General features: G+C 43.9%; 1 protein-coding gene across 1 annotated transcript; it reads right to left on the bottom strand.

The window, feature by feature from the left end:
* Positions 1-37,249: 37,249 nt before the first annotated feature.
* Positions 37,250-38,095, bottom strand: LOC311129348 (lysosome-associated membrane glycoprotein 2-like; the record flags this gene model as incomplete). The annotated part of the gene is made up of 2 exons (XM_084161615.1): positions 37,250-37,595; positions 37,909-38,095. 2 exons carry the CDS (start codon positions 38,093-38,095, stop codon positions 37,456-37,458), a joined length of 327 nt encoding a protein of 108 aa, XP_084017741.1. The 3' UTR covers positions 37,250-37,455.
* Between the last annotated feature and the right edge of the window lie 33,994 nt (positions 38,096-72,089).

Here is a 72,089-nt window from a genome sequence, read left to right as displayed (position 1 = left end):
TTTTAGAAAAAGGCTCAGTCGTTATCCTCGCAAGGGGAGGGTGCTAGAGTGAAAACAGTGGTGCCAATAATCTTGACCCCAATCTTTTTTAGATTTGTTTTACTTGTTAAACAAAGTATCTTTCTCTGAGCAATTGTATTAGTATAAAATAATTTCCCGATTTTTTTAAAGCATATAGCGCAGTTTTTGTATTGTTTATTATATACAGTCTTTTCTGCTCATCTTTATAAAGGGTGCCAATAATTATTAACCTAAATGTACACACACACACAGAGAATGCAGCGCATGCTTACTCGCTCTCTCACACACACACACACACACGCCCATCCATGTGGTTATATACAGTGAGGGAAAAAAGTATTTGATCCCCTGCTGATTTTGTACGTTTGCCCACTGACAAAAGAAATGATCAGTCTATAATTTTAATGGTAGGTTTATTTGAACAGTGAGAGACAGAACAACAACAAAAATCCAGAAAAACGCATGTCAAAAATTTTATAAATTGATTTGCATTTTAATGAGGGAAATAAGTATTTGACCCCATCTCAATCAGAAAGATTTCTGGCTCGCAGGTGTCTTTTATACAGGTAACGAGCTGAGATTAGGAGCACACTCTTAAAGGGAGTGCTCCTAATCTCAGCTTGTTACCTGTATAAAAGACACCTGTCCACAGAAGCAATCAATCAGATTCCAAACTATCCACCATGGCCAAGACCAAAGAGCTCTCCAAGGATGTCAGGTACAAGATTGTAGACCTACACAAGGCTGGAATGGGCTACAAGACCATCGCCAAGCAGCTTGGTGAGAAGGTGACAACAGTTGGTGCAATTATTCGCAAATGGAAGAAACACAAAAGCACTGTCAATCTCCCTCGGCCTGGGGCTCCATGCAAGTTCTCACCTTGTGGAGTTGCAATGATCATGAGAACGGTGAGGAATCAGCCCAGAACTACACGGGAGGATCTTGTCAATGATCTCAAGGCAGCTGGGACAATAGTCACCAAGAAAACAATTGGTAACACACTACGCCGTGAAGGACTGAAATCCTGCAGCGCCCGCAAGGTCCCCCTGCTCAAGAAAGCACATATACAGGGCCGTCTGAAGTTTGCCAATGAACATCTGAATGATTCAGAGGAGAACTGGGTGAAAGTGTTGTGGTCAGATGAGACCAAAATCGAGCTCTTTGGCATCAACTCAACTCGCCGTGTTTGGAGGAAGAGGAATGCTTCCTATGACCCCAAGAACACCATCCCCACCGTCAAACATGGAGGTGGAAACATTATGCTTTGGGGGTGTTTTTCTGCTAAGGGGACAGGACAACTTCACCGCATCAAAGGGACGATGGATGGGGCCATGTACCGTCAAATCTTGGATGAGAACCTCCTTCCCTCAGCCAGGGCATTGAAATGGGTTGTGGATGGGTATTCCAGCATGACAATGACCCAAAACACACAGCCAAGGCAACAAAGGAGTGGCTCAAGAAGAAGCAGATTAAGGTCCTGGAGTGGCCTAGCCAGTCTCCAGACCTTAATCCCATAGAAAATATGTGGAGGGAGCTGAAGGTTTGAGTTGCCAAATGTCAGCCTCGAAACCTTAATGACTTGGAGAAGATCTGCAAAGAGGAGTGGAACAAAATCCCTCCTGAGATGTGTGCAAACCTGGTGGCCAACTACAAGAAACGTCTGACCTCTGTGATTGCCAACAAGGGTTTTGCCACCAAGTACTAAGTAATGTTTTGCAGAGGGGTCAAATACTTATTTCCCTCATTAAAATGCAAATCAATTTATAACATTTTTGACATGCGTTTTTCTGGATTTTTGTTGTTGTTATTCTGTCTCTCACTGTTCAAAAAAACCTACCATTAAAATTATAGACTGATCATGTCTTTGTCAGTGGGCAAACGTACAAAATCAGCAGGGGATCAAATACTTTTTTCCCTCACTGTAGGCTCTAGTAGGGTCTCATGGGGTTTCAGGGAAGCCCGTTGACCACCTATGATAATGAGCTGATCCACTGAAGTTATTGTGGTATTATTGTGGGTATTATGGTCTCTGTTTAAACCCCCTCCATCTGTATCCCCCAGGTCATGCTCTTACCAAATCAACACATTGTTAGTGGATGACGTGAGTTTCCCCCATACTGTACAATGGAAAGCATTTAGAACAACCTGGAAAATGTAATAATAATGATCATCATCAACAACAAGAATGGCAGTGTCTGCATTAGCAGTGCTAAAATACTCTCAAATACGTATCATTATGCTAGTACTGGGCATTTCCATCTAAAAGGACCCATGAGCAACAACATGTGAAGTTCATAGGAGCATGGCAAATTGGGTGTCAAATGAAAGCTGAGAGGTTTTTTATAATTTTTTTATTAAGGCATATATACATTTTTCAAGGTATTAGAAACACAAAAAATATCTACGCATATTTAGTTTTGGATAAATTATTTGCCTTCTGTAAGTTTAAGAAATATTGCCTCGTGCCTTGTAATTCCGTTACCAAATAACCACAAATCTTTAAGATATTTTCTAATTCCTCTCCCTCATGAGGAGGGAGAATAATTAAAGTTCACAGAAGTAACAAGTAAAAGGTAGACCTACCAATTATCAAATGTATTTATTAATTATTAAGTGATTAAAACTTGTAATTGTGTTACCAAATCAGTAACGGAATTACCAAAAAATCAGTAACATAATTACTATAATTGAATTGGCTACAATAGGAAATGTTTCTGTAATTAGTAAAACAAAACACTATTTTTTAAAAACAAATTAATTAAAAATGAAAAGCTGACATGTCTTGAGTCAATAATTATTCAACCCCTTCGTTATAGCAAGCCTAAATAAGTTCAAGAGTAAAAATGTGCTTAACAAGTCACATAATAAATTGCATGGACTCACTGTGTGCAATAATAGTGTTTAACATGATTTTTGAATGACTACCTCATCTCTGTACCCCAAACATACAATTATCTGTAAGGTCCCTCAGTCGAGCAGGGAATTTCAAACACAGATTCAACCACAAAAACCAGTGAGGTTTTCCAGTGCCTCGCAAATGGCACCTATTGGTAGATGGGTAAAAATACATTGAGTATCCCTTTGAGCATGGTGAAGTTATTAATTATATTTTGGATGGGGTATCAATACACCCAGTCGCTACAAAGATACAGGCGTCCTTCCTAACTCAGTTGCCGGAGAGGAAGGAAACCACTCAGGGATTTCACCATGAGGCAAATGGTGACTTTAAAACAGTTACAGAGTTTAATGGCTGTGATAGGAGAAAACTGAGGGTGGATCAACAATAACATCCTAATTGACAGAGTGAAAAGAAGGAGGCCTGTACAGAATAAAAATATTACAAAACATGCATCCTGTTTGCAACAAGGCACTAAAGTAATAATGCAAAAAATGTGGCAAAGCAATTCACTTTCTGGCCTGAATACAAAGTGTTATGTTTGTGGCAAATCCAATACATTACTGAGTACCACTCTAGCAATGATCACCAATCAATTTGACAGCTTGAAGAAGTTTGAAAATAATAAATGGGCAAACGTTGCACAATCCAGGTGTGGAAAGCTCTTAGAGACTTACCCAGAAAGACTCACAGCTGTAATCGCTGCTAAAGGTGCTTCTACAAAGTATTGACTGAGGGGTGTGAATACTTACAGTGGGGAAAAAAGTATTTAGTCAGCCACCAATTGTGCAAGTTCTCCCACTTAAAAAGATGAGAGAGGCCTGTAATTTTCATCATAGGTACACGTCAACTATGACAGACAAAATTAGGAAAAAAATTCCAGAAAATCACATTGTAGGATTTTTAATGAATTTATTTGCAAATTATGGTGGAAAATAAGTATTTGGTCAATAACAAAAGTTTCTCAATACTTTGTTATATACCCTTTGTTGGCAATGACACAGGTCAAACGTTTTCTGTAAGTCTTCACAAGGTTTTCACACACTGTTGCTGGTATTTTGGCCCATTCCTCCATGCAGATCTCCTCTAGAGCAGTGATGTTTTGGGGCTGTCGCTGGGCAACACGGACTTTCAACTCCCTCCAAAGATTTTCTATGGGGTTGAGATCTGGAGACTCCAGGATCTTGAAATGCTTCTTACGAAGCCACTCCTTCGTTGCCCGGGCGGTGTGTTTGGGATCATTGTCATGCTGAAAGACCCAGCCACGTTTCATCTTCAATGCCCTTGCTGATGGAAGGAGGTTTTCACTCAAAATCTCACGATACATGGCCCCATTCATTCTTTCCTTTACACGGATCAGTCGTCCTGGTCCCTTTGCAGAAAAACAGCCCCAAAGTATGATGTTTTCACTCCCATGCTTCACAGTAGGTATGGTGTTCTTTGGATGCAACTCAGCATTCTTTGTCCTCCAAACACGACGAGTTGAGTTTTTACCAAAAAGTTATATTTTGGTTTCATCTGACCATATGACATTCTCCCAATCCTCTTCTGGATGCACTCTAGCAAACTTCAGACGGGCCTGGACATGTACTGGCTTAAGCAGGGGGACACGTCTAGCACTGCAGGATTTGAGTCCCTGGCGGCGTAGTGTGTTACTGATGGTAGGCTTTGTTACTTTGGTCCCAGCTCTCTGCAGGTCATTCACTAGGTCCCCCCGTGTGGTTCTGGGATTTTTGCTCACCGTTCTTGTGATCATTTTGACCCCACGGGGTGAGATCTTGCGTGGAGCCCCAGATCGAGGGAGATTATCAGTGGTCTTGTATGTCTTCCATTTCCTAATAATTGCTCCCACAGTTGATTTCTTCAAACCAAGCTGCTTACCTATTGCAGATTCTGTCTTCCCAGCCTGGTGCAGGTCTACAATTTTGTTTCTGGTGTCCTTTGACAGCTCTTTGGTCTTGGCCATAGTGGAGTTTGGAGTGTGACTGTTTGAGGTTGTGGACAGGTGTCTTTTATACTGATAACAAGTTCAAACAGGTGCCATTAATACAGGTAACGAGTGGAGGACAGAGGAACCTCTTAAAGAAGAAGTTACAGGTCTGTGAGAGCCAGAAATCTTGCTTGTTTGTAGGTGACCAAATACTTATTTTCCACCATAATTTGCAAATAAATTCATTAAAGCTCCTACAATGTGATTTTCTGGATTTTCTTTTCTCAATTTGTCTGTCATAGTTGACGTGTACCTATGATGAAAATTACAGGCCTCTCTCATCTTTTTAAGTGGGAGAACTTGCACAATTGGTGGCTGACTAAATACTTTTTTTCCCCACTGTATGTACATTTTATATATTTCTGTGTTACATTTTCAATACATTTGCAAACATGTTTTAACTTTGTCATAATGGGGTATTGTGTGTAGATGGGTGAGAAAAACATATATTCAATCCATTTTGAATTCAGGCTGTAACACAACAAAATGTGGAATAAGTCAAGGGGTATGAATACTTTCTGAAGGCAGTGTAACTGTTTTTTTTCTTTCTGTCGTCTGGTGGTCAAAGCAAGACTGTGAAAGCATTCTGGACAACCCCTCCCTCTCACTCTCTCTCTCTCCTCTCCTCTCCCTCTCCAGTCAATGTCACCTCTCCCGGGACTTACTGACACCTACCATCAAACCTACCACCTACCCACTTTCCCGTTACTGTAACAAGCATCCTCACCCACTGAGCACCTGCCGACACCGGACGTCCATGGACGTTGAAAAGTAGTTGAAATTTGGTCAGTCCGCCCTGGACGGACCAAATCTAAACCGATCATAGACGTCTATGTATCAAAAATTGACAGCACAGTACATTAGAGCACACTAGAGTACTATATAATGTAATGTGCTGTAGAATAAACTTTAATATACTCTACTGTGCTGTACAAACTTGAGAACCATAGACGTCTACGATTGTTTCAGATTTTGTCCAAATGTGTGTGGGGGGCTCATTACAATAACAGCCAGTGTGTAGAATAATACCCACATATGCAAAAGAAGGATATTGCATATTTTTACCTTTGTGTTCCTATTCAGGATACATCACCATGAAGAGAATGATATTCATAATTATGCATTTCTGTACAGTACAGATCAGGGACCAATGATGTAATTCCGTTACAGTAATTCCATTACCGAATGTAAATCCACTTCATCTACTGTAGTTCAATAACCAAAATACATATTTTCAAACTCAAGGTGTCATAGCTGACACCCCATTCTTTCTGCAGACATCTTTTAATCTTAATTCGGAGCAGATATTAGTTTTTGTAAAATGTGGACCCATAACAAACGATTTTACTATAATTCTAAACCAAACTTGGAATCTGCACAGTTCTTCCAGTGTTTTTGTGAAATTGTGTAAATTGTTCAAAGTAGTCCTTGCGCATAGAGTTGTATGGTTTGTTAAACTTTGAAATCCATGCTTTTTGTTTAGCATACATTTTAAAGTGTAGAAATCTTGAGCCAAAGAGTAATCCAATTAATGTGGAATTGTCCTACTGTATTATTTTCACATTCAAATCAAAGTTTATTGGTCACGTACACAGATATTATCGCAGGTGCAGCGAAATGCTTGTGTTTCTAGCTCCAACAGTGCAGGAATACCTAGAAAATAATAATACATACATAATCCAGAAAAATGGATGAGACAGCCTATAGGGAGGAGGTCAGAGATCTGGCCGTGTGGTGCCAGGACAACAACCTCTCCCTCAACGTGACCAAGACAAAGGAGATGATTGTGGACTACAGGAAAAAAAAGAGGACTGAGCACGCCCCCATTCTCATCGACGGGGCTGTAGTGGAACAGGTTGAGAGCTTCAAGTTCCTTGGTGTCCACATCACCAACGAACTATCATAATAATAATAATAATAATAATAATAATAATAATATGCCATTTAGCAGACGCTTTTATCCAAAGCGACTTACAGTCATGCGTGCATACATTTTTGTGTATGGGTGGTCCCGGGGATCGAACCCACTACCTTGGCGTTACAAGCGCCGTGCTCTACCAGTTGAGCTACAGAGGACCATCATGGTCCAAACACACCAAGACAGTCGTGAAGAGGGCACGACAAAGCCTATTCCCCCTCAGGAGACTAAAAAGATTTGGCATGGGTCCTCAGATCCTCAAAAAAAATCTACAGCTGCACCATCGAGAGCATCCTGACTGGTTGCATCACCGCCTGGTATGGCAACTGCTTGGCCTCCGACCACAAGGCACTACAGAGGGTAGTGCGTACGGCCCAGTACATCACTGGGGCAAAGCTTCCTGCCATCCAGGACCTCTATACCAGGCGGTGTCAGAGGAAGGCCCTCAAAATTGTCAAAGACTCCAGCCACCCTAGTCATAGACTGTTCTCTCTGCTACCGCACGGCAAGCGGTACCGGAGTGCCAAGTCTAGGTCCAAAAGACTTCTCAACAGCTTCTACCCCCAAGCCATAAGACTCCTGAACAGCTAATCATGGCTACCCGGACTATTTGCACTGCCCCCCCACCCCATCCTTTTTACGCTGCTGCTACTCTGTTAAGTATTTATGCATAGTCACTTTAACTCTACCCACATGTACATATTACCTCAACTACCTCAACTAGCCGGTGCCCCCGCACATTGACTCTGCAACGGTACCCCCCTGTATATATAGCCTCCCTACTGTCACTTTATTTTACTTCTGCTCTTTTTTTTCAACACTTTTTTTTGTTGTTGTTTTATTTTTACTTTTTTTGTTTAAAATAAATGCACTGTTGGTTAAGGGCTGTAAGTAAGCATTTCACTGTAATGTCTGCACCTGTTGTATTCGGCGCATGTGACCAATAAAATTTGATTTGATTTGATTTGACTAGGGCCCCACTCCTACCTCACACACACACACACCTCAAATCATATTTTATTGGTCACGTACACATATTTTGCAGATGTTATCACAGGTACAGCATAATGCTTATGTTTCTAGCTCCCACATTGCAGTAATAATTACACACAAATCCTGAAAAATAAAAATGAAGAAATATCAGAACGAGCAATGTCACAGTCTCCTATTGTGCCTGTCAGGAGTGTCAGTACTCCACCTGGTTGTGAGATCACAAGGCTTATAACAAACGATCCCCAACACCCCTCCAGAACCAAACGGATGGGTTTATTTGTGTTAAAATGCACCAGTTATGCTATTTTGGACTTGCAGGCTGCTGATGTTATGCAGCCTGTCATTTTTGTGTTTATACTTTTTCATAACGACAAGTTTGATGTCGGACGACAATAGAATGTTCATGATGTCACTGTGACAACTGTATACAGACATGTCGATAGACGTAGTATAAACCAGCCTTTAGTCTTGAAATCTTTGGTTGTACACTACCATACACACTGTTTAGCACATGGCCTCAAATGTGAATCCTTAAAGAGATGGGTGGGGCTAAGGCTTAAGAGGGTGTGAACGATGCTGAATGGGTGTAGACAAAGAAGAGCTCTCCAGTAGGTGTCCCAAAACATTCAAGAGACATTTTCTCAAAACTGGGGTTACAAGTTTATCAACTTTCAAAGCAGAATTACTTTCCCATTTGTTCCTCAACTGCAGTGTATGATATACCATTTTCTAGCTCGGAGTCAGTACTTTTATCCAATGTAAAAAACACCATTTCAAATTTTGCTACATAAGACTGAATCGAGGCGGTCAGTCACTGTGGTCCTCTGTAGCTCAGCTGGTAGAGCACGGCGCTTGTAACGCCAAGGTAGTGGGTTCGATCCCCGGGACCACCCATACACAAAAAAATGTATGCACGCATGACTGTAAGTCGCTTTGGATAAAAGCGTCTGCTAAATGGCATTTTATTATTATTACATAATTAGCAAATGAGAATTGCGTTAATGCAAATTCTCATTTTTAACAAAAAAATCTAAGCTAAAACGCATAAGAAATATCTCTCTGCGTTTTGTAAATGCAGATCTAAAATTGCTTCTTATTGTAATTTCTGCTCGGCATCAGACACATTTTGTGCTTCAGTTGCACTTCTCCACTCGGATGAGAATTCACAAACAGGCCTTCTATCAGCAGACAGCGTTCTGACATAGCTACTTTTCTCTGGTACTTTTCTCGGTGTAGCCAGCATACTTTTCTCCATTAATACTAGTGATGGGGGGAAAGAAATCAATACAGTTGAAGTCATAAGTTTACATACACCTTAGCCAAATACATTTAAACTCAGTTTTTCACAATTCTTGATATTTAATCCTAGTAAAAATTCCCTGTCTTAGGTCAGTTAGGATCACCACTTTATTTTAAGAATGTGAAATGTCAGAATAATAGTAGAGAGAATGATTTATTTAAGCTTTTATTTCTTTCATCACATTACCAGTGGGTCAGAAGTTTACATACACTCAATTAGTATTTGGTAGCATTGCCTTTCAATTGTTTAACTTGGGTCAAACGGTTCAGGTAGCCTTCCACAAGCTTCCCACAATAAGTTGGGTGAATTTTGGCCCATTTCTCCCGACAGAGCTGGTGTAACTGAGACAGGTTTGTAGGCCTCCTTGCTCGCACACACTTTTTCAGTTCTGCCCACACATTTTCTATAGGATTGAGGTCAGGGCTTTGTGATGGCCACTCCAATACCTTGACTTTGTTGTCCTTAAGCCATTTTGCCACAACTTTGGAAGTATGCTTGGGGTCATTGTACATTTGGAAGACCCATTTGCGACCAAGCTTTAACTTCCTGACTGATGTCTTGAGATGTTGCTTCAATATATCTACATAATTGTCCTTCCTCATGATGCCATCTATTTTGTGAAGTGCACCAGTCCCTTCTGTAGCAAAGCACCCCCACAGCATGATGCTGCCACCCCCGTGCTTCACGGTTGGGATGGTGTTCTTCGGCTTGCAAGCGTTTCCCTTTTTCCTCCTAACATAACGATGGTCATTATGGCCGAACAGTTCTATTTTTGATTGATCAGACCAGAGGACATTTCTCCAAAAAGTAAGATCTTTGTCCCCATGTGCAGTTGCAAACCGTAGTCTGGCTTTTTTATGGAGGTTTTGGAGCAATGGCTTCTTCCTTGCTGAGCGGCCTTTCAGGTTATGCCGATATAGGACTCATTTTACTGTGGATATAGATACTTTTGTACCTGTTTCCTCCAGCATCTTCACAAGGTCCTTTGCTGTTGTTCTGGGATTGATTTGCACTTTTCGCACCAAAGTACGTTCATCTCTAGGAGACAGAACGAGTCTCCTTCCTGAGCGGTATGACGGCTGTGTGGTCCCATGGTGTTTATACTTGCGTACTATTGTTTGTACAAATGAACGTGGTACCTTCAGGCGTTTGGAAATTGCTCCCAAGGATGAACCAGACTTGTGGAGGTCTACAATTTCTTTTCTGAGGTCTTGGCTGATTTATTTTGATTTTCCCATGATGTCAAGCAAAGAGGCACTGAGTTTGAAGGTAGGCCTTGAAATACATGGAGTGGTTGAAAAACGAGTTTTAATGACTCCAACCTAAGTGTATGTAAACTTCCGACGTCAACTGTACATATCGAGATACTATTTCTGACGATATATCGTAATGACAATATCGCAAAATAGTTTTTGCACTAGTTGGTTGTACCTGCACCAAAACACCAGTATTTTCCTTAATAGCTTGTTCTCCATCTTCTTTTTAAGTAGGGAGTCAATTTGTTTTCAGCACTTTTTTTTACATGACTGATCAAAACTTGGTTTTCTCATGGCTCTCTCTTGTCCCTCTGCAGCAGACATATGGTGAGCAATATTTTTGGAACATCGAATCACAATACATATAGAATCATGAGAATAGTGAAAATCGCAATACATATCATATTGGCACCTAGTATTGTGATAATATCGTATCGTGAGGTCCCTGGCAATTCCCAACCCTAACAAATACAGGGGCTGGATGCGGCACAGCCACTCTATTAGAAGAAATGGACAGAGTCAACTCACAGGGACACTTAAAGGACACTTCCCCCTGTCCACTATATGCCGTTCTCATTGTCCTCTGGAGGGCCATTTGGGAGTAATGACCACAGGAAGGATGACCTTCCCTCAACACTCTGGGGGACCAGTATCTCTCATGTGACCTCACCCAGGGGGGTGGAGGTTGTGGCACTATTAAATCAAAACCAATAAAAGAGTTTGCGGCTGATGAAGGAAAAAAATATGTGTATCCAGAGAGAAATGTATGTTTAATATGAGATTTGAAATAATTGTATGTTTCAAATAGAATACGTTGTTTTGTTGACTAGGGCAAGACTTCTAAGAATGAGTCTGGAAGAGTGGAAACCCAGAAAACTATTTTGAGGAACTATTTTTACCACTAATCACAAGACAAGAAACAGTCAATTACATAAATGGGCTGGGGTAACCTCTGATAGCCCTGGAGGTGAAGTGCACACACACACGCGCGCGCACACACACTCAAGTATTATGTTCCAGCGAGAGGATAACAGGATTTGAGTTGATTACATCACAGTAGGGATGTGAGAAATTGACAATTTTTCTTAACGTTTAAACAGCAATTTTTTAAATTGGTTTTCCATTAAAACAATAAGAAAAAAATCAGAAAATTCCAGTCAATTCACAATGCAGAATAATGGTCCTATTACATATACATGCCCCCTAGTGACGGTGAAGTTATATCTACTGCGACCCTTTAGATATAAGAACGCAGTACAGTAACATGTCGATAATTGATAAGTGTCGCATCAGAAGCGTCTGTACCTTTTCCGACAGTAGAATTCTGCTACGGCATATGTTATATTGTTTCCCTGACAACAATAAACGTTGCTGATCAATGTCCTGCTGTGCTGTTTATGCTGTTTTTTTATGGTAGGGTAGCTAGATGTGCTTTCTTTCTACTAAATGTCTTGGTAAGTCGTGATATTTAACTAACTTTAAAGTACTTTTTTAAGGAGAGAGTGGTCTGCGCGCAGGTAGCAGGCAGGCTAGGATCGCATGGTGCTACAGAGGGTTGTGCGGACAGCCCAGTACATCACTGGGGCCGAGCTCCCTGCCTTCCAGGACCTCTATATCAGGCGGTGGGAAAATCATGAAAGACCCCAACGACCCAAGCCATAGACTATTTTCACTGCTGCCGCACGGCAAGAGGTACCGGTGCATCAAGTCTGACACCAACAGGCGCTTGAACAGCTTCTATCTCCAAGCAATACGACTGATAAATAGCTAACAAAATAGCTACATGGAGCGAGTTTACCTTTTACCTTTATTTCAATATTTGCACTGTCTCTATGCACACTCACAGGGCCCTACACACACACACACACAGTCACTCCAACAAACACACAAACACTCACTCCATCATTTGCTCACTTACACATGACATTTACATTTTAGTCATTTAGCAGACGCTCTTATCTAGAGTGACTTACAGTTAGTAATAATATAATATGCCATTTAGCAGATGCTTTTATCCAAAGCGACTTACAGTCATGCGTGCATACATTTTTTTTTTTTGTGTATGGGTGGTCCTGGGGATCGAACCCACTACCTTGGCATTATAAGCGCTGTGCTCTACCAGCTGAGCTACAGAGGACCAGTGAGAGCATACTTTTTTTTTTTTCATACTGGTCCCCCGTGGGAATCAAACCCACAACCCTGGCGTTGCAAGCGCCATGCTCTACCAACTGAGCTACACGGGACTACACATAATATGCACATACATTTATACTGACTCTACACACTCTTTATCTTATATCCTGTTGCCTAGTCACCTTACCCCTATACATATCTACCTCCATCACTACAGTATCTCTGCACATGTAGATATGGTAATAGAACTGACTTTTTAAATATTTCCTGTACTGTATATAGTATGCTTGCTTACTTTGTGTACAGTGCCTTCGGAAAGTATTCAGACCCCTTGACTTTTTCTACATTATGTTACGTCCCCTGTAGCTCAGTTGGTAGAGCATGGCGCTTGCAACACCAGGGATGTGGGTTCGTTTCCCACGGGGGGCCAGTATGAAAATGTATGCACTCACTAACTGTAAGTCGCTCTGGATAAGAGCGTCTGCTAAATGACTAAAATGTTTTTAAAAATTACAGCCTTATTCTAAAATTGATTGAATTCACATTTTTCCTCATCGATCTACACACAATACCCTATAATGACAAAACCAAAACAGGTTTTTATAAATTTTTGCAAATGTATTAAACATAAAATACCTTATAGATAAGTATTCAGACCTTTTGCTATGAGACTCGAAATGGAGCTCAGGTGCATCCTGTTTCCATTGATCATCCTGAGATGTTTCTACAACTTGATTGGAGTCCACTTGTGGTAAATTCAATTGATTGGACATGATTTGGAAAGGCACACACCTGTCTATATAAGGTCCCACAGTTGACAGTGGATGTCAGAGCAAAAACCAAACATGAGGTTGAATGTATTGTTCGTAGAGTTCCGAGACAAGATTGTGTCAAGGCACATATCTGGGGAAGGGTACAAAAACATTTCTGAAGCATTGACTGTCCCCAAGAACACAGTGGCCTCCATCATTCTTAAATGGAACCACCAATACTCTTCCTAGAGCTGGCCGCCCGGCCAAACTTAGCAATCGGGGGAGAAGAGCCTTGGTCAGGGATGTGACCAAGAACCCGATGGCCACTCTGACAGCGCTCCAGAGTTCCTCGGTGGAGATGAGAGAACCTTCCAGAAGGACAACCATCTCTTCAGCACTCCACCAATCAGGCCTTTATGTTAGAGTGGCCAGATGGAAGCCACTACTCAGTAAAAGGCACATGACAGCCCGCTTGTAGTTTGCCAAAAGGCACCTAAAGACTCTCAGACCATGAGAAACAAAATTCTCTGGTCTGATGAAACCAAGATTGAACTCTTTGGCCTGAATGCCAAGCGTCACGTCTGGAGGAAACCGGGCACCATCCCTACGGTGAAGCATGGTGGTGGCAGCATCATGCTGTGGGGATGTTTTTCAGCGGCAGGGACTGGGAGACTAGTCAGGATCGAGGAAAAGATGAACAGAGCAAAGTACAGAGAGATCCTTGATGAAAACCTGCTCCAGAGAGCTCAGGACCTCAGACTGGGGCGAACGTACACCTTGAAACTTGACAGTTCTGGTCGCCTAGTGATGGAAGTTAGTCCCGCTTTAGAAGCAGCATTATTTTACAGACAAGTAAATTGCCGTGTTGTCATTTCAAAAGCTGTAGTGTCGCCTACCCTAACAGACAAACAAACATGCCGTAGCCGTAGCGCTTTCAAGGGGCCACATACCAATATATCTGAAAAGGGTCATCAATACAGGCTATTCCAGTAGCCTACTGTAATTTCATATGAGACAAAAACAACCCCACCTACTCAGCAACGAAGTGTAGCCTACCCTGTGCTCGCAAGACTGGCCCGAAGATACCTCTGTATTCCGCCGACATCGTCTCATGAATAGCCTAAGCTAGGATATTCTACACACAACAGACCGAAGACTGAACACACACTCTCCTCATTAGCAAAGAGAAAGAGCAAGCAGGCCAGCGTGAGGGCGAGAGAGCAGGGGCAGGCAGAACCTGGTAATCTGCATCTCGCAATGTCTTAATTGTCTAGCATGTCTCGCAAAGTAGCCTAAAGTTTGCCTCTTCCTCTCTGGTTTAATTTAAATTACACAACTTTCCCCAGGCCTTTATGGCCATACAGTCTAGTTAGGCTATAACACGGAAAATTCGGCTTTGTGATAACTGCAAAGTTAACGTTAAGGATCCCAACATAATTGAAACATTCACACCCCTACATCACAGGCTTTCACGTGTTAGGTAGGGCTGGGACGATACCAGTATTGTGATACTCGTTAGTTTCATGGCAAGGAAACAAAACAAAGTGGAAACAAACATCATTGTTGTCATCCAGAGTCACACTTATTTTCAAGCTATAGAACAAAATATTTTACAAACAGCAGGTTTTTTAAGGACCAAAGAGTGCGGGCTGCTTCAGGATTTCATACTGGTATCGTCACAGTCCTAGCGTTAGGCCTAGCAGACTATACTAGGGAGTCTGGTTTCACTAAACTACGGCCACAGAACTCGACCACTCTTCGGACAGCTTGACCTCTCTCTGCCATCTAGGTGCATCTTGAAAATTAGTTTTTTTTCAGCTCAAGTTACATGGCCCAAACTGTTACTGAAACAGTATACCACACTGAAAAACAAACCTACTCCTCCTGTCACCTGAGAGAAAGACAACAGCTAAACGATTATCCCACTAAAGCCTCCATTTGACTTCACAGGGTGTTTATAACCTTTTATTACTGTCTATCCCTCCCACGTTTCTCATGGCCCCTCCTGTCCTCTTCCTCTCCTCTCACAGACAGACACAGACGCCCAGACAGTACGCGGGGCCACAGCTGGTCTTGATGACTGCAGCTCTCCTCCTTTGAAGGCTGGGCTCATATAACCACTGTTCTTAATCAACCCATAACCCTCAATTAAAGGACAGATTTCTCTGCCCATGTACTTGTTTAAATCTTTAGACAACATAGCCAATTCTTCCCTTTCTACTGTACCATGGCTATGTTGTGACTACATTATCCTGCTTTCCATATGACAGGGGATGAGACAGAGGCAGAGTGGGGAGGGAAGAATAATTATATGGTACTGTACTGTGATGTGCTGTGCTGCTCTGAATCTCCTATCAGAGGACATGAGCTAAGAGTGTCCTTCTGTAGTTATACCAGGGAGAAAAAGGGGGTGGATTGTGAGCAGTGGGGGCTCCTCAGAGGAGGAAGGGGAGGACCATCCTCATTGAATTTCATAAAAATAAAAATGGTGAAACAAAAAAAGTTATAATTTTTCGATACAACTATACTAAATATATTCACGTCACCAAATTATTTATTAAAACACACTGTTTTTCAATTAAGGTCTACAGTAGCCTCAACAGCACTCTGTAGGTTAGCACCATTGTGTAGCCAGAGGACAGCTAGCTTCTGTCCTCCTCTGGGTACATTGACTTCAATACAAAATCTAGGAGGCACATGGTTCTCACCCCCTTCCATAGACTTACACAGTAATTACGATAACTTCCGGAGGAAGTTATCCAAGCTATCAGAGCTCTTGCAGCATGAACTGACATCAAAATCTATGATGGCTGTGTGGTCCCATGGTGTTTAAACTTGTGTACTATTGTTTGTACAGATGAACGTGGTACCTTCAGGCATTTGGAAATTGCTCCCAAGGATGTACCAGACTTGTAGAGGTCTAAAAAAAATTATCTGAGGTCTTGGCTGGTTTCTTTTGATTTTCCCATGATGTCAAGCAAAGAGGCACTGAGTTTGAAGGTAGGCCTTGAAATACATCCACAGGTACACCTCCAATTGACTCAAATTATGTCAATTAGCCTATCAGAAGCTTCTAAAGCCATGACATCATTTTCTGGAATTTTCCAAGCTATTTAAAGACACAGTCAACTTAGTGTGTGTAAACTTCTGACCCACTGGAATTGTGATACAGTGAATTATAAGTGAAATAATCTGTCTGTAAACAATTGTTGGAAAAATTACTTGTGTCATGCACAAAGTAGATGTCCTAACCGACTTGCCAAAACTATAGTTTGTTAACAAGAAATTTGTGGAGATGTTGAAAAACGAGTTTTAATGACTCCAACCTAAGTGTATGTAAACTTCCGACTTCAACTGTATATTTTTTGTAGCCGTCTATTTACCACCACAAACCGATGCTGGCACTAAGACCACACTCAACAAGCCATATTAGGCCATAAGCAAACAAGAAAATACTCATCCAGAAGCGGCACTCCTAGTGGCAGACAAACTTAAATCCGTTTTACCTAATTTCTACCAGCATGTCACATGTGCAACCAGAGGAAAAAAAACTCTAGACCACCTTTACTCCACACACACAGAGATGCATACAAAGCTCTCCCTCGCCCTCCATTTGGCAAATCTGACCATAATTATATTCTCCTGATTCCTGCTTACAAGCAAAAACTAAAGCAGGAAGTACCAGTGACTCGCTCAATACGAAAGTGGTCAGATGACGCGGATGCTACACTACAGGACTGTTTTGCTTGCAGAGACTGGAATATGTTATAGGATTCATCCAATGGCATTGAGGAGTATACCACCTCAGTCACCGGCTTCATCAATAAGTGCATCGACGACGTCGTCCCCACAGTGACCGTACGTACATATCCCAACCAGAAGCCATGGAATACAGGCAACATCCGCACCGAGCTAAAGGCTAGAGGTGGTGCTTTCAAGGAGCGGGACACTAATCCAGACGCTTATAAGAAATCCTGCTATCCCCTCAAACGAACCATCAAACAGGCAAAGCGTCAATACAGGACTAAGATTGAATCCTACTATACCGGATCTGACGCTCGTCAGATGTGGCAGGGCTTGCAAACTATTACGGACTACAAAAGAGAAACCCAGCTGCGAGCTGCCCAGTGACGCGAGCTTACCAGACGGGCCAAATGCCTTTTATGCTTGCTTCGAGGCAAGCAACACTGAAGCATGCATGAGAGCACCAGCTGTTCTGGACAACTGTGGGATGACGCTCTCCGTAGACAGGTCAACATTCACAAGGCCGCGGTGCCAGACAGATTATCAGGACGTGTACTCAGAGCATGCGCGGACCAACTGGCAAGTGTCTTCACTGACATTTTCAACCTCTCCCTGACCAAGTCTGTAACACCTACATGTTTCAAGCAGACCACCATAGTCCCTGTGCCCAAGAAAGCAAAGGTAACCTGTAGCCATGAAGTGCTTTGAAAGGCTGGTCATGGCTCACATCAACACCATCATCCCGGAAACACTAGACCCTCTCCAATTTGCATAACGCCCCAACAGATCCACAGATGATGCAATGTCAAATCGCACTCCACACTGCCCTTTCCCACCTGGACAAAAGGAACACCTATGTGAGAATGCTGTTCATTGACTACAACTCAGCGTTCAACACCATAGTGCCCACAAAGCTCATCACTAAGCTAAGGACCCTGGGACTAAACACCTCCCTCTGCAACTGGATCCTGGACTTCCTTACGGGCCGTCCACAGGTGGTAAGGGTAGGCAACAACACATTTGCCACGCTGATCCTCAACATGGGAGCCCCTCATGGGTGCGTGCTTAGTCCCCTCCTGTACTCCCTGTTTACCCACAACTGCATGGCCAAGCACGACTCCAACACCATCATTAAGTTTGCTGATGACAACGGTGGTAGGCCTGATCACCGACAACGAGTGTGGTGTCAGGACAACAATCTCTCCCTCAACTTGAGCAAGACAGAGGAGATAATCGTGGACTACAGGAAAAGGAGGGCCGAACACGCCCCCAGAGGGTAGTGCGTACAGCCCAGTACATCACTGGGGCCAAGCTTCCTGCCATCCAGGACCTATATACTAGGCAGTGTCAGAGGAAGGCCCAAAAAATTGTCAAAGACTCCAGTCACCCAAGTCATAGACTGTTCTCTCTGCTACCGCACGGCAAGCAGTACCGGAGCGCCAAGTCTAGGTCCAAAAGGCTCCTTAACAGCTTCTACCCCCAAGCCATAAGACTGCTGAACAATTAATAAAATGGCACCCGGACTATTTACATTGACCCCCCCCCCCCCTTTGTTTTTACCCTGCTGCTCCTCGCTGTTTATTATCTATGCAGTCACTTTACAAATGTACAAATTACCTCGACAAACCTGTACCACCGCACATTGACTCGGTACTGGTACCCCCTGTATATAGCCTTGTTATTGTTATTTTTTTGTGTTCCTCTATTTCTTGAACTGCATTGTTGGTTAAGTAAGCATTTCACGGTAAGGTCTACATCTGTTGTATTCGGCGCATGTGACAAATACAATTTGATTTGATTTGTTCAACCATAAACTGTCCAGCTGCACAAGAACTAGGGCTTGGAATTGCCAGGGACCTCGCTGTACAATATTATCATGATACATAAATCAAATCAATGTTTATTGGTAGCGTACACAGTTTAGCAGATGTTATAGCAGGTGCAACGAAATGCTTATGTTACTAGCTCCTAACAATGCAGTAAAATGTCAGACAAGTACACAAATAATTATACCCCAAAAATATCTTGAAATGTCGTAATTAATCAAATTCAGTCAAATAGCACTGTAACAGTAATCCAAATGCAATCTATAGGTATATACACCGGATGAATTTACACAAGATATACTAAGAATATGTACAGCAGTAGATATATTAGAGTGAGCCATGTCAAGAATCCAGTGTATAAATAAATATGTGGTGTGTATAAACAGTGTTACTAACATGCAATGTACAGCAGAAGAAATAATAGAATGAGCTTTGTCGAGAATACAGTATTTAAATACACAGTACAAAACCCCATGGCAAAATGGGATAAAATTGCAGGAATATAAATATATATGTACTGTATGTGAATGGTGTGTATAGTCAGTATGGATAGTATATGAATAGAAAAGGTGTGTACAGAAGTAGCTATATTGGATAAGCCACGACTAGAATACAGTATATACATATAAATTAGGTAAAACAGTATGTAAACATTATTAAAGTAAGCACTTTAGGAGCCGATATGATTTGTATTGCGATTCTATATGTATCACGATTCTATATGTACTGCGTTCCGATACTGCGATTTAATTGTGATTCAATGTTCCAAACATATAGAACATTGTTATGTCAGCTGCAGCGAGACAAGAGAGAGCCATGAGAAAACGAGTATAGATATAATATCGTCAATAATAATAATACTCAACTGTATCAATTTTTTTACCCTATCACTATGTAACAGTGTTGCTTCCGTCCCTCTCCTCGCCCCTACCTGGGCTTGAACCAGGGACCCTCTGCACACATCGACAACAGTCACCCTCGAAGCACCGTTACCCGTCGCTCCACAAAAGCCGCGGCCCTTGCAGAGCAAGGGAAACAACTACTTCAAGGTCTCAGAGCGAGTGACATCACCGATTGAAACGCTACTAGTGCGCACCGCTAACTAGCTAGCCATTTCACACCGGTTACAACTACAAAGAACACACTGCCGCCACGAGGTAGCAGAGTGCCCTCAAAAATCAGTTGTGAAAGCCCTCTTTGGTTCACCTTCCCCATGCTGCAAAAGGACATGATTTCAGAAGTCAGTGAGAATGTGACTCACACTTTTTTTTGGTTTGGGGGTTTTATACCACTTACTGTGTTTGTATCCATCAAACATCACATTTGAAATGTTGTTTATTCAAGGACTGTAGGTTGATACAAATGTAGATTGGTGTATGCTGCTGAATATCTTACACAAAAGGTGTGTTTCTCTCTTTCCTCCTCCCCTTTTCCTCAGATGAATCTTGGTTTTAATTTATTAGGCGATGGAATAAAAAGACCTCACTATTCTGAGGCAAACCTAGACCCATCTGTAGATCCCAGACAAAGAAACAAAGAATCTGACCACTTCATAGACTACACTCACTCCCAAACCCCAACTGTTACCTAGCTTATCGGGTTAATTGCCAAGATTCTTCATCCTTGGCACTTGTGTCCTTTCTGTTTCTTATAATTTCTCTCAAATGGCGTGATTACCGGCGTTTTCGTTCAATTTGTCTAATGCAAAGGCTATTTGGACCATAACACTGTTGGGTTCGTTTCAAACAGCTGCTTAAGTCAATAATGATGCGATCTAAATGGTCTTAATCAGACATCTCCTGGCACAGACAGCGTGGTTCACAGGGCAGCATGAGCTGCCACCAACAGCCTGCCAAAGGACTGATGGCCGCTGTGTTCAATGTAATTGACCGAGTCACCCGTAGAGGAGATGTATTAGTTAACCAGGGACAAATAAATTAACTTGTGGTTTGGGATACTAGTACTACTACCAGTTTTAAGAATAAGAGGTGTGCAGGCAGAAGTATGTGAAGGAAGACACTTTGTAAACTTTGCTATTGCAGATTTGACCCTGCCTCTACACTTCCATCCGTTCTCTCTTATCTCTCTTCCTTTTATCTGTTCGTAGTTGGATGGAGGACAGGACACCTCCAAACTCACATGGACACAAGGTCCTCCACAATCAAACGTTCTTCTTATGCCACAGACAGGGTTTCACAACATACATACACAAATGGAACTGTGGTTAGTTTGTGGAACTTGTGGTCTAACAGTGCACATTTAACAGCAGATGATTGTCTCATTTCCCGAGTTTCTCATTTCACGTGCTACTGCGTAAAACAAAGAAATGCGTAAAACACAGGAAGGCATAATGCAGTTGGACTGATGTGAACAGGCAAATATTACCATAATGATTCCCTACAAAGTAGGCTGTCGTTTACGTGTGTGGCTTGGCTACAATGTTGCCGCATGAGGTACAGCTAGGTTGTTGTATGATCCCAACTAGGTTGTTGTAAGCTTCTAAATGTATCAAGGAGTAGGCTAGTGATGATGATAGGATAAAATAGTATAAGGGTGCAGTAGGCTAGGCTATGGTTCTTTCATCATTCTGACTGTGCAAAGATTAAACCATTAATGTAAACAGTTCATGCTCCTCATTTACTATGGAATATTCTTCCCGAATTGTTTTATTGATATATTCATCCCCCAAAAATAAAAATATCGCTGGCTGAATCTCATTGTAGCCACATCTCCTTCTGCCCAGTGACTGCTCGTCGTTACACTGTATCTAACGGCGGGCTATTAGCACAAAGTGCTCTGAAGCGTAAAGAGCAACTGCCTGCAAATCCTGTAGGTAGCTAACAAAGCCTTACCTAGGAAATGTGCCCGTCTTCATTGTTTTCGGTTAGGGTACTGTCCGTTTTCTCCTCCCGTTAACCGAGCTGCACGGGCAGTGGTCCGGTTGCACGCCGCTGTTTCAAATCAGATGCATGAATGCTGCACATTTGTTGCCTGGCTACCCAGACTCCTTGCTCCGGCCAAACGCTACGCCACGCCCACGGACGAGAAAAAACACTATTTAGCGAACGACAGAGCAGCAGAATAGTTTAGTTTGAGTCGTCAGGCTAGCACATTCGGTCTTGTCTGTCACATTGGCCTTCTATCAATTAGATTTGCTCACCTCTTGCGTCCTCTCTCCTCCATCCTCTCTCGCCTCCTTTTGCAAAAGGTTAAAGTTAATCGAGGAGAGTCGGCGAGGAGCGTGAAGGTGGATAGAAATGGCTTTCACGCATCACTAGGCAAATGACGTTTACACAGGGGTGGATCCCAAAATAAATGTGTAAAGTGCTCAAAACAAATTGTTAGTTGTGCAAGACATTGTATAGATAAAACATTAAGGAGCATATTGTTTTTAAACATGTGCATGTTTTTGTCCTCTGACAAAACAAAAACTGATTCAAGGTTCAAGGTGGTGTGGCAGATTTCAAAACTCTTTTGTTAGGATACACATGGGACTTTTCTCCTTTGATGGTTTGGGGAAACCAATAAGTGGTCGAGCAGTGTGTCAATTCGCTAGTAGGCAAACAAGTGTCCTCTCCTCCTCGATATCCACCTTTCATCGAGGATACTCATGTGTATCACCACAGAAGAGGCCCCGTGTAGCTCAGTTGGTAGAGCATGGCGCTTGCAACGCCAGGGTTGTGGGTTCGATTCCCACGGGGGGCCATTATGAAAATGTATGCACTCACTAACTGTAAGTCACTCTGGATAAGAGCGTCTGCTAAATGACTAAAATGTAAGAGTTTTGAAATCTGCCACACCCTCTATGTTACTTATTATTTTATCTATAAAACATCTTGCACAACTAACTTAATTTGTTTTGAACACTTTACACATTTATTTTGGGATCCACCCCTGTAAACGTCATTTGCCTAATGACACACAAGTGGAGAAGGACCATCTCATTTCATACAAGCGCATTTCCATCCACGTTCACTCTCCTCGCCGTCTCTCCTCAATTAACTTTTAATTTTTTCAAAAGGAGGCGAGAGAGGATGCAGAAGGTGAAAAAATCTAATTGATAAAAGGCCAAGAGTATCCTCCATGAAAGTGGCTATCGAGGAGGGGAGGACACTCTTCCATTTACCTACTAACAAATTGACACATTCTTCGACTACTCGACCACTTTTCAATTATATTATATGAGCTAAACATAAAAAGAAAGTACTAATGTTACTAGCCCCACTACAACAACAAAAATACTTAAATATATGTAATTTTGTCCTATGGAGGAAGTGCCAATATGGCCGACCTGTGGCTTCAAAGCCTCTCATTGGCCAATATATAGCATCAGCAATCCAGGGTTTATATAGGCCTACATCATTGGTTGTTACCAGGTTGTAACCTATGTGAAATATAGAGCCTTTAAGTGTGGGGGATCATCAGCCACGAGTTGACTTGAAGCAAAGAACTGCAATTTAAAGAGGTAAATTGTCAGAAAGTAAAGTGTAATTTCCTATTTTAGCTACCAATAGACGGTTGGTTGCCTAGCAACAAAACCGACGCATGTGCAACTATGGGGCAAAACAGACAGGGTTGGCTTAGAATTTTTGCCATATAAGCATTGACATGAAATCACTCAAAACACCTCAAAACAAGAAATGGTATCAAGAACCAGATTAAACTAGCTGAAACGAGACACGATTCCCCACATGGCAGTTTCTTGCCATTTTTTCTAGCCATCTGTCCATCTATAATCACAGTAACTCACAGACTTCTGCCCCATTAAGGCGTGCACATTGTTTTTGTGACGTTGTCAGCTAACCCATCTATAGTTCCTACAATAATCAGTTTTGATGTAGGAATGGTTCATAAGGGGAGATACTTTACCTCATTGTCACGATCGTTGTAAGAACCGGACCAAGGCGCAGCGTGATAGGCGTACATCTTTTAATGAGTACTTAATACATGAACAACAAAACAACAAAACGATACGTGAAGTCAAACGGTTCACCAACACAAACCTATACAGAACAAGATCCCACAATGAACTGTGCAAAACAGGCTGCCTAAGTATGGTACCCAATCAGAGACAACGAGCCACAGCTGCCTCTGATTGGGAACCACCCCGGCCAACATAGAAATACACGAACTAGAACATGAACATAGAAAACACAACACAGACACTACACACCCTGGCTCAACTTTTAAGAGTCCCCAGAGCCAGGGCGTGACAGTACCCCCCCCCCCCCCCCCCCCCCCCCCCATAGGCGCGGACTGCGACCGCGCCAACCAAACTCAAGAGGGTAGGGGCTGGGTGGGCATTCCGCCTCGGAGGCGGATCCGGCTCCCGGGCGTGACCACCACTCTCTCGCTACCCCCCCGTAGCGCCCCTGGTCTGGTCTGGCCCCGCTGGCCGGAGCTGGACTGGACACCGGTGGAGCGGATTGCTCAGGCTCCGGTGTGGAGCAGCTGGAACAGGCACGGGCTGTGCCGGACTGACGACGCGCACCACTGGCTTGGTGCGGGGAGCAGGAACGGGCCGGACCGGGCTGACGACGCGCACCCCTGGCTTGGTGCGGGGAGCAGGAACAGGCCGGACCGGGCTGACGACGCGCACCACTGGCTTGGTGCGGGGAGCAGGAACAGGCCGGACCGGGCTGGCGACGCGCACCACTGGCTTGGTGCGGGGAGCAGGAACAGGCCGGACCGGGCTGGCGACGCGCACCACTGGCTTGGTGCGGGGAGCAGGAACAGGCCGGACCGGGCTGGCGACACGCACCACTGGCTTGGTGCGGGGAGCAGGAACAGGCCGGACCGGGCTGGCGACGCGCACCACTGGCTTGGTGCGGGGAGCAGGAACAGGCCGGACCGGGCTGGCGACGCGCACCACTGGCTTGGTGCGGGGAGCAGGAACGGGTTGGGCCGTACTGGGAACACGCACCACTAACTTAGTGCGGGGAGCAGGAACGGGCCGGGCCGGACTGGGAACACGCACCACTAACTTAGTGCGGGGAGCAGGAACGGGTTGGGCCGTACTGGGAACACGCACCACTAACTTAGTGCGGGGAGCAGGAACGGGTTGGGCCGTACTGGGAACATGCACCACTAACTTAGTGCGGGGAGCAGGAACGGGCCGGACCGTACTGGGAACACACACCACTGGCCTTGTGCGGGAAGCAGGAATGGGTCAGGCCGTACTGGGAACACGCACCACTAACTTAGTGCGGGGATCAGGAACGGGCCGGACCGGACTGGTGACACACACCACTTGCTTGGTGCGAGGAGCGGGACTGGGTTTCCTCATAAACCTCCGCTCCCTCTGCTGCCTACTCAGTTCCTCTCGCCGTGCCTCTACACTATCCTTCTCCCTTATCGCCTCCAGTAGCTCCTCCCTCTGACCAATTAACTCCTGCTCCCTCATGACCAATAGCCCCCGTAACCTGGTGGCCTCCTCTCCTATTCTGCAGATACGCCCTGTCGCTGCCTCCTGCTGCCTAGCCTGAGTACGGGGAGTTGGCTCTGCTCTACCTCTAGGCTCCGCCAACCTCCCTTCCAGCCCCCCAAACCTGGTGGCCTCCTCTCCTAATCCGCTGATACGTCCTGTAGCTGCCTCCAGCATCCCTGTCGTCCATGCCGTGTGCCCCCCCCCAATTTTTTTATTGGGGTTGCCTCTCGCCTGTCCGACGACGGCACTGTTGGCGCCGTACCTCCTCTCTCGCCAGGGCCTTAACTTTTGCCCATGGCCCTCTGCCCACGAACATGTCCTCCCAAGACCACCATTCGCCCACCTGGGACATCGCCAACTTCTCCAGTTCCTTACCCGGCATTTGCTCCTGAACACGCTGCTTGGTCCTGTTCTGGTGGGATCTTCTGTCACGATCGTTGTAAGAACCGGACCAAGGCGCAGCGTGATAGGCGTACATCTTTTAATGAGTACTTAATACATGAACAACAAAACAACAAAACGATACGTGAAGTCAAAAGTTTCACCAACACAAACCTATACAGAACAAGATCCCACAATGAACTGTGCAAAACAGGCTGCCTAAGTATGGTACCCAATCAGAGACAACGAGCCACAGCTGCCTCTGATTGGGAACCACCCCGGCCAACATAGAAATACATGAACTAGAACATGAACATAGAAAACACAACACAGACACTACACACCCTGGCTCAACTTTTAAGAGTCCCCAGAGCCAGGGCGTGACACTCATAGCCCAGGGGTAACCATGTCAACTCCAAATGTAGACCTCATGAAAGACTTGTAGCCGAATGTGCTGGACTGCTAAATCCTTAAAATCATTATGCAGAACTACAATTCCCTGATGAAGCCATGGAGTCATATTATCTCTAGGATGCTGCCTATATAGCAACGTCTCATCTATGTTGTCCCATGGAATGAGGCATGGCAGCTGCTTTCGTGTGTGTGCGTCCGTGCGTGTGTGTGTTTGCATTTGTGTTTATCTTATTGTCTTTTCCAAGACTTACCTCATCTGGTGCCCCTATTTCTTTTAGTCCATGTGTCTTCTAGAATAGAACGGGACCCTGGGAAAAAAGAAAGTTACAAATGAGGTAGTAGACATAACACACGTGTGCATTTGTGTTAGTTTTCATGCAGTCATGTGTGTATGTTTGTGTGCTTTTGTGTGAGTTGGCAAATGGGTGTTTGTTGGAGCTCCACTATTGGTTTGTGTGTGTTGGTCTTTCATTTGTGCTCAGCATGTGTGTGGGCGTGTGTTTTCCTGCCCCTTTGCCTGTGTGTTTGTGCGCTGCTTTCTTAATTGTCTCATCAGTAAATGTCAAACGTCCAAATGGCTCCTCCGTCCCGATTTATTTATTCATTTGTGCTCCATCAGATGCAGCCACTGCTGCGGCACGCTGCAATTACAGCAGAGCACAGATATAGGTCCATGAATAATGAATCACTACACAACTAGAGCTGGCCAGCCGGATGGCCATGTAAAGTTACAGTTGCACAAAGAGAATGGACATAAAGAGAGCAATACTTCTAATTTAATTTTACCGTGGTTTTAGCAGGTATGCTAGATATATTAGCTGAGAGCATATTGTCTTACAGCAATGACCTACATTCTTAAAAATAAAGGTGCAAGTTGGAACCAAATAAGGTTCTTACATTTTTACATTTTAGTCATTTAGCAGACGCTCTTAACCAGAGCGACTTACAGGAGCAATTAGGGTTAAGTGCCTTGCTCAAGGGCACATTAACGTCATTTAGCAGACGCTCTTAGCCAGAGCGACTCACAAATTGGTGCGTTCACCCTATAGCCAGTGGGATAACCACTTTACAATTTGGGGGGGGGGGGGGGGGGTTAGAAGGAATACTTTATCCTATCCCAGGTATTCCTTAAAGAGGTGGGGTTTCAAATGTCTCCGGAAGGTGGTGAGTGACTCCGCTGTCCTGGCGTCGTGAGGGAGCTTGTTCCACCATTGGGGTGCCAGAGCAGCGAACAGTTTTGACTGGGCTGAGCGGGAGCTATGCTTCCGTAGAGGAAGGGGAGCCAGCAGGCCAGAGGTGGATGAACGCAATGTCCTCGTTTGGGTGTAGGGACTGATCAGAGCCTGAAGGTACAGAGGTGCCGTTCCCCTCACTGCTCCATAGGCAAGCACCATGGTCTTGTAGCGGATGCGAGCTTCAACTGGAAGCCAGTGGAGTGTGCGGAGGAGGGGGGTGACGTGAGAGAACTTGGGAAGGTTGAACACCAGACGGGCTGCGGCATTCTGGATGAGTTGTAGGGGTTTAATGGCACAGGCAGGGAGCCCAGCCAACAGCGAGTTGCAGTAGTCCAGACGGGAGATGACAAGTGCCTGGACCAGGACCTGCGCCGCTTCCTGTGTAAGGCAGGGTCGCACTCTCCGAATGTTGTAGAGCATGAACCTGCAGGAGCGGGTCACCGCCTTGATGTTGGCGGAGAACGACAGGGTGTTGTCCAGGGTCACGCCTAGGCTCTTCGCACTCTGGGAGGAGGACACAGCGGAGTTGTCAACCGTGATGGCGAGATCATGGAACGGGCAGTCCTTCCCCGGGAGGAAGAGCAGCTCCGTCTTGCCAGGGTTCAGCTTGAGGTGGTGATCCGTCATCCATACTGATATGTCTGCCAGACATGCAGAGATGCGATTCGCCACCTGGTTATCAGAAGGGGGAAAGGAGAAGATTAGTTGTGTATCGTCAGCGTAGCAATGATAGGAAAGGCCATGTGAGGATATGACAGAGCCAAGTGACTTGGTGTATAGGGAGAAAAGGAGAGGGCCCAGAACCGATCCCTGGGGGACACCAGTGGTGAGAGCACGTGGTGCGGAGACAGCTTCCCGCCACGCCACTTGGTAGGAGCGACCGGTCAGGTAGGACGCAATCCAGGAGTGAGCCGCGCCGGAGATGCCCATCTCGGAGAGGGTGGAGAGGAGGATCTGATGGTTCACAGTATCAAAGGCAGCAGACAGGTCTAGAAGGACAAGAGCAGAGGAGAGAGAGTTAGCTTTAGCAGTGCGGAGAGTCTCCGTGACACAGAGAAGAGCAGTCTCAGTTGAATGACCAGTCCTGAAACCTGATTGGTTTGGATCAAGAAGGTCATTCTGAGAGAGATAGCAAGAGAGTTGGCTAAAGACGGCACGCTCAATAGTTTTGGAAAAAAAAGAAAGAAGGGATACTGGTCTGTAGTTGTTGACATCAGTGGGGTCGAGTGTTGGTTTTTTGAGAAGGGGAGTAACTCTCGCTCTCTTGAAGACGGAAGGGACATGGCCAGCGGTCAAGGATGAGTTGATCAGCGAGGTGAGGTAGGGGAGAAGGTCACCGGAGATGGTCTGGAGAAGGGAGGAGGGGATAGGGTCAAGCGGGCAGGTTGTTGGGCGGCCTGCAGTCACAAGTCGCAGGATTTTATCTGGAGAGAGAGGGGAGAAAGAAGTCAAAGCATAGGGTAGGGCAGTGTGAGCAGGACCAGCAGTGTCATTAGACTTAACAAACGAGGATCGGATGTCGTCAACCTTCTTTTCAAAGTGGTTGACGAAGTCATCCACAGAGAGAGAGGAGGGGGGGGGGGGGGGGGGGATTCAGGAGGGAGGAAAATGTGGCAAAGAGCTTCCTAGGGTTAGAGGCAGATGCTTGGAATTTAGAGTGGTAGAAGGTGGCCTTAGCAGCAGAAACAGATGAAGAAAATGTAGAGAGGAGGGAGTGAAAGGATGCCAGGTCGGCAGGGAGTTTAGTTTTCTTCCATTTCCGCTCCGCTGCCCGGAGCTCTGTTCTGTGAGCTCGCAATGAGTCATCAAGCCACGGAGCTGGAGGGGAGGACCGAGCCGGCCGGGAGGATAGGGGACACAGAGAGTCAAAGGATGCAGAAAGGGAGGAGAGGAGGGTTGAGGAGGCAGAATCAGGAGATTGGAGGGAGAAGGATTGAGCAGAGGGAAGAGATGATAGGATGGAAGAGGAGAGAGTAGTGGGAGAGAGAGAGCGAAGGTTGCGGCGGCGCATTACCATCTGTGTAGGGGCAGAGTGAGTAGTGTGGGAGGAGAGTGAGAGAGAAAAGGAAACAAAGTAGTGGTCGGAGACATGGAGGGGAGTTGCAGTGAGATTAGTAGAGGAGCAGCATCTAGTGAAGATGAGGTCAAGCGTATTGCCTGCCTTGTGAGTAGGGGGGGACGGTGAGAGGGTGAGGTCAAAAGAGGAGAGGAGTGGAAAGAAGGAGGCAGAGAGAAATGAGTCAAATGTGGACATAGGGAGGTTGAAATCCCCCAAAACTGTGAGGGGTGAGCCATCCTCAGGGAAGGAACTTATCAAGGCGTCAAGCTCATTGATGAACTCTCCAAGGGAACCTGGAGGGCGATAGATGACAAGGATATTAAGCTTAAATGGGCTAGTGACTGTGACAGCATGGAATTCAAATGAGGAGATAGACAGATGGGTTAGGGGAAAAATTGAGAATGTCCACTTGGGAGAGATGAGGATTCCTGTACCACCACCCCTCTGACCAGATGCTCTCGGGGTATGCGAGAACACATGGTCAGACGAGGAGAGAGCAGTAGGAGTAGCGGTGTTTTCAGTGGTGATCCATGTTTCCGTCAGCGCCAGGAAGTCGAGGGACTGGAGGTTGGCATAGGCTGGGATGAAGTCAGCTTTGTTGGCAGCAGAACGGCAGTTCCAGAGGCTGCCTGCGACCTGGAACTCCACGTGGGTGGTGCGTGCAGGGACCACCAGGTTGGAGAGGCAGCAGCCACGCGGTGTGGTGCGTTTGTGTAGCCTGTGCAGAGAGGAGAGAACAGGGATAGGCATAGTTGACAGGCTGTAGCAAATGGCTACAAAAATGCAGAGGAGATCGGAATGAAATGGACTAAGCATCTGGGAGCGGAGAGAGCAGGGCCTCCCTCACCAAAAACTTCTACCTCAGAAACTAAAATTGTTTCACTGAACCACCCGAACAAAAAACTCCCCCAACTTCCGCCTTTGGAAATCAGAATTGTTGTGAACCACAGCGGTTCAATGTTTAAAGGAATAGACTCAACCCACCCCGTTCAGCTAGCCAACTATGACACCATAGCCAACTAGCAGACTAGCATCCAATAACAATAACACACCGTTTAGCACCAACACTTGGTCACAACAAACCACCAATAATGTGATAACACACCAAACAGATCACTCGTGTCCGTGTCAAGTTCCTTTCATGACACAGCAATGATTAGACGTTGGCTAGCTAGGACAAGTATATTGTGGTTAGCTACTACAGTACAGCCAGCTGGTCATGTTGGGTAGCTAGCAATGGCCACTGTGTTGACTCTGTTTGAAGAACGGCTAGCTAGCTCTTGAGAGCGATGACATGGGGGAACCATTTTAGGGTCTCTGAAGAACCATAAATGGGCTGGTTCTGTGAAGAACCCAAAAAAAATCTAAACCGTAATGTTTCGGCCATCCAGGACCGGAATTGAATATCCCTGCTTTAGGGTTTTAAGCCTTATTTGCATATTTCCCAGGGTTCATTTCGAGTGAATTTTAGAATGACCAGGACCACCAAAGAGTTTCTAAACCCAGAGGCGCAACATTGCGAGACTTCCGGGAACGCTTGTGAAACAGACCAAACAGACCAGGCCGGGGTTTGGGGTTTGATTAGACAATGAGAGAAGTGAAAAATTATTCCTTAGTTGTTAATTTTCACAACATACAGTGCCTTCTGAAAGTATTCAGACCCCTTGACTTTTTCCACATTTTGTTATGTTACAGCCTTCTTCTAAAATTGATTAAATAACAATAAATCCTCAGCAATCTACACACAATACCCCATAATGACAAAGTGAAAACAGGTTTTTAGAAAAGTTGGCTAATTTATTAAAAATTAAAAACAGAGGGCCTCCTGATTGGCGCAGCAGTCTAAGGCACTGTATCCAGGTTCAATCCCGGGCTGCGTTGCAGCCGGCCGTGACCGGGAGACCCATGAGGTGGTGCACAATTGGCCCAGAGTCGTATGGGTTAGGGGAGGGTTTGGCCGGCTGGGATGTCCTTGTCCCATCGTGCTGTAAGGCGTCCTTGTGGCTGCCGGGCGCATGCACGCTGACTTCGGTCGCCAGCTGTACAGTGTTTCCTCCGACACATTGGTGCAGCTGGCTTCCGGGTTAAGCCAGCAGTGTGTCAAGAAGCAGTGCGGCTTGGCGGGTCGTGTTTCGGAGGACGCATGACTCTCAACCTTCGCCTCTCCCGAGTCCATACGAGAGTTGCAGCGATGGGACAAGACTGTAACTACCAATTGAGGAGAAAAAGGGGTAAAAAGTACACACAAAAAACAGAAATAGCTTATTTACATAAGTATTCAGACGCTTTGCTATGAGACTCGAAATTGAGCTCAGGTGCATCCTGTTTCCATTAATCATCCTTGAGATGTTTCTACAACTTGATTGGAGTCAACCTGTGGTAAATTCAATTGATTGGACATGATTTGGAAAAGCACACACCTGTCTATATAAGTTTGGAACCACCAAGACTCTTCCAAGAGCTGGCCGCCCGGGAAAACTGAGCAGTCGGGGGAGAAGGGCCTTGGTCAGGGAGGTGACCAAGAACCCGATGGTCACTCTGACAGAGCTCTAGAGTTCCTCTGTAGAGATGGGAGAACCTCCCAGAAGGACAACCATCGCTGCAGCACTCCTCCAATCAGGCCTTTATGGTAGAGTGGCCAGACAGAAGCCACTCCTCAGTAAAAGGCACATGACAGCCCGCTTGGAGTTTGCCAAAAGGCACCTCAGACCATGAGAAACAAGATTCTCTGGTCTGATGAAACCAAGATTGAACTCTTTGGCTTGAATGCCAAGCGTCACGTCTGGAGAAAACCTGGCACCATCCCTACGGTGAAGCATGGTGGTGGCAGCATCATGATGTGGGGATGTTTTTCAGGGGCAGGGACTGGGAGACTAGTCAGGATCGAGGTAAAGATGAACGGAGCAAAGTACAGAGAAATCCTTGATGAAAACCTGCTCCAGAGCGCTCAGGACCTCAGACTGAGGCGAAGATTCACCTTCCAACAGAACAACGAACCTAAGCACACAGCCAAGACAATGCAGGAGTGGCTTCAGGACAAGTCTCTGAATGTCCTTGAGTGGCCCAGCCAGAGCCCGGACTTGAACCCGATCTAACATCTCTGGAGAGACCTGACAGAGGTTGAGAGGATCTGCAGAGAAGAATGGGAGAAACTCCACAAATACAGGTGTGCCAAGCTTGTAGTGTCATGCCCAAGAAGACTCGAGGCCTGTTCACCTGTTTCTGCACATGTGCTTAGCTAGCCAACGTCATCATGACAGCACCTACAAGTGTGATCGGGGATTTCTACTGGATAAGCACTTTCTCCATATCTTCAAACTGTACTGTATTTGGTTCCACCCATGACTGTGTTTTCTAGTGACAGAGAAATGGTTGTTGCATTGATTCATTTTCAGTCCTGTGGACTTCACCAAGTGAGATCCTAAGAGAATATACTGTATGATGTCATTAAAGTTAAAGTATTTAAGACAGTACATAATACAGTGGCCTGAAACCCATAGTTTCGAGGCCACATCAAATCAAATCAAATCAAATTGTATTGGCCACATGCGCCGAATACAACAGGTGCAGACATTCAAGTGAAATGCTTACTTACAGCCCTTAACCAACAGTGCATTTTTTTAAAATAAAAAAGTAAAATAAAACAACAACAAAAAAGTGTTGAGAAAAAAAGAGCAGAAGTAAAATAAAATAACAGTAGGGAGGCTATATATACAGGGGGGTACCGGTGCAGAGTCAATGTGCGGGGGCACTGGCTAGTTGAGGTAGTTGAAGTAATATGTACATGTGGGTAGAGTTAAAGTGACTACTGGGGGGGCAGTGCAAATAGTCCGGGTAGCCATGATTAGCTGTTCAGGAGTCTTATGGCTTGGGGGTAGAAGCTGTTGAGAAGTCTTTTGGACCTAGACTTGGCACTCCGGTACTGCTTGCCGTGCGGTAGCAGAGAGAACAGTCTATGACTAGGGTGGCTGGAGTCTTTGACAATTTTGAGGGCATTCCTCTGACACCGCCTGGTATAGAGGTCCTGGATGGCAGGAAGCTTGGCCCCAGTGATGTACTGGGCCGTACGCACTACCCTCTGTAGTGCCTTGCGGTCAGAGGCCGAGCAGTTGCCATACCAGGCGGTGATGCAACCAGTCAGGATGCTCTCGATGGTGCAGCTGTATAACTTTTTCAGGCCTGCAACTCACATTATGCTGGCTTGCAAAGTGATGTGTAATTCCTATTGGAATCCAGCCAGAGTGGGGGATATCAAACATTTTTAATTTTTATTCACCCGAAACCTGCATTCAGAATGACTGCCAGGGTTGGGAAGACTAAGATTTGAGAATACCTTAAATATATAAACTGTAACAACCATTTCAGTAACAGGGTACAATAAGTCCAAGTAAAAGATTGTAATAGTTCCAAAAAAAATGGTTATTTATGGTTGAGTAGCATAAGATTAATTAATCAATCAATGTACGTGCAAAAACGTAGATATTGAAACAAACAATTTAAAAAATCAACCTGCAAGAGAGCTTGCTGGGAAATATGATATTGATGGGCGTGGTTTTGGTTCAACTCTGGTTATTAACACCAACACTGGGGTTCTTTTACACCAATGTGTGGTAGGTTAACTCTTTACAGGGTTTCTTTAATTCCTGAATCAACACTAGTTAACACTGGCCAGTGTGCTGTGTGCTATGAAAGCAACACATCTGCATGCTTCCAAACATTTCAAGACCCTTTAGATGCCACATCAAGAACAGAGGATGTGTAGCAGTGAAAGACACTCAAAGGCCTTTGCAGAGTGGACTAACATACACACAGTCACAGAGAAACACACACACATACATACCAATACTCACAACCTTTACACATAAACATACATTTATACACACACTTACAGATCTATCTACTGCAAATGGATGAGCGATTACACACACTCACTCAGAGACTTCTCCAGACATTGACTGTTAACACACACACAGAGCACTTCAGAGCAGATGACTCACACACTCACAGGTGAGCTATCAGTGTCTGAATTCTCTCACACCTCAAATTACATAATGTAAAGGGGTTGGGAATGTGTGTTTGTCTGTGTGTGTGTGTGTGTGAACTGTAAATGGTCTGTACGGCCTAAGTAGTTTCAAGATGTAAGTCATAGTAAGTTGCCTTAGGCCCTAAACATACTATGACTTATATCCTGAAACCTCTCCACCTCACCTCTTTCTTGCACTCCTAGTCCTACCCTCCCCCAAATCAGGTACGGTAGCTGAACACATGAACCAGGTGCTTATCATCTTATCCAGGTATGCCATAAATGTACAGTACAGAATGTAAATCATTAACACTTTATATCCCTGCCTTTCTACTGGGCTTGGATTACATGGTGACTGACTGTGTGCACTCACCTCTGTCATCATTTACATTTTAGTCATTTAGCAGACGCTCTTATCCAGAGCAACTTACAGTTAGTGAGTGCATACATTTTTTTTTTCTTTCATACTGGCCCCCCGTGGGAATCGAACCCACAACCCTGCCGTTGCAAGCGCCATGCTCTACCAACTGAGCTACACGGGGCCCATCATGCAAACGGTGATAATACACAGCAACTAGCCATTGTCACCTTTCCTTCTAACAGTACAGAAATATACACATGTACGGCACATCCTGTGGACAATCATCCTTTCTCCTACTCTGTCGATTGGTGCAACTTACAAGTGGTTAACTGGGCAGGGTTAGAGTCAATGCCATTTCATTTAAGTCAATTCAGGAAGTAAACTGAAATTCTAATTTTCCTCATGAAAAAGCTGTAAGGAAAATTGGAATTAGAATTTCAGTTACTGAAATGGACTTAATTGAAATGGAATAGACCTCAGCCCTGATCACAAGTGCTCCCTTACTAACTGGCAGCTTTCGGGAGCAACACCTCAGCAATGGCTATACTATACACAGGTGTAACATTGCAGCACGCATTTTCAATTTATGTTGAACTTACTGAGCAATTTTGTGCATTTATACAGTGGGGAGAACAAGTATTTGATACACTGCTGATTTTACAGGTTTTCCTACTTACAAAGCATGTGGAGGTGTGTAATTTTTATCATAGGTATACTTCAACTGTGAGAGACGGAATCAAAAAGAATGCCAAAAAAATCCAGAAAATCACATTGTATGATTTTTAAGTAATTAATTTGCATTTTATTGCATGACATAAGTATTTGATCACCTACCAACCAGTAAGAATTCCGGCTCTCACAGACCTGTTAGTTTTTCTTTAAGAAGCCCTCCTGTTCTCCACTCATTACCTGTATTAACTGCACCTGTTTGAACTCGTTACCTGTATAAAAGACACCTGTCCACACACTCAATCAAACAGACTCCAACCTCTCCACAATGGCCAACACCAGAGAGCTGTGTCAGGGATACAATTGTACACCTGGACAAGGCTGGGATGGGCTACAGGACAATAGGCAAGCAGCTTGGTGAGAAGGCAACAACTGTTGGCGCAATTATTAGAAAATGGAAGAAGTTCAAGATGACGGTCAATCACCCTCGGTCTGGGGCTCCATGCAAGATCTCACCTCGTGGGGCATCAATGATCATGAGGAAGGTGAGGGATCAGCCCAGAACTACACGGCAGGACCTGGTCAATGACCTGAAGAAAGCTGGGACCACAGTCTCAAAGAAAACCATTAGTAACACACCATGCCGTCATGGATTAAAATCCTGCAGCGCATGCAAGGTCCCCCTGCTCAAGCCAGCGCATGTCCAGGCCCGTCTGAAGTTTGCCAATGACCATCTGGATGATCCAGAGGAGGAATGGGAGAAGGTCATGTGGTCTGATGAGACAAAAATATAGCTTTTTGGTCTAAACTCCCCTCGCTGTGTTTGGAGGAAGAAGAAGGATGAGTACAACCCCAAGAACACCATCCCAACCGTGAAGCATGGAGGTGGAAACATCATTCTTTGGGGATGCTTTTCTGCAAAGGGGACAGGACGACTGCACCGTATTGAGGGGAGGATGGATGGGGCCATGTATCGCGAGATCTTGGCCAACAACCTCCTTCCCTCAGTAAGAGCATTGAAGATGAACACAGCCAGGGCAACTAAGGAGTGGCTCCGTAAGAAGCATCTCAAGGTTCTGGAGTGGCCTAGCCAGTCTCCAGACCTGAACCCAATAGAACATCTTTGGAGGGAGCTGAAAGTCTGTATTGCCCAGCGACAGCCCCGAAACCTGAAGGATCTGGAGAAGATCTGTATGGAGGAGTGGGCCAAAATCCCTGCTGCAGTGTGTGCAAACCTGGTCAAGACCTACAGGAAACGTATGATCTCTGTAATTGCAAACAAAGGTTTCTGTACCAAATATTAAGTTCTACTTTTCTGATGTATCAAATACTTATGTCATGCAATAAAATGCAAATAAATTACTAAAAATTATACAATGTGATTTTCTGGATTTTTGTTTTAGATTCCGCCTCTCACAGTTGAAGTGTACCTATGATAAAAAATTACAGACCTCTACATGCTTTGTAAGTAGGAAAACCTGCAAAAATCGGCAGTGTATCAAATACTTGTTCTCCCCACTGTATGTTTATAAGAATATCACCATCTGCGAAGAACAGGTTTGAATGACAGCAAATAACCAGAGCTATCCCTTTTTTAAACCTGATGCCAACATGTAATGACAGGAGGACTTTTCAAAAAATTAAACACTTGGTAGATTTCACACTACCCAAAGTGAGCCAGTCAGTCAAAGGGCTAACACAAGTCACAGAGACAGACTGACATTGGTGGCAACCATAATGTCAAGTACTGCTTTGTGTGAACATATAAACGACAGATCCCTTGTTTTGTAAAGTCAACTTAGAGACAGAACTATATGCCAGTAATACTACCTTTTCTTTTAAGCGAAGCTAGACTAAGCTGCTCAAGAGCAGCTCTTAACAGTGGCTGAAGTAAGGAGATTATAGTCTAACTACTCCAGTTGTACGAGTCAGTCGTCAATTGAAAGACTGCACTGAGACAGCCATCCAGGATCAGGCTTTGGGACCTCCCCCCGACACACAAGGATCAACCTGTGTCCTGGATTCATTATCACAGATTCATGATCACAGATTGCTTTTTAGAGGGTCTGATATCCCATATAGGTCTTCCTATGACCAATCACGTAAGCAGTCACTACAATGAGAATCAAACGGGCCAGGGCGGCACCAACAATGATTGGGATTAAGATGCTGGTGTCATCCAGTGAACATTGATGGGCTGCAGAAGAGAGAGAGAATCAATGAGCACAACTTGGAACATCTCATCTTCTCATGATCATTTGGTTGTTAATCAGTTTAAAAAGGGGCAGAAGCATGGCATGATCTCAAATACTTACCTGTTTCTCACCAAACTAGACATGTAACCTATTCTACTGAAGCCCATAATGGTTATTATAGTCAATGTCTCAGTTTTATGTCTCAGTTTCAAGCATGTTAGCTGTATTTGACTCTAGTAACCCTAGTAACCTGTAGCATACGGCTAACAACATAAGGGTAATGACGCAAATTCACCATCTCAGAAAGTCACCTACCTAAAGCGAATTCGCCTTTATTGACTTCGAAGGGCTGGACGCGAAGCTCGAAAGTGTAAAGAGTGAGCGTGTCGGTGACTTTTAAGGTCTGCTCCTTGTTGCACATGTAGGAGCTGCCTACCGCTGCCACCCAAATGGACATGTTGGTATTGGCTGCAACGACGGGCGCCCCAGTGGCTGGTTTCATGAAGTGCTTTGAGAGACTAGTCAAGGATCATATCACCTCTACCATACCTGTCACCCTAGACCCACTTCAATTTGCTTACCGCCCCAATAGATCCACAGACGATGCAATTGCCATCACACTGCACACTTCCCTATCCCATCTGGACAAGAGGAATACCTATGTAAGAATGCTGTTCATTGACTATAGCCAGCATTCAACACCATAGTACCCTCCAAGCTCATCATTAAGCTTGAGGCCCTGGGTCTGAACCCCGCCCTGTGCAACTGGGTCCTGGACTTCCTGACGGGCCGTCCCCAGGTGGTGAAGGTAGGAAACAACATCTCCACTTCGCTGATCCTCAACACTGGGGCCCCACAAGGGTGCGTGCTCAGCCCCCTCCTGTACGCCCTGTTCACCCATGACTGCGTGGCCAAGCATGCCTCCAACTCAATCATCAAGTTTGCAGACGACACAACAGTAGTAGGCTTGATTACCAACAATGACAAGACCGCTTACAGGGAGAAGGTGAGGGCTCTGGGAGTGTGGTGCCAGGAAAATAACCTCTCACTCAACATCAACAAAACAAAGGAGATGATCGTGGACTTCAGGAAACAGCAGAGGGTGCACCCCTTATCCACATCGACGGGACCGCAGTGGAGAAGGTGGAAAGCTTCAAGTTCTTTGGCGTACACATCACGACAAACTGAAATGGTCCACCCACACAGACAGTGTGGTGAAGAAGGCGCAACAGAGCCTCTTCAACCTCAGGAGGCTGAAGAAATTTGGCTTATCACCTAAAACCCTCACAAACTTTTACAGATGCACAATTGAGAGCATCCTGTCGGGCTGTATCACCGCCTGGTACGGCAACTGCACCGCCCACAACCGCAGAGCTCTCCAGAGGGTGGTGCGGTCTGCCAAACGCATTACCGGGGGCAAACTACCCGCCCTCCAAGACACATACAGCACCCGATGTCACAGGAAGGCCAAAAAGATCATCAAGGACATCAACCACACGAGCCACTGCCTGTTCACCCCGCTATCATCCAGAAGGCGTGGTCAGTACAGGTGCATCAATGCTGGGACCGAGAGAATGAAAAACAGCTTCTATCTCGAGGCCATCAGACTGTTAAATAGCCATCACTAGCACATTAGATGCTGCTGCTGCCTATTGAAATCACTGGCCACTTTAAGGAATGGAACACTAGTCACTTTCATACCGCTCTGTCATTGCTTGTCCATATATGTATATATTCTTAAATCCCATTCCTTACTTTTTTGTGTGTATTGGTTATATGTTGTGAAATTGTTAGATATTACTGCACTGTCGGAGCTAGAAGCACAAGCATTTCGCTACACCCACTATAACATCTGCTAAACACATGTATGTGACAAATAAAATTTGATTTGATTTGATTTGTGTACGCATGTTTGTCAATATGAGAAAGAGAGAGCATTGTGTATGAGACACGTGTGTGTGTGTGCGTGTGTGCATGCATGCGTAGCTCACCTTTCAACATACCTCCTCTGAGCAGTCTCTTTGAACATGGCCATTCATCAGGCTTGCTGCTCTAAATACTGTAGGAACCTGCATCTGGCTTCCTGTTGGCTCTCTCTCAGGGCTATGAGTCAGGCTACTCTCAAAGACACACTCCTCTTTCATGCCCCCCATCTCCCCATTTTCAGTGAAATCACCTCTCTCGTTAGTCGGTGAGCTCCTTTACTCTTCCTCTGACTGACACCGTTGGTACTATAGTTAGTCAGCTTCCTGTCTGTGATGTTTTGAAACCTCTACGGTTTCCCTTTTAATCTCCTGCTTAATTACTCTCAAATTCATTAGTCTCCATCAGCATGATCATCATTATCCGCTATATGTCATCACTGTTATTGTCATCCTCTAGTTCCTACTGTCTTTCTCGTCTTTATGGTTATCATCATGGATGTCATCACTGTTACGTCCTCTATTTGCGTTTGTCCTTCCCCACATCATCATCATCATCATAATCATTTTCCGTTCAGTACTAGGACCATGTGATGACCATGGAGTCAGGGAACGTATCATCTTTGGTCTCTAAACATCCTCTGAACATCTGGTCACCGCTCGGATCCATCCCAGAATGCCGTTTCCCCCACCGTAATCAGGGCCATTAGCAATGCAAACGAGCATAGCCGTTTCCATAGCAATGGAGCCGTCCTATCTTGGCGGTCGTCCCGTGGTTTAAAGCCCTGGTCATTTCATCCCATCTGTTTCCACTGATTAGCATGTCGCCACTGATTGAAAATTATATGTGTCAACACGTCACAAAGCAGTGCTGACACAACGCCCTCTGGATCCAACTGGTTTGGCTCTTAGAAGATGGGCTGAAGGCAGGGACATCAGGAACAGCAAAGTGATGGTAGCAACTTTCTGCAGCAATCCTCGCTATATGAGCCACGTTACAATTCCCACCAAGTGGGAGTTTGCCTTTCACACCAGTGATTTGGGTTCACTTCCCTGCCCTGCCGTTTGCTACATTGCTGATAGAGTGGGATGGTGCCTGTGACGCCATCAGATAGGTGTGTACACGTGAGGGTCTTGGTATAGAGAAGCATGGGGATACACTTTCATGAAGGAAGGGGGTAATGTAGCGACGTTAACACAACACCTAGCGTCCTCGTAAAGTGGTTCGGACCTCTTGGTGTAACGGTTAAGGTCTTGGCGTTAAAGTCGCTGGACCCGGGTTTGAGTCATGGTCAGGGCTACCCCCTAAATTTGCTACATGTCTTTACAGTGTTCATCATGTTGTTCATGGGTACCTCTGTACATTAAGAGGTGACTCCATCATTAACCTCTAAAGTTGCAGTTGTACTTGTTCAACAGTTCTGATGATATTGCCAATCATGTAGCATGCTCATTTGACCACTGCTGGAGTGGTGTCAAGGCTTCCCAATGGAGATTCTGACTGTCTCAAATGAATAAGATACAGTGAGTGATGTGGATCTGTAGCACATGCAGCATGTGGTGACTTGACTACAAACACTTTCGCATATACAGTGCCTTCAGAAAGTATTCACACCCCTTTACTTTTTCCACATTTTGTTGTGTTACAAAGTGGGATTTAACTGTCATTTTTTGTCAACAATCTACACAAAATACTCTGTAATATCAAAGTGGAAGAATAATTCTAACATTTGTATAAATAGAGAAGAAAAATAAAACATTAATATATCTTGATTAGATAAGTATTCAACCCCCTGAGTCAAGACATGTAAGAATAACCTTTGGCAGCGATTACAGCTGTGAGTCTTTCTAGGTAAGTCTCTAAGAGCTTTGCACACCTGGATTATGCAATATTTTCACATTATTCTTTTTAAAATTCTTCAAGCTCTGTCAAGTTGGTTGTTGATCATTGCTAGACAGCCATTTTCAAGTCTTGCCATAGATTTTCAAGACGATTAAGTAAAAACTGTAACTAGGCCACTCAGGAACATTCAATGTTGTCATGGTAAGCCACTCCAGTGTATATTTGGCCTTGTATTTTAGGTTACTGTCCTGCTGAAAGGTCAATTTGTCTCCCAGTGTCCGTTGGAAAGCAGACTGAACCAGGTTTTCCTCTGGGATTTTGCCTGTGCTTAGCTCTATTCCATTTATTTTTATCAACAACAAAAATAACTCCCTAGTCTTTGCTGATGACAAGCATACCCTAACATGATGCAGCCACCACCATGCTTGAAAATATAAAGAGTGGTATTCAGTGATGTTTTGTGTTGGATTTGCCCCAAACACAGCGCTTTGTATTCAGGATATAAAGTTAATTTCTTTGCCACATTTTTAGCAGTTTCACTTTAGTGCGTTATTGTAAACAGGATGCATGTTTTGGAATATTTGTATTCTGTACAGGCTTCCTTCTTTTCACTCTGTCATTTAGGTTAGTATTGTGGCATAACTACAATGTTGTTGATCCATCCTCAGTTTTCTCCTATCACAGACATTAAACTCTGTAACTGTTTTAAAGTCACCATTGGCCTCATGGTGAAATCCCTGAGCAGTTTCCTTCCTCTCCGGCAACTAAGTTAGGAAGGATGCCTGTATCTTTGGAGTGACTGGGTGTATTGATACACCATCCAAAGTGTAATTAATAACTTCACTGTGCTCAAAGGGATATTCAATGTCTGCTTTTTTTAAAAATCTTTACCCATCTACCAATATGTGCCCTTCTTTGCAAGGCATTGGAAAACCTCCCTGGTCTTTGTGGTTGAATCTATGTTTGAAAGTCACTGCTCGACTGAGGGACCTTACAGATAATTGTATATGTGGAACCTTACTGATAATTTTATATGTGGGATACAGAGATTAGGTCATTCAAAAATCATGTTAAACACTATTATTGCACACAGAGTGAGTCCATGCAACTTATTATGTGACTTGTTAAGCACATTTTTACTCCTGAACTTATTTAGGCTTGCCATAACAAAGGGGTTGAATATTTATTCACTGAAGACATTTCATCTTTTCATTTGTAATTACCGTAATTTTCGGACTATAAACCGCGCCTTTTTTCCAATTTTTCGACCCTGCGGCTTATATAACGGTGCGGCTAATCTATGGATTTTTACAGCTAACGGCCACTAGAAGACCTCCTAAATCTATGGATTTTACAGGTTACAGTCCACCAACTTTAACTCTATGGGCTCTATGACCGGTCCGCGCCCCCCACCTTTAAGCGGCGGGCTCCAGCAGGAAAAGCTGGAGGCCGGAAAAGAGTGAGACAGGTAGCGCGCAAAAGTAAAAGTGGAACCGAGAGTGGTACGAGAGACAGAACGAGAGACAGAACGAGAGCAAGACAGACAGACATTACGAGAGCGAGACAGTTTGTCTCTTTCCCGACAATCCCCTCTGTGCACGACCCCTTACATATGGTAATTAAACATTAAAACACCTGCGGCTTATAGTCCAGTGCGGCTTATATATGTACACATCATTCAATATCATTCAATTTAGCTGCTGCGGCTTAAACTCCGGTGCGCCTTATAGTGCGGAAAATACGGTGATAGATTAATTATTAATGACTAATTATTACACCCTGAAACTGTGTATAATGTGTTAGAAATGTGTGAGTGTAGGACCAGTAAAGGCTATGGCATTGAGCCACTATTTAGCAATGTGAGTAAGAGTTAGGCCAGACAACAAAGACAACTGAGAAACTAAGATAAAGAGGCCTCCCAATTTAGGGAGGGGAGAAACTGTTATGAAAACATGGTGCAGAATATTGTGAGAACGGCAATAACTGAGTAAAGCAGGGAGTAGGATATGTGTGTATGCATGTGTGTATATGTGTGTGTGTGTGTGAACTGAAGGTCAGTAGAGCAGTTTTAGAGTGGAAAACTACAGCCCACCTACAGAGGGAAGGGATTTCTTTTTGTATGACGTATGAGTATAAAAGATGGACTCTGAAATTGTGATGGCAGAATTCTCAATGAATAAATATCTCTGACTATGCAGACCGGGACTCTGGCCGTTACTTAAATCCCAAAAGACTTACAACCTTTTGGGAGACGCACAGAGACACTAAAATAGTTTGTTAAATAATTCACATAACAGCTTGGTCCTTCTGAGCCGGACTCCAATACCCTGTTTCTGTCATTCCAGGTAACTCTGAAAACCGTCGACGGGCGAATGATACATTCGTAAATAGAAAGTCCTGCCCTTTGACATTAAGGGTTAAAACAGGCCAGAGGACACCTGATTAATGACAGAGACGGTGACGGAATCCAAACCTACATTGAATCTCGGCTGCAAGGATAAGGTCAGTAGTCTTTATTCATTACTTGGTGAAATTGATTTGAGAACTTGCTAAAATATTGAAAAGTAGCAAATTGATCAATGCGTAGCCATTTTAAGTGAAATGTAGGGGACTGTCAGGAATTATCAAGATTACATTGTGAGGATAGACTCCTCCGTAGAGTAGGAGATAATTCTGGGGGACTAGTCAACCTGTTGGTGGGTCCGTAACGATTCACGGTAATAGGCCATTACCAAAAGAAACTACCCGGTGTTGAAATAGAAAGAACTATTAAAAGTACACCTATGGGATGGAACCTGTAAGAGATTATTGAACAGTCAACAAATAATCCGGGTTAAACAAATACAAAAAGTACACCAGAAGGAATTAAAATAGCATGTGTGAGAAATAGAATATTAGTAAAGTCAAAAGTCACAAACAACTGTAGATTTTGCTGTAACTCTATCCATTCTGGAGCCTTATAAACTCCAGGTTACCGATATAACACCAATAATCATGTAAGGTTGTATACGTGTGAGACCTAATGTTTGCTCAAAAGTCACATCCTATGAATAATTCCAGGTGGTTGTATAGAGGAGGGAGAACCCATTCCTGTTGTATGAGACTGTCAGGAATTATCAAGATTACATTGTGGGGATCAATCCCTCTGTAAAAGTATGAGATAATTCTGGGGGACTAGTCAAGATTACATATACAGGAAGGGGTGATTCAAGGTGTTGTTGTGTGAAGCTATTTTGAATTACTTGTTAAATTGACTTGTTATATAGAAGAGGTGGCTAAGGGATTTTTAACAGTACCAACCATGGGGGGGCAAATCCTCACAAGAGGTCCCAGAATTTACTGGGGACGAGAAATACTTTATGTAATTAAAATGGAATCCAGGGATAGAAGAAATCTCCATTATGTAACCAGGTGGAGGGAGAGGTATGGTTTTGAGGGACGTCTAGACGCAGATAAACTCGAATCCATGCTTAAACAGATACATAAGGCGTGTAAAGGAGAAATAAGCAGTGAGAGAGAGAGAGAGAGTAGGAGGGGGTCAGTACCCGCTGATAGCCTTACCTAATCTATTGGCGGGGAATGAAAGGGGCCCCAGCAACCTTAGATGTATACAGTAATAATAATAATATGCCATTTAGCAGACAGGCCATGAACACAGAGGATGTGGCCAGAGGGGTAGAAGGAATGACCCACCCCAAAACAGGAATAGTAAGGTTTGGGCTGCCGTTAGAGGGCAGTGGGTTTCAGGGGATGCCCAGAGGACACTTTTGCCATGGGCCGATCACAGAGAGAATGTTGGGAAAATAACTGAATTGTGTAATAGCCGCAGAGAGACATGCAATCCATCATGAGCAGAATAACAGACAGGACAGAGCCAAGATGAAGGTGAGGAAGAGCCAGAGGTAGAGGAGTACAGGACAAGGGCAGAGAAAGTCAGAAAAGAGAGAAAAGAGAGAAAAGAGAGAAGAGAGAGAGAGAAGTCCATCCCCCAGCTTTGAGCGTGAGGAAGAGGAAGATAAGGCGTGACTAGTCCTTGGGGGAGAAATAGTAGACTCTAGTGGGGGGAAGACTAAGGAACCCTTTGATCCAAATTGTGAGGTGTTTGAATTGGCTACTATTGACTTAGCACTTCAACAGGAACAGAAACCTTATTTGACATTGACAGTAATGGGTATGAAAATTAAATTCCTTTGTGATACGGGAGCCTGCAGGACAGCAACCTGTGCAACAGACAAGCCAGATGGAGTCAGGATTGATGGGGAGAAAATCATAGTGCGATCTGCCTCTGGTCATCAATTTATTGAAAGGTTATCAGCCCCAATAACCCTAAAACATGACCAATCAGGATGAGAGGCAACCATACCCATCCTGATATCTAAGCTGTGTCGGGTAAATTTACTAGGACGTGATGTAATGACTAAATTGAATGTGGCTGTCATTTCCGCTGAGAGGGGAATGAAAGTACACATAGTCAGAGACAATATGGTGGTCTGTGGGGAAGGGGAGCCATGTTATTGGTATAGGCAAGATTTGTTTAGGGGGGGAATAACTGATATTCCCCGAACCTTGATGGAACTTGCTGATGATGTAGTACCAGGCCCCACTAAAATGTCCCCCGATGACCTACACTGTACTCTCTGGTATAACAAACACCCAGGTCCAGATGCAATATATGAGGAAGCATTATTTAAAACCACAGAAAGGACTATAGCCTTGAAATGGTTTCACTATGACAACACCCACGCAGTAGTGGAGGTGGAACTAGGGCCCCAAAGTCAGAGACTGTTCAGGGAAATATGGAGCCCACATGTGTCCCTAGCAAAGGAGCCAGCAGAGGACTGGAAAGACATGGGCCAGTGAGTATCCAAGGGTAAGAGGATCACTGATTGGGTCAATATTGTGAGTGGCGATCAACACAGCCCATCCACAGATAGTACATTTAGATGAGAATAGCAGATGCTGAGGAGAGGAATACCTGTTGACAGAACAACAGGAGTCAGACTTAAAAGAAGTTCCAGAGCATTTGTGGTCCCGGGGTCCAGCATACGTAGGATTAATAAAAGGGGTAATTCCAGTACAGGTGATACCCAAATCTAATCATAGGCCGTATCAGAAGCAATACCCTATGAAACCAGAAGCAATAAAAGGTTTGCAGTTTACCAAGAGCAGATTGTGAGGGACCTTGAGGGAGGGCCAATTCTCGGGGAGATAGTGAGGCCAGAAACAAAGGTGCAGTGTCCTGGAAATCACAGTCTGTTTTGTTTTTTTCAGTTCTGCTGGGAGTACATTGGATGATGGGGTTTTGTGTTGAATTAGAGACAGTGAGACTATTAGTCAATACCTAGGAGAGAAGAGAGGTTACGGTAGCAAAGACAGACAAGAAGGAAATGGTAATAGTGGAGACAGGAGTGAGTGGAAGTGTTACAATTGTGACAAAACGGGACATTTTGCTAGAGAATGTGAGGAACCGTGTAGTTACTGTGCAAGGAAAGGGCACCAGTTAAGAAACTGTAGGCAGAAGGGGAAGAGAGAAATCAGGAGTCCTCATGACCTGGCTGTTTGGTTGTTGTTTTTTAATTGGGGTTTTCAAATAAAAAACAACACACCTAGTATGATGTTTATAAAGCCTTGTTGTTTCAATTTTGGGGGGTTTTCAGCAGGTCAAGGGTGATAGGTCTTAGAGGAGCACACAGTGAATTTTATGGAGTTTTTAGGTTTTGGCTGAGTTTGGGGTATATATGATTTCTTATGAGAATGAATGTCATGAGGATTAATGAACACTTGGGATAAGTAACATTTATTAAATATTTAGAATAATGGTAATGTTTGGTATACTATGGGATGGAATTTCAATTGCCTCTGAACTCTGTTTTAACTTTCTGGTGTTAATTAATCATCCACACTGGTCAATTCTAAAGGCATGAGAGGAGGACTTTAAGATAGTTTATTTTACCAATAAATAAAAATAAGGGATGGCAATTGGATGATAAATTACCAATATTACCTAAGTGATTGTTAGGTAGGTGATAATATTGACACATGGGCAGTGACATGTGTCAAAAGGAGGGATGGATGGTAGAACAGATTAGACAACATTTTGTTGCACATGGGATTACTAATTATTTTAAAAAAGATGTGTTATCTGTGCTCAAAATAATCACCAGGGCAGACAAAGGGCACCTCAGGGTGAGAAAAGGAGATGGAGAAGGTGGTTTCCCAACAGATGGTGAGATACGGCCCAATCCCGGACTCCGACCTAAGGAATTAAGGATATGACCTACCAGGCTTGGTGGAGGACGACGACGATCCAGATAGTTTGAGACTGGATGTTTTCCTAGAACTATAAATCTCTAGTTTAAAAGTTATTGTAATGATCTTTTGTGTATTAAAGTCTCGTTTTAAGTATGATGTACTAGTTACCATTGCTAAAAAGTAACGTTACGCTTTTAATCATGGGGTAACACTGATGAACCTGTAATGTTTTTATATGCAAACCAACTTATATACTTCAATGAGTGTGATTCATTTCTATAACAACATATATTTTGTATGTGTGTAATATTTAGTCAAAGGGTGGAATTGATAGATTAATTATTAATGACTAATTATTACACCCTGAAACTGTGTATAATGTGTTAGAAATGTGTGAGTGTAGGACCAGTAAAGGCTATGGCATTGAGCCACTATTTAGCAATGTGAGTAAGAGTTAGGCCAGACAACAAAGACAACTGAGAAACTAAGATAAAGAGGCCTCCCAATTTAGGGAGGGGAGAAACTGTTATGAAAACATGGTGCAGAATATTGTGAGAACGGCAATAACTGAGTAAAGCAGGGAGTAGGATATGTGTGTGTGTGTGTGTATGTATGTGTGTATGCATGTGTGTATATGTGTGTGTGTGTGTGTGAACTGAAGGTCAGTAGAGCAGTTTTAGAGTGGAAAACTACAGCCCACCTACAGAGGGAAGGGATTTCTTTTTGTATGACGTATGAGTATAAAAGATGGACTCTGAAATTGTGATGGCAGAATTCTCAATGAATAAATATCTCTGACTATGCAGACCGGGACTCTGGCCGTTACTTAAATCCCAAAAGGTTGTAAGTCTTTTGGGATTTAAGTAACGGCCAGAGTCCCGCACAGAGACACTAAAATAGTTTGTTAAATAATTCACATAACATACGGTAATTTGTAAAAATGTATAAAAACATAATTCCACTTTGACATTATGGAGTATTGTGTGCAGGCCAGTGACACAACATTGAATCCATTTTAAATTCAGGCTGTAACACAACATAATGTGTAAAAAGTCAAGGGGTGTGAATACTTTCTGATGGCACTTCAGTGACATAAAGGAATGGAGCATTAACAGTGCAGGTGGCCAGTGAGTTGAGGGAGCTGTGTAGAAACCATATGGAGGTTGTATGGACTTTATGTTGCCGTCGTAGGACAGAAGAGAGAGAAAGTGAGAGAGAGAGAGAGAGAGAGAGAGAGAGAGAGAGATGCTCAGCAGGCTCTGCTCACAATTACTGGCCTGAGGCCAAACCACGCAACCAACAACATTAGACACTTTATGGAACACAAAGCCTTCACAATTTCATCCTGGAATATCCAAGGCCTGAGGTCATCTGCCTTTGGCCTAAAGAGCAGGAATCTGGACTTCACCAAAGAAATCGGAAATACAGACATTGTCATCCTACAAGAAACATGGTATAGAGGAGACTGGTTGCCCTCTAGGTTACAGAGAGCTGGTAGTCCCATCCACCAAACTACCAGGTGTGAAACAGGGAAGGGACTCAGGGGGTATGCTAATTTGGTATAGAGCAGACCTAACTCACTCTATTAAATTAATCAAAACAGGAACATTTTACATTTGGTCAGAAATTCAAAAGGAAATTATCTCAACAGAGAAAAATGTCCTCCTGTGTGCTACCTATATAGAATCCCCATACTTTAATGAAGACAGCTTCTCCATCCTGGAGGGGGAAATCAATCATTTCCAGACCCAGGGACATGTACTAGTCTGTGGTGACCTAAATGCCAGAACTGGACAAGAACCTGACACCCTCAGCACACAGGGGGACAAACACCTACCTGGAGGTGACAGCATTCCCTACCCCATATGCCCCCCTAGGCACAACTACGACAACATAACCAACAAAAACGGGTCACGACTCCTGCAGCTCTGTCGCACACTGGGTATGTACATAGTCAATGGTAGGCTTCGAGGGGACTCCTATGGTAGGTACACCTATAGCTCATCTCTTGGCAGTAGTACTGTAGACTACTTTATCACTGACCTCAACCCAGAGTCTCTCAGAGCGTTCATCATGAGGCATCAAAGCCAAAGGAACTGAATAATATTAAGAAATGCTATAGATGGAAGGATAGTAGTGTTGAAACCTACCAAAAAACAATTAGGCAACAACAAATTCAATCCATTCTAGACAACTTCCTGGACAAAACGTTCCACTGTAATAGTGAAGGTGTAAACTTGGCAGTAGAAAACCTAAACAGTATATTTGACCAGCTCAGCTCAGCTTCCCTATCAAATCTAAAAATCTCTAACAGAAAACCAAGGAAAAGTAACAACAGTGATAAATGGTTTGATGAAGAATGCAAAAACCTAAGAAAGAAATTGAGAAACCTATCTAACCAAAAACATAGAGACACAGAAAACCTGAGCCTACGCCTTCACTATGGTGAATCACTAAAACAATACAGAAATACACTATGGAAAAAGAAGGAACAGCATGTCAGAAATCAGCTCAATATAAATGAAGAATCCATAGACTCTAACCACTTCTGGGAAAATTGGAAAACACTAAACAAACAACAACACGAAGAGCTATCTATCCAAAACGGAGATGTATGGGTAAACCACTTCTCCAATCTTTTTGGCCCTATAACAGAGAACAAACAGCAAAAAAATATACATGATCAAATGCAAATCTTAGAATCAACTATTAAAGACTACCAGAACCCACTGGATTCTCCAATTACATTGAATGAACTACAGGACAAAATACAAACCCTCCAACCCAAAAAGGCCTGTGGTGTTGATGGTATCCTCAATGAAATGATAAAATATACAGACCACAAATTTCAATTAGCTATACTTAAACTCTTTAACATCATCCTTAGCTCTGGCATCTTCCCCAATTTTTGGAACCAAGGACTGATCACCCCAATCCACAAAAGTGGAGACAAATTTGACCCCAATAACTACCGTGGGATATGCGTCAACAGCAACCTTGGGAAAATCCTCTGCATTATCATTAACAGCAGACTAGTTCATTTCCTCAGTGAAAACAATGTACTGAGCAAATGTCAAATTGGCTTTTTACCAAATTACCGTACGACAGACCACGTATTCACCCTACACACCCTAATTGACAAACAAACAAACCAAAACAAAGGCAAAGTCTTCTCATGCTTTGTTGATTTCAAAAAAGCTTTTGACTCAATTTGGCATGAGGGTCTGCTATACAAATTGATGGAAAGTGGTGTTGGGGAAAACATACAACATTATAAAATCCATGTACACAAACAAGTGTGCAGTTAAAATTGGCAAAAAACACACACATCTCTTTCCACAGGGCCGTGGGGTGAGACAGGGATGCAGTTTAAGGCCCACCCTCTTCAACATATATATCAACGATTTGGCGAGGGCACTAGAACAGTCTGCAGCACCCAGCCTCACCCTACTAGAATCTGAAGTCAAATGTCTACTGTTTGCTGATGATCTGGTGCTTCTGTCACCAACCAAGGAGGGCCTACAGCAGCACCTAGATCTTCTGCAGAGATTCTGTCAGACCTGGGCCCTGACAGTAAATCTCATTAAGACAACAATAATGGTGTTCCATAAAAGGTCCAGTTGCCAGGACCACAAATACAAATTCCATCTAGACACCGTTGCCCTAGAGCACACAAAAAACTATACATACCTCGGCCTAAACATCAGCGCCACAGGTAACTTCCACAAAGCTGTGAACGATCTGAGAGACAAGGCAAGAAGAGCCTTCTATGCCATCAAAAGGAGCATAAAATTTGACATACCAATTAGGATCTGGCTAAAAATACTTGAATCAGTTATAGAACCCATTGCCCTTTATGGTTGTGAGGTCTGGGGTCCGCTCACCAACCAAGAATTCACAAAATGGGACAAACACCAAATTGAGACTCTGCATGCAGAATTCTGCAAAAACATCCTTCGTGTACAACGTAAAACACCAAATAATGCATGCAGAGCAGAATTAGGCCAATACCTGCTAATTATCCAAATCCAGAAAAGAGCCGTTAAATTCTATAACCACTTAAAAGGAAGTGATTCCCAAACCTTCCATAACAAAGCCATCACCTACAGAGAGATGAACTTGAAAAAGAGTCCCCTAAGTAAGCTGGTCCTGGGGCTCTGTTCACAAATACAAACAGACCCCACAGAGCCCCAGGACAACAACAACAACAACAACACAATTAGACCCAACCAAATCATGAGAAAACAAAAAGAGAATTACTTGACACATTGGAAAGAACAAACAAAAAAACAGAGCAAACTAGAATGCTATTTGGCCCTAAACAGAGAGTACACAGTGGCAGAATACCTGACCACTGTGACTGACCCAAACTTAAGGAAAGCTTTGACTATGTACAGACTCAGTGAGCATAGCCTTGCTATTGAGAAAGGCCGCCGTAGGCAGACCTGGCTCTCAAGAGAAGACAGGCTATGTGCACACTGCCCACAAAATGAGGTGGAAACTGAGCTGCACTTCCTAACCTCCTGCCAAATGTATGACCATATTAGAGACACATATTTCCCTCAGATTACAGCGATCCACAAAGAATTTGAAAACAAACCCAATTTTGATAAACTCCCTTATCTACTGGGTGAAAAACCACAGTGTGCCATCACAGCTGCAAGATTTGTGACCTGTTGCCACAAGAAAAGGGCAACCAGTGAAGAACAATCACCATTGTAAATACAACCCATATTTATGTTTATTTATTTTCCCATTTGTACTTTAACTATTTGCACATTGTTACAACACTGTATATATACATAATATGACATTTGAAATGTCTTTATTCTTTTGAAACTTCTGAGTGTAATGTTTACTGTTAATATTTATTGTTTATTTCACTTTTGTTTATTATCTACTTCACTTGCTTTGGCAATGTTAACATACGTTTCCCATGCCAATAAAGCCCTTAAATTGAAATTGAATTGAGAGAGTGTGTTTGTGTGATGAGCCAAATGGTTTGCTGTTAATTAGAGTGAAGCACACATCTACCTTCAGGTCAGCTGTGATTGTAAACACATCACTTCACCTCTGTGTGTGTGTGCGTGCGACCAGCTGTGTCTCACCTCTCTCTGAAGGCCAATTAGTAGCCCCCCACTTTCCCTTCTCTCTCTTATCTACAACTCCTCCCCCTTCTCTCCCTCTTTCCCCTCTTTTTCCTCTCCTTCCTTTTTTAACTTGCATCCTGATGTTGCTAGGAATTTTCACACAATAAGTTTGAACTCTTTGGTCTTTCCCAGCATCCTTCACACTATATGTCTTTCTCAGAATCTTTTAAAGATAATCTCTTCTCAATTCCCAGAAAGATAGGGACTATCCCCCTATTGATGAGGATTTTCCATTTAAGCATAGTAAGCATAGTTAATTACATCATGACAAGCTAACAATGTATGGTTAAATAGTTAATCACAACATGACAAGAAGAGGCCTGAAACAGAGCAAGGAAATAACTTAGGGAATTGTAAAACAGAGCCAGGAAATGGCTCTGTTAGATTTTAACCATATGATGAGGATTTTTCAGTGGACTATGGGATAGACATGGTTAATCAACAAACACAGAGCTAGGGTTAAACATTGATACAATAACATAATTGGTTTCTCTCACTGGGTTTATGTGTTTGTTCTCTGGTCATCTGACCTGTCTTCGGTTGTATTATTTTATCAGTGACTGAAACCAGGCTGAACCCTTTGTCTCTCCTTGAGCATCTTCCTGATTAAATTATAGCGTGATGGGCTGGGACAGAGGGGTTAGGCTTGGGTATGTTTGAGAGATTGATTGTGGGCCTGCCATGTTGTCCACAATCCATCTCCAGGTCAAGCCAGGGTTGAACAAAGTTCAAACTGAACATGATTATTTTTACATGACAGGGCTGTTATTAGTGCATGACAAAGCTTGATTGGTCACACCACCATTGTTTCCAAACTGAATAGAAGTCAGATTGCGCCACAACCATTTACTAAGGAAGTGGGCGGAGCGGTCAAGAGGGGAAACTGAAGACAGTGGTGGTGGAACCCAAGAAGGAGGAGTTAAGATAAAAATGTATGTAAAATTACAATATAAACTGAGAGCTGGGAGGTGGACAATCAGATGTTTTGCAAACCACCTTGGCTCTATTACGTATGTAATAAAGTCTGTCTTAATTCTACAAAAACTCTGAAATACTTTGGTTCTTTGATTAGTATAAGGACGAATTTGCCACAACACTATCACCACCTCCTCTCATTTTCGCTGTCACCTTCTCTTTTTCACCTATGATGTTCTCTCTCTTTTCTTCACACCCTACAATGCACACTGACACCAACACACCTACACACACAAACAAACACATAAACATACACTCATCATGCCACATCCAGCAAAACAGTATCCTACTCCATATCCAATGGGAGACGATAATACAGCAATTTTGACTCTGATTTCACTACGATATCAAACATATTTTGATCTTAATGTCTTACACAAATAATGTCTAACATTATCACATCATCGGTGTGATATAGTAATAACCGTTGACTAATGTCATTGATGGGTGTGTTTTTTTTTACACACACACACACACACACACACAGTGTGTTAGATCTATCACACACACTCTCTCCCTTGCTCCCACTCAGTAATCTGCTCATTATCAGGCTGGTGGTGATGTAAGCTGGATGTAATGTCTGTAATGGTTACATGGTGTTTGACAGATAAGGCTCTGAGCTCATTGTCAGGGCTGTTAGAATCAGTCCAATCTGTTAGCAGAGTAACAGGGGAAAGTGAACTATGAACATCAGATGTGTACATACTGTAAATGCATACACCTGCATAATGCGTGCATACTCAAACTGATTGCTGAAAACATATGGCTACATTCGCGAATACACTCGTGAATACACACACACGCACACAGGGAGCTGTCCACTTCAGTCAACACAAACAAGGTTGCCTGTAATGCTCACACACAAGCATAATAAACCTATACCCAGTAATGGGGAAATGTCTGTTTCTCCTCTGGTTCACTTCTAGTTGTTTCAGTCATGGGTGTCTCTCTCACAGCTCCACATGCGAGACCCATATCTCCTTTCTCTTCTCCTCCCCCTCACTCCTTTTAACAACCAAACATGGAGTGGTGCCGGTAATAACCGCGACACCTTCCACTGGCGGAGCTCTGTCTCCTTGTCCTCCTCCGACAGCGGCTCCCTTACGCTCGCCCGCCACTCGCACACTGGGAAGTAGGTTGTTGCCATGGTGACGGCGCACTTGATGGACAGGTATGTGTATGTGCACTGGCACTCCGTGAGGAACGTCTCCATTGCCTGCAATTAGCAGCTCCACTACTCTACACGACCTACACACACACACATATATATTTTTTAAAAACACAGACGCATACACACACACCTACGTGCACACACCTAGACTCAATACAAACACTTGACTTATAAAACTGCTATACTCTCCTGAAACACATTGTACTTAAGTACAACACACACCCACACATTTGTATAAAAGTTGTATGCATGTGTGTCATGTGATATGCACATACCATACATGCACAGAGACCAGTTATACAAACATCAACAATGCAGTCACATATTGACACATGCACTCAAACAATTGGAGAGGCATACAAATATACCCACACACAAAAGCAGTCAGACACACTTCATAGACACACACCACATATTACACACAGTCAGCATATCAAATTATTTTTCACACACACAGACACACAAGTACAAACTCCAAACAAACAAACAAACAAACAGCCAGACCCGCTCGATCTACACTGTACATTTACAGCAAAACTTTTACAGTTAGCTATTGTAATTCTATATTACAGTACTGTAAAGAGCAATGCATTATGGGGGCTCAATGGCATTCTGCTACACGTATGTAAAATTAGCAGCATACTGTGAATTATGGTGTATTGTGGGAAAATGTTGTGGACGGCTAAAGAATCTCTGGCTCATAAACATATTTTGAGGCATGCCTTGTAAGAGGCTATATTTGTTGCACTCATTAGTGAGAATGCTGCACCCCACAGAATACAGTATCATACCGAATTATTTTAAATTTGTCCTGTAAATCTACAGTAACTTACTGGCTACCGGGCTACCAGTAATTTATTGTAATTCAGTACCACCCCACAGAATACAGTACCATCAGGGACGGCTTGTTCAATAGGGCGATATGGGCGACGCACTGCCAAACGGGAAAAGGAAGGGATTTTTTTTCTAATCAATTATAAAAAAATAAAAAAATTAAAAATTATTAAAAAAAAATATAAATTTATAAAAAATTATATCACGGCAACAGCAGTTATCAGTGTTCACGTCTGATCTGACAGCCACTAAATGTCAAATCAGGCTAAAGTCGTGCTTCAAATGGCCCCGCCCGTTTTTTGGGCGATTTCAGTCAGGTTGAAAATCGCCCAGAAGTCTCTCATAGCCTGTCATGTAAAATCTATTTGTTTCACATTTCAAAGCTTTCAATACATTCTCTATGGGTGTCTGTGGGCTCGCACTTACGCGCTTTCGTCATACATAACGTAACCACGAATGAACGTAACTAAGAAAAGACCAGGTAGCAGCCTCAATCAATTCACTACTACTATCAAAATGGCTAGGCTTCAGTCCAACTCGATTGTGTCTTTGAAAGAAGTTCCTTTTTGTCGGCGAACAAATGAAGATAAATTGGCAACGAAACAATTAGGACCTCCCAGACCAAATTTAATAATTCAACAGGTTTCTACTAAAGGCGGAAAGTCCTACACCCGAGGATTTTCCAAAAATTGGTACGAACGAAAAAAGACATTGCCACTCACTCAACTGGATGACGAGGGATACAGGCTAGCTGTCCGCCGCCACAATGATGAGGTTAGTGTTGATAATCACAAGTTTACTGGATGTGGATATGGTGTAATAAAGGCAGTTTATTCAGAGGTAAATATATCTGGAATCGCGTTCACGGACCCGTTCGTCAAACTCTTAGGGAGCTATAAATTAAGCCCCATTACTTACCATATCAGATAAGAGAAATTGCTGCAGCTACATATATTTTACATCCTGGCCCTACATAGTTCACTATTTGCATCACTTACCAAAATATTAGCGTTTGCTAGCGAAGAGATTTGTTGTGGCAAATGAACTTGGGCTGGGAATTGCCAGGAACCTCACGATAAGATATATGCATCAGCATTGCGAGTCTCATGATTCTATACGTATTGCGATTCGATACTGTGATTTTATTGCGCACCATATGTCTGTTGCAGAGGGATCAGAAAGCCATGAGAACGAGTTTTGATCAGTCATGGAAATAAAAGTGCTGAAAACTAATTGGCTCCCAATGTGAAAAGATTGAGAACAAGCTATGAAGGAACAATAATGGTGTTTTGGTGCAGGTACAGCCAACTAGCGCTAAAATATTGCGATATTGTCAATACAGTATATCGTAAAGTATCACTATGTAACTCGATTTATTTCACCCCAATCCCTCAAATTAACGGTAAATAACTGAATTGTTTGCCCCACATTTAGCTAAGATGATTAGCTAGCCAGCTAAAATGTTTTATTTAGTTAGCAGTCGCATCTACAATAGTTTACTGTCAATAACATGTCTCCAAAAATGACGTGGTGTCTCCAATTGTGTTGACATTTTACAATTGCAATGCGCATCCATGAGTATCCACTTTCTGTAGCTCAGCTGGTAGAGCATGGTGCTTGTAACGCCAAGGTAGTGGGTTCGATCCCCGGGACCACCCATACACAAAAATGTATGCACGCATGACTGTAAGTCGCTTTGGATAAAAGCGTCTGCTAAATGGCATATTATTATTATTATTATTATTATTATCTGAAGAGAGCCCCGAAACATTGTGTGCAGACATTTTATGCAATAAATGAAGTAGGTTCAATCTAGTAGTTCTGATCTTCTGATTGGTCCTGATGAGTTGGGCGAGGTCACCTCCAGGCTACTGTCACTGTTGCATTGGCTCTGAGTCGGGTTCTCTGTCTTCAAATGTTCAGCCTAAGAGAGGGGATTTTTGTGTGTGTGTGTGTGTGTGTTTAACAGTGATGATGTGTGTGTGTGTGTGTGTGTTTAACAGTGATGATGTGTGTGTGTGTGTGTGTGTGTTTGTGTGTGTGTGTGTCCTCAGAGCAAGAACTCGTGAGTTGGAAGAACTGAGAGGCCTATGGCGTGGGTGTTGTCCTTGGCCACCTGCTGACAAGGCTGACAAGATAGGACCCTTTTGTCCATTGTTATTGGATAGGAACAGAACTTATAACCAGCTCCTGACCTAAATAGATCTTAGCACAACATTTTACTCAACATATCATATTCCATATTCACTATAACAAATATATTTACTACGACATTAGCAAGAACCGCCACATCCTCAGCCGGCTAATCCAGTGTGTGAAGTTTTGCGGAGTGTTTGAGTTAGCTTTGCGAGGCAAAGATGAAACTGAGGGCTCCACCAACCCTGGTAAGCCAACACTTTTGAGATCAGTCAATAAATGCTTCTGGTATTGACTTATATGCTGCCCCTGTCTTCATGTTGTTGCTGGACATATCTTTTTTTTAAATGTGTGTAGGTCACCTAAATCATCAGAAAAATTGCCCCTCCTGAGAATTTTTTCAGGAGCCGCCACTGAGTACCATACCATATTTTAAAAATCTAAAAACCTTTTCCTGTAAATCTACAGAAATGTACTGGCTACTGTGCTGCCAGTAATTTACTGTAATTCAGTACCACACTTACAGAACACAGTACCATACTGTAATCTTGATGTACCAAAAACCTTTTGTGGGTGCATGGTATTGTTGTGGCTCATTAACACATTTTGAGGCGTACCTTGTAAGAGGCTATACTTGTTGCAGCCGTTAGTGAGAGTGCTGTACCAATTTAACCCTCCCGTTGTCCTAGGGTCAAAATGACCCGCCACTGTGTTGAACCAACTTTATTTAATTTTTATATTTTTTGGATCATTTGTGAGAAGGAGGCAGTGATACTTTCTTTAAAGTCTCACTTCCTCCTTCTCACAAATGATCCCAAAAATATAAAAATTAAATAAAGTTGGTTCAACACAGTGGCGGGTCATTTTGACCTAGGACAACGGGAGGGTTAAGTAATATGTGGTAGTAGTTCCCTAACAGTTAAATGTATATAGGGGACAGATCAGATAAGTCTCAAACCTTTAATGGGTGAGCGTTTAGCCATGTATTTTTTAACTGTTTTGCCCTGTAGTCACTGCCAGTTTCGAAGCCTTTGTTAAGGCCTCTACAAGTGCAAGTGATATAAAACACTAAATATTCATTGGTATGCTGTAATATATCATTACATATTAACTGTTAGCAACTGCTTTAATTTTATTACAATACAATTTAACAATAAAGTACTGTATTGCTGTATATTTACCGCAGCATTCTGTAAATTATGGTGCATTGTGGGAACATTTTGTGGGGGGGAAAGAGTTGCTGGCTCATTAACATATTCTGAGGCGTGCCCTGAAAAGAGCTATATTTGTTGCACCCGTTAGTGAGAATGCTGTACCAATCTAACTGATATATGGTAGTAGTGCCCTAACAATATAATGTATATAGAGAACAGATCAGAGTGACAGCGGGTCTTAAACCTTTAGTGGTTGAATATTAAGCGCTGATCTGTTTAATGGTTGATCTGTTTTGCGCTGTAATCACAGCCAGTTTGGAAACCTTTGTTTAGGCCTCTAGAATTACAAGTGATAAAGAACACCAATTACTAATAAATATGCTGTAATATCCAAATACCTAGCAGCCAACCTGCTTGCACTAATCCCATGTATTATTATTATTATTATTATTATGTAATTACTGTAAAATATCAACATTATTACAGTAGCATTTACTTTCTTACAGTATATTTGGCAAATTTTACAGTATTGTGCTGTGTTATTGCTCTGCATTTTTCAATAACTTACAGGAAGCTGGTTGCGAGTTACTGTGAATATTATCGTAACAGACTTTGCATTAGCCAGAGATGGGCAAAGATACATCAGAAAAGGTATCTTGTTACAAATAAAGGATATTTTGAAGAATGTATCCTTAACTACAACAACATTCCCAGTAACTTGTTAAGGAAACATTTTACTTGCTGTGACTGTGATATGTGGGTTTTTGTCAATCTTAGATGAATGCACTGATTGTAAGTTGCTCTGGACAAGAGCGTCTGCTAAATGACCAAAATGTAAATGTTAAAAATTAACATTTGCAAAGCACACTGCTGGATATCATTCTAATGAGCTCCGCCCTCAAACTATTTGTATTTTGATCAAATTTGGACTTGTTTGGGGGCGGAGTTCATTAGAATAATACCCAGCAGTGTGCTTTGGAAGTGTTCATATTTGCTCATTTAGCAGGGACTCTTATCCAGAGCGACTTACAGTCAGTGTATTAAACTAAGGTAAATAAGAATATACCACAGTCATAGCAAGTAAAACGATTATGTTAACGTTACAGAGAATGTTGTATTTAAGCGGGCCACTTGCAAGTATATATTTGTATTAGAAAATACAAAAATACATATTCTAATTAAACTGTTACAAAATAGGCAACATTAATTGTAGTTCGGGCCAGCGAAATACAAACGACAAAATAGGCATTGAAGTACCTACAGTATATAAAATACATGTAACAGAAATGCTGCCTCTCGTTGGCACTAGCTACCTGCACTGTAAATCTGAAACAGTTTAATAAGCACTGTAAATTCTAGAAATACAGCATGTTACTGTAGTCAGGTGTTCCAGTAATATGCTGTAAATTTGTGTTACAGTCAACGTCCTGTAAATCTACAGTAATGTATTGGCTTCTGTGCTGCCAGTAATTTTCTGTACATTTACGGTAACTACTTGCTACTGTGCTGCCAGTAATTTACTGGAAAAATTACAGGACATTTTTTACAGTGTAAATATAACACACTGTACTCTCTCCGCTTTTGTCACACAGTTGTCATCGCTCTGCAGGCCTTATCTTGCATATGCAGGAATTGTTGTTTATGCATGAAGTCTGCATTCTTATTTATAGTACAATAGTTGCATCACTGGTCCACACTCAAAACAAGAGAGTGGAGATTATTTAAGTCGGCTATATATTATTCAAGAAGAGATTACAGACAACCTTGATCTTTTGGCACAATTTGCCGTATTGCTTAGGCATTACTAAGTCAGGTTTAGTTGAACCACGGTCCTGTAGTCTGGCTACTCTCATTCTTCCTCCCCCAGATCTCCTACTGTAGCCGCAAGTCAGAAGAGAGCAGAACTTGCCCTCAGAGCAACACATCAAAGGGATTATAACACCGTCAGTTACTGCAATTAGCCCCAGTAAGAACATTAGCAGTTACACTTTACAGAGAGGTTCTATCATGAAGTAAATATGACACTGTCAAATGAATGATATAGCATCGCTCATAGAGAAGTTATAACAACAACATCCTCTTATGACAAAAGGTAAAAGTTTAAACCAAGTTGTTTTCTGTCTCATTTGTCATAACACTGCATCAACTGTCACTAGTTGTGACAGAGTATGTTATTCTCATGGCAGCCTTTGTGACTTCAAATAAAGCTTTACAATTCAAAATTAGCCTTTGTGATACATTAATCTGTCTTCTCTATGTTAGAAATTTGATTACAATTCTCATACCCATCTCTCTTCCTCTCTCCCATCCAAGTCTCTCTCCTAATATTTCACTTATTTTTTAAATCCCTTTTTCCAGTGATTTTTTTGAAAGACACATCTGTGACTGTGTGTAGAGCACATTAAGACCTGATTTCCCGCTCTCCATTTTTCTCTCATGCCTCTCTTTTTCCTCTTCTCGCCTCAAACAGAAATACACAGCTGTGGGAAGACTGCTGCCCTCTCACATCTTGACTTAACTTACATCCATAAATACAGATAGAAAATAGAGCAGCCACCTGCAAGCTCTCTTCTGTTCACTAGGTTATGATAGAATAGAAGAGCAGGCTGACCATGAAAAACGACCACGCCCTAGCTATTTCTCTTGAGGCACACATAACAGTACATGCTGTTATTTCACATGGATGGATGCAAGTCCTAAGTGTTAGAATGTGGCGTGTGAGCATTTTTAGCACTCGCTCATGAAAATAGGAATTTTCATTTTGCAACTCGCTATGCCTGGCACTCCTTCCCTTGGGTGGGCGCTGTGCCACTCGTCATGCCTAGCTCCCCTCAGAGCTTATCGGCACCTGCAGGTCACAAAAACAATGGAGGCTGATTGCAGAGCAGCGGAGAGCGTGGGGAAGCCCACGCATAACAGGAAAATATACACTGCAGAGCCAAACACTCTTGATAGCTTCAAACACTAGCGCCAAACACCCTCGCCAACTCCAACTAAACCCTCCAGGATGAAACACACCTTGGTCAGCTCCCAACACACTTGCTAGAACACAACATACCTGCTACAGTATATTATATATATATATTTATATTTTAGTCATTTAGCAGACGCTCTTATCCAGAGCGACTTACAGTTAGTGAGTGCATACATTTTTCATACATACTCTGATCACCAACGCTTTTTCAATTGGCTATCCCTCTGCAAAGTTGTTCAATCGGAATTCTAACACTCACAACAAAGAACACTTTAACACCCTATCTATGGCTTTGTCTTTGGAGTCTTGTGGCCTGCTGGTCTTTGTTGCCTCAACCAAGAAGTCACCAACTCAATGGACAATGACTTTACCTGGCTTCTCTAGTGTAAGCCAGTTCTTGATGGAGAGGTAACAACGACATTTCTTAAATTATCCACCTGATCCAAACCCCCTGGAACACATACATATTTATATCGCTATGTATAAAAAAAGAAATGAAGCAAAAACACAGTGCTCAGAAGACAGTGTGCAGAAGTCTCTGCAGGATGTTGAGTAAGAGAGACAGCGAAAGGGACATTCATTATTGCAACACCCAGGAAGTGACATCATCCTCCTCTAATCTCCTTAAAATGGCCAATCCTGGATGTTGGAATGATCACATGTGCTGACCAGATGCAGCTTTGTATTCTCTTCTCCCTCTTCTTTGTCTCTCTCTCCTTCCAAGCCTCCACTCTCCCTCGTTGGTTGAAGCGCTAAGGCTGTCGGAGCCTTATCTTCACTGGAGCGGGAGGCATCAAACCTGGCATCCCACCTGACATCCCTGCGTTGGGGCCCAACATGATCTGTCTCTGCTGCTGTAGCATCCAATGAGGTGGATGACACTTCTCCAGGATCATTAAACATGTTCTCCAACACCGAACACACTTCTCTTTGAAAACAAGCATACACATATACTGAATCATATAGTTGAGTTAGAGACATCAGTCCAAGTATTTTCACAGTATTGGTTTAGTTAACAATGGGAGGGGAAGAAGCAGCGGATTTAAACACTTAGATGTGAGCAGAAAGCATTATGAAGATCAATTCAGAATGTAGCATGGCCAGATAGAAATATGACTTTCTGTCAGAAATTCTGTGGATTAGGACATCTACCCGTATGCAAAAAGCACAACGATAAGATTTACAGACATCAACAGAGGGATGGAGGATGGAGGAGAATATATTTTGAGAGGACAAGAATTCTACCTCAATCGTATGACCTTAAATTCCACACTGCTGAAAGAATGTAGAGTTTGGGCCAAGTTATTATACTGTTAGAGGCAGCATTCAGATTAGTGCACTGTTCATTCATTCAATACTGTTGATAACGTCAACCAAGGTCAATGAAATATACCACATTATGACCACAATACATTTTAGACGCCTTTCTGGGAACCAAGGTTAACTTAAATATAAAGCATTCAGATTCACTGCTTGGGTTTGTATAGGTTCTGGAAATAGTATGAATAGTTGTATTTGGAATGATAGGAGAGCATTGTAAACCCACCATCACCATCACAATGCTCTGCAGAATTCAAGGCAACACCTCATGCTGTATATGAACACAAGTACACATACAGTGTACAGTGGGGGAAAAAAGTATTTAGTCAGCCACCAATTGTGCAAGTTCTCCCACTTAAAAAGATGAGAGAGGCCTGTAATTGTCATCATAGGTACACGTCAACTATGACAGACAAAATGAGAAAAAAAAATCCAGAAAATCACATTGAAGGATTTTTAATGAATTTATTTGCAAATTATGGTGGAAAATAAGTATTTGGTCAATAACAAAAGTTTCTCAATACTTTGTTATATACCCTTTGTTGGCAATGACACAGGTCAAACGTTTTCTGTAAGTCTTCACAAGGTTTTCACACACTGTTGCTGGTATTTTGGCCCATTCCTCCATGCAGATCTCCTCTAGAGCAGTGATGTTTTGGGGCTGTCGCTGGGCAACACGGACTTTCAACTCCCTCCAAAGATTTTCTATGAGGTTGAGATCTGGAGACTGGCTAGGCCACTCCAGGACCTTGAAATGCTTCTTACGAAGCCACTCCTTCGTTGCCCGGGCGGTGTGTTTGGGATCATTGTCATGCTGAAAGACCCAGCCACGTTTCATCTTCAATGCCCTTGCTGATGGTAGGAGGTTTTCACTCAAAACGATACATGGCCCCATTCATTCTTTCCTTTACACGGATCAGTCGTCCTGGTCCCTTTGCAGAAAAACAGCCCCAAAGCATGATGTTTCCACCCCCATGCTTCACAGTATGTATGGTGTTCTTTGGATGCAACTCAGCATTCTTTGTCCTCCAAACACGACGAGTTGAGTTTTTACCAAAAAGTTCTATTTTGGTTTCATCTGACCATATGACATTCTCCCAATCCTCTTCTGGATCATCCAAATGCACTCTAGCAAACTTCAGACGGGCCTGGACATGTACTGGCTTAAGCAGGGGGACACGTCTGGCACTGCAGGATTTGAGTCCCTGGCGGCGTAGTGTGTTACTGATGGTAGGCTTTGTTACTTTGGTCCCAGCTCTCTGCAGGTCATTCACTAGGTCCCCCCGTGTGGTTCTGGGATTTTTGCTCACCGTTCTTGTGATCATTTTGACCCCACGGGGGGTGAGATCTTGTGTGGAGCCCCAGATCGAGGGAGATTATCAGTGGTCTTGTATGTCTTCCATTTCCTAATAATTGCTCCCACAGTTGATTTCTTCAAACCAAGCATTTACATTTACATTTACGTCATTTAGCAGACGCTCTTATCCAGAGCGACTTACATTATTGAGTGTATACATTATTTTTATTTTTTTCATACTGGCCCCCCCTGGGAATCAAACCCACAACCCTGGCGTTGCAAACACCATGCTCTACCAACTGAGCTACATCCCTGCCGGCCATTCCCTCCCTTACCCTGGACGACGCTGTGCCAATTGTGCGCCACCCCATGGGTCTCCCGGTCACGGCCGGCTACGACAGAGCCTGGATTCGAACCAGGATCTCTAGTGGCACAGCTAGCACTGCGATGCCGTGCCTTAGACCACTGCGCCACTCGGGAGACAAGCAGCTTACCTATTGCAGATTCAGTCTTCTTAAAGAAGAAGTTACAGGTCTGTGAGAGCCAGAAATCTTGCTTGTTTGTAGGTGACCAAATAAATAAAATAAATTCATTAAAAATCCTACAATGTGATTTTCTGGATTTTTTTCCCCTCAATTTGTCTGTCATAGTTGACGTGTACCTATGATGAAAATTACAGGCCTCTCTCATCTTTTTAAGTGGGAGAACATGCACAATTGGTGGCTGACTAAATACTTTTTTCCCCCCACTGTATATGAGGACATTCACACTTGATACAAAGAAGGATATCACTACACCTACTCAGAAAACATCAACCCCACAACACTGGGGAAAGTCTCTATACAGATAATGCTCTCTGTCACACACCACACACGCGCACACACACACGCACACATGCACACACACACGCGCACACACACACACACACACACACACACACACACACACACACACACATACATACACAGAGACTATGAATTTAGAAACACTAATTATAATACAGGTAGTTCTTTCGTATTGGTCGCCATGCCCATTTGTTGCCATTTATGCCATCTTGGAAAAGAATGACACATGTAATAATAAGGTAGCACTTCATTTTAAGGAAAATAAATTACCATGTATTTACTATGAAAATACATTGTGAGATGGTATTTACACAGCAATAACCTATTAATTACTTGTTTGTTTCTATAATTCTTAACCAATAATTATTCGCTCCTGAGTGGCGCAGTGGTCTAAGGCACTGCATCGCAGTGCTAAATGTGCCACTACAGATCCTGGTTCAAATCCAGGCTCTGTCGCAGCCGGCCGCGACCGGGAGACTCATGGGCGGCGCACAATTGGTCCAGGGTGGGAATGGCCGGCAGGGATGTAGCTCAGTTGATAGAGCATGGTGTTTGCAACGCCAGGGTTGTGGGTTCGATTCCCACGGGGGGCCAGTATAAAAAAATAAATAAAAATAATAATAATATGTATTCACTAACTGTGAGTCGCTCTGGATAAGAGTGTCTGCTAAATGACTAAAATGTAAATGTATCTCTAGCTAAACAGCTCACTTCACCACAGACTGACTATGAGGGAATGGAGGCTATATGCTGAATGTCCCCTACTGTCTGGACACACACACACTTGAGCTAGAGGCATAAAAAATTCATGTCCAGACCATTAGTTATGGGGGCCTTATGACTCTCTGGAGCACTTAGAGGTGTTTAGACACACATACACACACTTTTAAACACACACACTGACACACAAACACACACACATATTATCAACACACACACACACAGCTTCATCATTATGCTCTCCTCCCTGCTCTGCATGTGGTTAGAAAGTGTGTGTTCAGCACAGATCCTTTTACACTGTGAGGTGCTATAGAAAAAAGCTGTGTGGGCATACTGCAGTATACTGAGATAAAGAAGATAGATACAACCAATAGAGAACGGAAAGGATTCTCCTATAAAGCACATCTCAGATCAACCTATAATCCATGTCAATGATGATGTCATTATTAGAAATCAGGCCTGGTCCCCATAACCCTTTACCGTTTACAGTGTGTGCGTGCAAGCCTTAAAACAGGGAAGGACAATTTCCACCATTTCTCTAGATGTTGTGTACATACACACACACGCACGTGTGCGCACACACACACACACACACACACACACACACACACACACACACACTAACATACAGCCAGAACATATATCCAAACCACTGAAAACATGCCTTCTGCCTTGTTCCTTCACTCTTGCTCCTTTAATTCTCTCTACCCATAATGCACCTCTGTGACTTCCTGCTGAGGGCTGCCCAGGGGCTGCCATTAAGACTGTGGAATGAGACTGTCTTTCTGCGCCCGAGTGTGACGGCAGGAGAATGGGGGTCAGCACAGACCCATTCAGCGCTGGCAACCATGGTGTTGCCCTGGCAGCATGCCTCTAAAAGACTGGCAGACCTTGAGATAACATTTATACAACCCACCCCACGCCTGACTGGCCTACATGGTACAGATGCATGGGAGACTGGAGGAGGATAGTGGGGGGTTAACGGGATAGGCAAGAGGGGGGGATATGATGGCTGTCATTGGGAGGTTCTAGGCCGCTTACAGTTAAAAGGAAAGCACTGAGAAAGAAAACAATCAATCAAATGTCAATCAAATGTATTTATAAAGCCCTTTTTACATCAGCAGATGTCACAAAGTGCTATTAGGCCTTTGAAATGGGTGGGATTAGTTTGGGAGCCTTCCATTGTTCACTCAAATTACAAAATGACATATTGGTTTCTACACCCTGTAAGCAGTCTGAACACTGGGTTAAATTGAAACAATAGCTGTTGATGACTTTGCAAATGCTATATAAGCCTAAATAGTATAATTGATGATATATGACTTATAAAGTAAGGTTACATTTAATTTGCTCTGTTAAACCTACCATTTGGAATGATTTCAATGGCAACATTGAATATATATAATTATTAAGAGATCTCTCAATAATCATTCTCATGATAGCACATTGGTGGTAGTCAGTGACAAATATCAGACTCTGGTTTAATCATGAATTAAACGAAGGTCCGCAACCGGCAAGAATGATCTGTATGTTTTAATCATGGAGAGCTCTGCCGCCAAAAAAACACATATACAGCTTTTATACCCCTTGACACACAAAGGCACTTTGCTCCGCCCACCTTTAGGAGGCCTTTAAACAGTTTCTCAGTCCCCTTCATCCTGGAATGTTTGTCTCAGCAGTTTCTAACTCACCCCCTCTGTTAGTGGGTTTATAATGATAACCCTAACACAGTTCACACAGTCATCATCAGTATTGGGGTTAACAATTTTAGTCATAATCATAATTCCTCTATCAGTCCACCCTTTGACTAAATTTTTACACCCTTAGGATACATTTATTTACAAGCATGACCAATCTGATCTTCATACGTCAGAACTAATAAATATTTCATCCAATTGCGGTCTTTCAGGGTCAAAGTGTCAATGCTGGGGTGTATGCGGCGGTGAAGTCAGGCGCAGGACACAGAGGATCAGTAACTTTACTTTCCAAAGTAAAATACGCACAAAACAAAAGCCTCCAAACACAAGAGGAGAAATGTACGCGGAGTGCGTAATAAACAAGATGGTCAATGCCGAACATACATACAAGAGACGCGGACAATAACACACAAAGGCAAACATAAAACAAGGGAACTTATATGGTACATAATCAATACAGAATACGAAACAGGTGTACCAGCTAGACAATACAAGACAAACATCGAAACATCGAGCGGCAGTAGCTAGTACTCCGGGGACGACGAACGCCGAAGCCTGCCCGAGCAAGGAGGAGGAGCAGCCTCGGCGGCATCCGTGACAGTACCCCCCCCTTGACGCGCGGCTCCAGCCGTGCGCCGACCCCGGCCTCGGGGACGGCCAGGAGGACGCGGAGCAGGGCGCGTGGGATGACTCCGGTGGAACTCCGTCAGGAGGGAGGGATCTAAAATGTCCCTCCTAGGCACCCAGCACCGTTCCTCCGGACAGTACCCCTCCCACTCCATGAGATACTGCAGACCCCCCATCCGACGTCTCGAATCCACGATGGACCGGACTGAGTACGCCGGAGCCCCCTCGATGTCCAGTGGGGGCGGAGGAGTCTCCCGTATCTCATTGTCCTGGAGTGGACCAGCTACCACCGGCCTGAGGAGAGACACATGGAACGAGGGGTTAATGTGATAATCATCAGGCAGTTGTAACCTGTAACATACCTCGTTCAATCTCCTCAGGACTTTAAATGGCCCCACAAACCGCCGACCCAGCTTCCGGCAGGGCAGGCGAAGGGGCAGGTTTCGAGTCGAGAGCCAGACTCGATCTCCAGGTGCGTACACAGGACCCTCACTGCGGTGGAGATCGGCGCTCGCCTTCTGCCTACGGATAGCCCGCTGCAGATGTACATGCGCAGCGTTCCATGTCTCCTCCGAGCGCCGAAACCACTCATTCACCGCAGGAGCCTCGATCTGGCTCTGATGCCATGGTGCCAGAACCGGCTGATACCCCAACACACACTGGAAAGGGGTCAGGTTCGTAGAGGAATGGCGAAGGGAGTTCTGGGCGATCTCTGCCCAGGGGATATACCCCGACCACTCCTCCTGCCGGTCCTGGCAATAAGATCTCAGAAACCTACCCACATCCTGGTTCACTCTCTCCACCTGCCCATTACTCTCAGGGTGGAAACCCGAGGTAAGGCTAACCGAGACCCCCAAGAGTTCCATGAACGCCCTCCAGACTCTAGAGGTGAATTGGGGACCCCGATCAGACACTATATCCTCGGGTACCCCGTAGTGCCGGAAGACGTGGGTAAACAAAGCCTCAGCAGTCTGTAGGGCAGTAGGGAGACCCGGCATTGGGATGAGGCGACAGGCCTTAGAGAACCGATCCACAACGACCAGAATAGTGGTATTCCCCTGGGAAGGGGGAAGGTCCGTTGTGGAACGGGTAGGGGTTGTAACCTCCCCCTGGGCAGGTGTCTAGGCGCCTTACACTGAGCGCACACCGAGCAGGAGGAGACATAAACCCTCACGTCCTTAGCCAATGTTGGCCACCAGTACTTTTCACTAAGGCAGTGCACTGTCCGGCCAATACCAGGATGTCCAGAGGAGGGTGACGTATGAGCCCAATAAATGAGACGATCACGAATCTGGACACCCGCTGGACACTCTGGAGGAGTAGGGTCGGTACGTAATGCCCGCTCGATTTCCGCATCGACCTCCCACACCACCGGTGCCACCAGACAAGACTCCGGCAGTATGGGAGTGGGCTCAATGGATCTCTCCTCTGTGTCATATCGCCGGGACAGGGCGTCTGCCTTAACGTTCTGGGACCCTGGGATGTAAGTGAGCTTAACAACAAACCAGGCCAGAAACATGGCCCACCTAGCCTGACGAGGGTTCAGTCTCCTAGCTGCCCGGATGTACTCCAGGTTACGATGGTCAGTCAGAATGAGAAAAGGGTGTTGAGCCCCCTCAAGCCAATGCCTCCACACCTTTAGGGCTTGAACCTAGCAGCTCCCTGTCCCCCACGTCATAATTACGTTCCGCCGGGCTGAGCTTCTTCGAGTAAAAAGCGCAGGGCCGGAGTTTAGGAGGCGTGCCTGAGCGTTGAGACAGTACAGCCCTAATACCGGCCTCTGACGCGTCCACCTCCACCTGGAACGCTAAAGCGGGGTCCGGATGTGCCAGCACCGGAACCGAGGTGAACAGGTCCTTCAGTTGTCCAAACGCCCTGTCCGCCTCAGCCGACCACTTCAAACGCACCGGGCCCCCCTTCAGCAGGGAGGTGATGGGAGCTGCTACCTGTCCAAAACCCCGGATAAACCTCCGGTAGTAATTGGCAAAACCCAAAAACCGCTGCACCTCCTTAACCGTGGTTGGAGTCTGCCAATTACGCACGGCTGAAACGCGATCTCCATCTCCACCCCTGACGCGGACAACCGATGGCCCAGGAAGGAGATGGACTCCTGGAAAAACAGACATTTCTCTGCCTTGACATACAAGTAATGCTCCAACAGCCTACCCAACACTCGACGCACCAGGGCTACATGCTCGGCTCGTGTAGAAGAGTAAACTAGAATGTCGTCAATATACACCACTACACCCTGCCCATGCAAATCCCGGAAGATCTCGTCCACAAAGGATTGGAAGACTGAAGGAGCATTCATTAACCTGTATGGCATGACGAGATACTCATAGTGACCCGAGGTGGTCTTCCATTCATCTCCCTCCCTTATGCGCACCAAGTTGTAGGCGCTCCTGAGATCCAGTTTTGTGAAGAAACGCGCTCCGTGTAATGATTCCGTCATACTCGCAATCAGAGGGAGAGGATAACTGTATTTAACAGTGATCTGATTGAGACTACGGTAATCAATACACGGGCGCAACCCTCCATCCTTCTTCTTCACAAAAAAGAAACTCGAGGACGCAGGAGAAGTGGAGGGCCGTATGTATCCCTGTCTCAGAGACTTGGCTATGTATGTCTCCATAGCCACCGTCTCCTCTTGAGACAGAGGATACACATGACTACGCAGAAGTGCAGCACCTGCCTGGAGGTCTATCGCACAATCCCCCTGTCTATGAGGTGGCAATCGCGTCGCCCTCGTCTTACAGAACACGAGTGCCAAATCATCATACTTAGGAGGAATGTGCAGTGCGGGCATTTGGTTTGGACTTTCCACCGTGGTCGCCCCTACGGAAACACCTAGACACCGCCCGACACACTGGTCAGACCACTCCTTGAGAGCCCTCTGTTGCCACGAAATGGTGGGGTCATGGGAGATTAACCAAGGAAGTCCCAGCACCACGGGATACGCAGGAGAGTCGATCAGATACAACTGAATGATCTCCTCATGACCCCCCTGCGTCCTCATCTTTAGTGGCGCTGTGACCTCCCTAATCAACCCAGATCCCAACGGACGGCTATCTAGGGCATGAATAGGAAAGGCAACATCTACTGGTAGGAGGGGAATCCCTAACTTAACACAAAAATTACGATCAATAAAATTCCCAGCTGCTCCTGAATCGACTAGCGCCTTATGCTGGGAATGAGATGCAACCTGGGGAAATACTACTTGTATACACAGGTGAACAACAGAGAGCACTGGGTGAGTTGGGCGCCTACTCACCTGGAATGACTCCCCAGTGCGTGACCTGTTGCCTCGATCCCCTGGAGACCCTCCCCAGCACCGAACCGCAGTGTGTCCTCTACGGCCACAGTTGGTGCAGAGGACGGCCTCCCTCCGGATCTCTCTCCTCCTCTCTCTAGCGCCAGCACCCCCGAGCTCCATAGGGCTCGGCTCGGAGGTGCTGGGGGATGGAATGGACGGCTCCAACTCCGGACGTCCGCGGGTAGCCAGCAGGGTATCCAGACGGATCGACATGTCCACCAACTGATCGAAGTTTAGATTGGTGTCCCTGCAGGCCAACTCTCGTC

The sequence above is a fragment of the Coregonus lavaretus genome (genome assembly GCF_964263955.1).
Source record: "Coregonus lavaretus genome assembly, chromosome: 5".
Lineage (NCBI taxonomy): Eukaryota > Metazoa > Chordata > Actinopteri > Salmoniformes > Salmonidae > Coregonus > Coregonus lavaretus.
This window is presented reverse-complemented; position numbering and strand designations above follow the sequence as displayed.